Source organism: Protopterus annectens, chromosome 11.part0, assembly GCF_019279795.1.
Source record: "Protopterus annectens isolate FY-2018-M chromosome 11.part0, PAN1.0, whole genome shotgun sequence".
Classification (NCBI taxonomy): domain Eukaryota; kingdom Metazoa; phylum Chordata; order Ceratodontiformes; family Protopteridae; genus Protopterus; species Protopterus annectens.
The window spans coordinates 1,077,651,263-1,077,723,351 of record NC_056745.1 but is presented as its reverse complement, the minus strand read 5'-3'; the positions used below and the strand labels follow the sequence as shown (position 1 = coordinate 1,077,723,351).

The following is a 72,089-nucleotide window of genomic DNA, read 5'->3' as shown; positions in this document are numbered from 1 at the left end:
AAAATATAAAATGAGGTAAAATTGAGGCAACTTGCAAGTTAAACGATACCACTGGTATTATAATCATAACTGGTTCTAATGAAAATTACCTTGAGGTAACTAACTACTGTGATGTTATTAGAATTGAAAATAAAATGGCATTGATCACAAGTCCTGCATTTTTTCAGGCAATTATATATTGGCACAATATTTGGTTTTGGGTTAGACAATACTTCAAGAAGGGTTTGTAAATTCCTACCCCTTTTCTAAATAAAAGAGTGGTTTCCCCAGTTTCTCCAATAAATCAACACAGCAAAAAAACATTCTCCAGTTTTTTTTCTAAATATTATTCCCAGTATCAGCATTCATACTGCTGTATGGAATAACAATGGCTCTTGAAAAAAACTTTGTGTTTGCTGTGCCTCCCACAGTTAAAGTACCATTATTTTTCAAAATAGGTTGAAATTTTGTGTCAGTTTAAACTGACTTCATAGCCAATAATTTATTTTAAATCATTAAACATATATATTTTTAAGTTTAGCAGTTCAGCATCAAATATGTCATCATTAGACTCTAACCTAGATAATTTAACCATCTGGGATTTAACAAAATTCATTTTTGCCATGATGGGTAATGCTGGTGTGATGCAAATAACAATCTGAAAATTATTCTTCCCTGTAAATATTTAATTCATAGTTACTAGTTGCAATACCTTTTGAAGTTAAAACATCTAAAAAGTTAATACTACATTTACTCCCATTGCTGGTAAATTATATGAATGCCGTTGAACCATTAATCTAATTAAAAATTCTGTCAGAGTTTCAAAATTTCCATCCCACAACATAAAAATATCATCAAGAAATCATTAATACTTTGTGTACATGTTGTGTCTTTCGGCTTTTTCCCAGTTAGGGGTCGCCACAGCAAAACTCCGGTCCGCTAATGATTGGCAGTAGATTTTTATGTGCCGAGTTGCCAACTCTGACGCACAACCTTCAACGAGGCTACGCCCATTCACGCATGTCTCCACACAGCAGACACTCTAGCTGAGAATCGAACAGGACGTCTTACTGTGAAACGACAATGCTACCGCAGCACCACCACTGCAGCTTTGTGTACATAGTATACAGAAAATGGGCTAGTGTTAACAAAATGAGTTTTCCAGCAACACAATATGATGTCAGTGAATGCTGGGGCTGAGGCAGCCACCATTGCAATACTTCCAATTTGTCTATATTTGTTTTCAAAATAAATATAGCTGTTTTTCAAAACTGCAACCATGCATAATAGAATAAGATTAATATCATTCTGTGTTAAATTAAGATCAGTTAATAAAGCTTCTTGAAACCAGTCTAATCCAACAATATGTGTGATAACTATGCCCAAGCCTTTTACATCAATGATCACAAAGTAAGCTTGTTCCAAAAATCCCAAATACTAGCTGTGCTTGACAATAATCTTGCTGTATATAATTAACTGGAGATTATGAGAACAGGTACAAAACTGTGGTGTAACCAGTGCCTCTGTATGGCACAGAAACAGGAACAGTAAAAGGAGAGCAGGTGAAGAAACTAGAGATGATTATGATAAAACCCTGAAATTGGTGGCATGATACACGCTGTGGCACAGACAAAGGAATTAGGACATGAGAACAGAAGCCAAAGTGGCATCATTTGCAGATAAGATCAAGGAAAACAGATTACTGTAGTCTGGTAACATGTGCATGAAAGGTGAAGATTTGTGAGAATTAGAAAGAAGACTAGAGAAAACAAGGATGTCCAGGCAAGATATTGATGGATTATGCTGGGTATGACAGAGTGTTAAAGAAAGTGGGAGAGTGACACTAAAGTAAAATAAATGTCAGCAGTTGAATGTAGAAAAAAAATAAAGTGGGGATGATGATGATGATGAAGGTGATAATGATAATAATGAGGCATTCAGATTTTCTGTGAGTCAAGGCAGTGGAACCTTAATGACTGCACTTATGTAACAGTTACATAACTGAAAAATGGTGTTTTCCTTATAGGATATTTGGGATAAAATGCAGTATTTAAATATTTGCAAATATATGTTCAAATAATTATTTCCTTTTCAGGCTGAATAAAATCAAGGACATTGTTTACAACAAAAAGTGCATTTGTCAGTTTAAAGCAATGCTTATGTTATATAGTCATTTTTAAAATATTTTATCCAAAAGTGTTAAAAGTATGAGATGTAATTTCAATGCTTTGATACTGCTGTCAAGTTACCTACTGACTATTTTTTTAAAATGCTGATGTTGAGCTTCGAACCTGCTGTCCATAAAATGGTATGATTCTGTGGTGTTTTAAAAGTTGGCAAATTAGGACAAAATGTGGGCTAACTGTGAATAAGTCTTTTACATAAATGATCACAAAGCAAACATGTCAGCAAGAAAAGTATGTGGTCACATTCAAAGAATCACTTTAAAATTAAAAAATAATAAAAATAAAAATAAATAAAAATGCAGTCTTGTTGTTTGATTGTGTAATTGGGTTTTCTTAAAATGCATATATTACTGCAGTACCCCTGAAGAGATGTACTTTTCAGGAATATAAGCTATTGTTATTGGATGCATTTTTCCACATTAAATTAATCCCTAGGTAATCCAACTTTGGTGCCTAGAAAGAGATGAAATTACATATAAAGGAAAAAATACTGAGTACCTAGATGTTACCAGGACACACAGTGCAAGTTAATATTGATCCAGTGCTTTATAACTAGTTTCCTTTTTGTCAATTTGTTTCCTGTGCAGGTTTTAACTCTCTAATGGTGCTCAGACTATCATCTGTTTCTCGAGAGACCTGTGTCCCATATTGACTTATGGTCTAGCTTCATTCCTCTCTAGACTGGGAATACCTGCATTTATGGTCAGATCCTATCTGCCCCAAGGTGAAGCAACTACAGGATGGTCCTGGTGTGTAGAAAATGGCTTATTCCTGGGACGCATGCATTTTTTTCTAAACTCTGAACCAGTGTACACAAAGTATATTCTGTAGAAAGTAGTCCTTTCCCACACTCCCATTGTTCTGTTATTAACATATGCCAAATTGAGGTTGCTTGACCTTAGACCTGCTATATGCACAAGCCCATGTGACTGGTCAGCAGGAACTTCCACAACTGACCCTCACTGATTTGTCTTTTACTGGGAGGGCAGTAAGTGGACTGTATGCCTTTTTGATGATGGCACAGATCACTGCAATAGAGGCAGTATAGTAGTTGGAGTAGATTCACTGAACATGGACTTACAAAGTTAAATAAATGGTCACATAGATTTCAGCTTAACTTCACTTCAAAGAACTGCAATGTAGTGTATGTGGGAAATAAAAATCTGGAGGAAATGCTACACAGTGAGAGTGGAGATACCAACAACAACTAGAATTGAACTTTAACTTGGTTTAGTTATGTCAAATTATCTAATGTTGGGATACAAGTGTGAGAAAGCAATAAGGAAAGTTATGGAACAATACACAGAATGATGCAGTATGTTATTCTTCCATGCAGAACTAAATCCTGAGAACTCTGTACTCTTTTGAAGGCCACCATTTATTCAGAGGCTTTAACAAAAATGGAGACTGTCTACAGAAGACAAAGAAAATGGGGCATACTCTACATCAGATGAAGTATGAAATAGGGTCAAAATCACTTAATATAAATACCAAAATGAAAAGAAGGAACATGCGGACATGACAGAAACATTAACATCACATAAAATTAACAAGTCTGAGATTGCAGGATCGTTTTTTCAGAAAAGGAGCTAAAGAAAAATGAAAGCATTATCCTTGTGGATTGAAGATGGCAGAAGGATAAAATGAGGTTGAATTTAATATTTCAGAGTAAAGGACGCTTTACCAAGTTTCACCTTCCCCAGAAATTCTGGCATTATGAAATCCAATAATTCAAGTGACAGTGATAAATCAAATCTAGTGAGGTTCAAGAAGAAGCCAGATACTATATAAGAAGGAACTGCAGGTTTCACATTGTATTCTATAGACTACACGGCTAAGGTCCCTCTCTTCTGAGAAACTGTGTGTTTCTAATAGTGATGGGATACATTTTACTTACTTTGGGTTAAAAATCTGGCTCACTGATAAGATGCCCACTACTGTAGACTAGGCCTGAATGTTGGTCGCTGCATGTATGAAGCTTATATGTATATAATGTGTCTGCATGGGTTTTCTAAAAATGGGGGCTGGCTGCCTCTGCTAAATTGTATAAAGACATGATTGGTAAGAGTCCACAGAACAGCTCACTTATCCAGGTAATAAATGAGAAATAAATAAAAGGTAAGACCTTGGGTGAGAGAAAACTAACAAAACTCTAAAGTGTTTGAATCATACAACTGTCTCTTCTAGAATATGTGGATCAGGGTATATCATCATCTTTTGTGAGAACGCATTCACTATTTAAGCACCTGTATACCTAACTGCTTAAGCTAAACCTTCTGATGAAAACAAACTGTTGTATGCCCCATGGTTCTTCATATTGAGATCTTAATGCATGTGTGTACTAATTTTTCATTGCATATAGATTTGACTGAGCTACAAAAAATGCAAAACAATTTTCTTCGTAGTTACATTAAGCAATACTGAAAAAATTATAAGGCCTACTTTGAGGGTCTTTTTCTTTTAATATCACCTATTTCGCCTTTGTTCCTGAAAAGCTTTTTATTTAAGTAGCATGTCATTAAGCACTATACTGATTTCTTTTGAAGTAGATTTGTTAATGAGTCATTCACACCATTCTGGCTGGTTCTTATCATATCAAACTATTACAGAGGATGTCTCATTAAAAAAAATCACTGTTTAAACAGGAACGTGCTGTCTGCTTCAATATAACACTTACAGGTGTGTTCTTATTCCAGAACATTCACCTATCTATTGTCATTTCAGGTTACGAGCATGGGGAAAAAAATTTCATCACAGATAATATAATCTTGCAATTTTCTTCAGCTTTTCTTACAGGAGAGAAATAATTCTAATGATTTAATATAAGATGTCCTTCATATTTAATCATTTGTATTCATTACATATTGGCAAGAATTCATCTCGGCAGATACAATATCAAAGTTACAGGTTCTTCCCCTTAGCATTTCATTTGTTATTTTTCCACTACAAACACATCATAAGATGCCTTTTTACAACCATTTACAAAGGATCTGAAATTTGTCAGCATTTATGAGTGATTCAAGGCAGAGATTGGAATAGTTCTGTAAAAGCTATCCTTAGTGTTTGGCCCCTTAATGATTGTAATTACTTACTTAAAACTGCATTTACAGATTCAGAGTATCCAGGGCAATGTACATGACCAGCATTTAATCAAACTGCTTTCTTATAGTCATTCTACTGATTAAAAACTTGGAAACTTTGATTATAGTCATTCTACTGATTAAAAACTTGGAAACTTTGAAGTTCAAAGCTGAATATTACCTCACCATTCACTACAGCAGAAACATACCGTACTGATTGCTTTTTGTGTGGTTGGTTACATTGGTGTGACATTAAAAGCAATGTTTTAAAAATCTAAATGTGGCAGAAAAAATATGTTAATTTTTCATAGTTATTTATATTAAAATGTTCTAAGGTATGACAGATGTTTAACACACTGAAAATATTTGTTAAAGCACTTCGCTGAGTTCTCGGACATGAACGAGTTCTTGTCTCCTTTGAGTTGAAAGTAATGGATTACCTGACACTTCACCAAATAAAATGTAAAAAGTTAAATTATCTTCTCTAGAATGTCTGTTTTTCTTATTACAAAATACATTCCTTGTATGTAATCTTATTTGCAAGACTGCCGGTTACAAAGAAAGACAATTTAAATAGTATTTTGCTTTCTGCATGAAACTACTTTACTATACAGCAGACTGAATTTTTGTTAAAATTTATATTATTTCCTTCTGGTATTTATCACACCATCTGTGTTGGGAGAGGAAGCTATATCCCATACTTCTTAACCTTAAGTTATCAAAATAATTAGGCAGGTTACTGTCTTTAACTTAGGACCAGAAAGGAAGCTTTAAACCTAGCTTTAAGACAGCAGTGAATCTTATTATCATTTGGAGATGATCACCTTTATTCCTCAGCTAGAAAATAATGCTTGATACTGCAGTTTTGCATCTGAACAAAACCACTAAATAAGCTAACCCTTCAAGCATAACATTCAAATGTAATTTAAATTGCTGCATAAAAGATGGCCACTGACAAAAATCAAAAGATATATTGCAAAATGCAAATCAATGTCCTTGCAACAGTCAGAAAAGAAAATCATTTAAAATGTCTGTAAGTCAATGGAAAACTGCCACTATAGAATTCTCCTCACTTTAAAGTTTTATTAGGAAGGTGAAAATGTTGATTGTGAAAAGAAATCAGACAGCACAGAAGTTTATCAGACTTTTTTATGGTATAACACATTAGAAAATATCGATATACAGTTGGCATATTGCTGGAGTATTGGTATTAGTAAATGCTAAAAAGCTCAAGATATGAACAAAAAAAATCAATGTATGATTAAAAACATATTTTTCCATTTTTGGGGTATGGACATTATTTAAAAGCAATTCTGGCTGTTGTCTGTAAAGTAATAACTGATGTAATGAAGGTTAAATTAAATATATAAATGGAAGCTTTAGATGTTTAGGGGGTTAGAGGATACAGTCCTAAAGCCATACTTTGTCAAAAATAAAGAGGAAAATGTTATATGAGCTACTGATGTATTAATCAGGCCTATATGTCTGTGTACTGGATTTCCTATATCTCATCAACATTTAATTTGTTCAGCACTAATTCCCTACTCCCATTTCTTTGCAATAATTATATGTGAGTTGTAGCATCCAAGTTCATGCATGTATTATGCTTGCACTGTTACAGTGTTTCTCCTTTTCTCACAGATTGGCAACAGTATTGTTGGTAGGTATAAGTAAATGGGTAAAGTCCCCCCATGTTGGGTGCAGAGTGGCTTATCCTCTGGGGGAAAAAAAAAGCAGTATTTTATATTTTTTTCAGTGAGGTGTTGACTGATCATTTGTGATTGGGCAATTATCTGGGGATATTCCATTGAACAATTGTAGTGGAACTTTGTGTAGTGATATTTTTATGCAGAGGAAGTATACAGTGAATGGTGTTATAAAGGCAATTTCTGAATTATTACATATATCCCCATTATGTTCATGTTTGTTAATAAAACCACCTTAGAGAGATTGATAATGTGATGATTAGTGAAACAAGAATAGGTAGAGAAAATTTTAACGTGATGCTGGGGATACAAACGCCATAATTACTGTTAACTGGATACTGCACATAAGTAATGCCATTATGTCTAAAGTAGTAAGTGACATCATTGTTTTTCAGCACAGGTAGAGATAATCTCAAAAATTCATTGGAAAAATGACATGACAATATTGCGAAGACATTCATGAAAAATAAAAGGAAGGGTATCTCTTGTTCTGGATTTTGTAATACATGTAGATTTATAGACAGTAGCCCATGCTATATGGATTCCAACACAGGGAAAATTTGGGTGAATAAGGATAGGGATAGGTACACCTGTTTGAATAAAAATGTGATTTCTGAAACACACGCTGTGCATTTTGTGCAAGGAAAACCAATATGAAATTACATTTAATAATTTTATATTGTGTACTCTAAGCGAAATAAAAGAATATAATGCACTTTTTAAACATTAATGTGCCTGTAGTGACTTCAAAAAAATCTTTAAGCGATAGTATTGTCTTCTGAGAGTGATGGTGACAAAGAATTGATTTTAGATAGGAAAGAGTTGTTTTAGTAGCTTATATTAACAGCCAACATACTGCCTGGTCCCAGTGGACCGATTAGTATAAAAATTGAGTTGAAATTATGAAGGCTAAAATTATGTCAGTGTTTGGCATCTGTTTTGTCTGATCCATTTGTTGTTTTCTTGATTGCATTATGTAACACCTTACTCTCATGTGCTAACCTTAACCCTAAGCCTACTTCTGACCCTAAACCCAACCCTACACATTGCTTTACTGACAGCTCTTTCCCTAGAAGTACCACTAAAAAAAAAAAAACAAAAACAAAAACACACTTCACATACAGTAACATGCAAATAGAATGGAAAAGCTGTCCTCTTCCCTAGCCCTTCCTCTGACTCTAACCTTAACCTACAAACACTCACACACACTCTCATCTTAATACCAAAACTTTTGGTATCTCTGAAATGAATTAGCATACACTCCCACTTAATGTGACCTCATGTACGTCTCCAGTGGAAAAGCAACATCCATTATTGCACCTTTCATGACTCTACAATTTAACAATAGGGACTTTTGATAAATTCTGACACCACAAATACATATATGTGTGTGACATCCCTTCTCTGGGCCAGTGATCAAGGAGTGTCAATCCTCACCATGGACACTGGTGAGGGATGTTCACTTGGAACAAAAATGGATGCACACAGTATCTTCAGATGCAGCTCAGTGTACCAAGCACGATTTCCCTTAAGTGTATACAAGGAACACAATCCCGTTCTTGGACTGGGTTTCCTTCTCTCTCTCTTTCTCTCCAGGCCATGAATAAGTCTCCCCACTGACACAGCTATAGAGTTAAGTCCTTAGTTAGGTGTTCCAAGCCAAGTCCTCCACCACCTCTCTGTGAAATCAGTGCTCTCAGTGTCTCTGTTTAAAGTAGCTGACACACACACACACACACACACACACACACACACACACACACACACACACACACACACACACACCTGGGAAAGGCTGGCACAGCTTTACCAGCTATGCCCCCCTGTCCATACTTTAAGGTAGATTCACTGTTATCAGCCAGCTATTTTAAGGCTGTTATCAGGGTACCCAATTATACCGAGTGAATGTAATACTAATAACAATGATAGCGTTTGACCAATGCAGCAAGGCTTTCAGGGATGGCCACAGTGTCACCAAATAAATATAAGTACTCTCAAAGGTTAAAATATTCTCTAAAAGACCATCCAAAATGAAAAGTTTAAATATATTTAATAATAAATAATAAAATAACATGAAAATACTAAATATCTATTTACAATAAACTTCAGAGTTTCAACACAGGAAATAGTAAAACTAACATAGATGAAAAGGTTCAGACATATAGAGGAAAACAGCACTTAACTAATCTCAATATATTTTCCTGAGTGATCTAAAGAATTACTGTTCCCTAGTTCACCTACTACAGCAAGGAAAGATTATGTAGGTGAGTGGTCCTTCTTTGTCAGGTTTCAAAAACAGACTGCTCTGAGAATTCTGTCTCATCTAGTATTAAAACATCATTTCAGTACTGGATTATGAAATGACATCACATGTATCTCATTATGTGACTTCTGATTCCCACAGTACCCCTTTACTAAAAAACTGAACCAGACTCTAGCACATATGTGTCACCATACACACACATAGAACTTTGCTAAGATGTCATTAGTATCTGGAAGCTATAAAACCATTTCAAAACCTTCCATCCTTCCAAGGCAGCAATTAGTTCACCATTGAGGACAACACAGTAGGATTCCTAGTCCTGGTATTACCAGACATTTTGCTCTGGTGGCAATCAGAATTGTGAGATGCAATATTTATGGCCTAAACCAGGTAATTTAATTTCAGACTATTTTCAAAGTTATCTGGACTGAGATTAACCTCTTCTCTTTCAGTATCCTGTGTTACAATATATTCATGTCAACAGTTACAATACAGTCTGACATGCAATAAAAAAAAAAAAAAAAAAAAAACAGTTAAAGAAGACGGTACCAACTCCAAGATCGCGCTACACCAAGAATAAGAAAATCTCACATTCCAAGCTGTATTGACAGTGTAGCGTGATCTCGGAGTTGGTATATTTAAGTAGGGGAGTTTGGGGGTGCAGCCTCCCACATGGGGGGGTGCAGGGTGGCTTGCGCCCCTGCATTACTGTCTTTTTTAACTGTTTCTTTTTTCTTGCAATTTCAGATCGATCTTCTGAAATATCAATCATGTGGTCTCGACCAAATGGTCTTCAATATTTCAGCCGTTCGATCTTTTGAAGTGTAACTATATATATATATATATATATATATATATATATATATATATATATATATATATGTTTAGAGAGAGAGAGAGAGAGAGAGAGTTTACTATCAAATTTTAGATTGGCACTTTTGAGAAGCTTGGAAGGTCAAAAGGCCTATTTTTAAGTTTGTATAAAATGCAGAAAATGTTCATCTTCACATTAGTAAACTGTAGTGTGCATTTGCTAATGTGGAACTGGCGTTCTGATAACAGATCTCATTACAATGGGGATCGGGAAATGTACCCTTTTCTCACTGTAGTGTGATCTCAGAGATAGAATATATAATATGCAGGGAGAATGGGAGGTGCAAGGGGGCATGCCTCCCTGCAAAAACATTACCGGTAACACAGACTTTCAACAGTGGAACTTCCAGTGCTCAAATGTTGATTCCATGTTACCATTTCTGAAATTCTGGTAATTTGGTATTACAAATTTCGGCAAAGTGGTTCAATCAAAAGGTAGAAAATTATTTTCATTTTCCACATTTGATAGTAAACCATATGTGTGTGTGTGTGTGTGTGTGTGTGTGTGTGTATATATATATATATATATATATATATATATATATATATATATATATATATATATATATATATATACATACATATATACACACACACACACACACAAATATAAATTTCCAAAATTGTGATAATTTGGTATTACCAATTTTGACAAAATGGTTTTATCAAAAGGTGGAAAATATTTTTTCACATTTTGAGAGTAGGCCATATATATATATATATATATATATATATATATATATATATATATATATATATATATATATATATATATATAATAGATAGATATATAGAGATATGTAGATAGATAGATATATAGACAGAGAGAGAGATTTATGTAAATCTGTTATCCATATCCATGTATATCTATATCTATCGAGCTTTACATACATACACACACACACACACACACACACACACATATATATATATATATATATATGTGTGTATATATATATATATATATATATATATATATATATATATACACACACACACACACACACACACACACACACACACACACACACACACACACACACACACACACACACACATATATATATAGATATATATATATATATATATATATATAAAACACGTCTATGTATGTGTTACTTTTACCTTTCTTCTTAAGCTACATGAATCTAGGAAAAGTAAAATTTTAAAAAATCTCACAAGCATTTTGAGCATCCATGTGACACATTTCAGTAGCCTAATGCCAGTCTTGTGGTATGAAATACCAAATCTGACAGTTTGCCAGGTATTACCAGCCATGCTGTGCCTCACATAGCAGAGAAGAAACCTTTAAAAAAGGAAAACTGCAGCATCAGGAAAACATTAGTTTGGGACAAGAATGTGATATAAAAGAACTTGAGCAAGAGGGAGTGTATAAATATTTGGCAATGAAGGATCAGCAATAAAACATGAACAAATGCAACTAAAACTCAGTAAGGAGTACTTTAGAAGACTTGAATTAATACTGAAAACAGCATTGACATCTAGGAACAAGATCCAAGCTATAAATCAATTTGCTCTTCCTGTCCTAACTTATAGTTTTGGAGTGATTGACTGGCCCCAAAAAGTGTTGGATAGACTGGATATTAAAGCAAGAAGGATGCTTCATGCTTACCAAATGATTTATAAAAATCAGTGTATATCAAGATTATATATTCCCCGTTCCGAAGGCAGGATGGACCTCCTTGAAACTGATTACATGTATTGATCTGCAATCGTGGGACTCCACACATATCTACTGACCTGACAAGGTCCAAATGTAGTGAAAGTTTTGAAACATGAGGTGAACAAATCTAAGATGACATCTCTGCTTAATTTAGCAGAAGCATATCAATGTCAAGTAGGAATGGAAGTCAATCCAGAAGTAAATAAAAACCAGGCAGAAACTGGATGTGCTAAAAAACAAAAGAAAAAATATAAGGTGAAGGACCAGATGAGAAGGCAAGAAATGAGGAAAAAACATAAATATAGTTGCAAGTATAGAAAACTTCTGGAAGAGCCTCATGCTGATCAAGAACAAATGCAGGAATGGTTCAGGAGAGATGAATTCACATCAAGAAATGAAAGGTTAATATTGACAGCCCAAGACAGTGCTCTACATACACACTGGTTTACAAAGTCCATTGAACATGTGGGAGAAACAGACATATGTAGGTTTTGTAAAACCAAATTTGAAACAGTCACACACCTTGTTGCTGGTTACAACGCATTAATGGCAGAGGGTCTGTATACTAAAAGGCATAATAATGTGGTGAGACTGTTACACTGGAGATTGTGCAAACATTATGGTATTGAAGTGGCTGAAAAACACTGGAAACGAGCCACAAAGAATCATAGAAAATGATGAAGTTTATATCACATGGGATCATCCAATACCAACAGTTCAAAAGATAGATGCTAGAAAACCGTATATAGTGGTCCAAGAAAAGAAGACAAAAGTAGCACTGATCACTGAAATCGCCACACCTAGTGATTACAGTGTCTTGCGTACAGAGACACAAAGTCATAAAATACCTTGATCTGCAGGCAGAAAAATGAGAGCCGTGTGGAAGAAAGATACCCAGACAGTTCCAATAGTAGTAGGAGCAACTGGTCTTATAAAAAAATTTACAATCGTGTTTAGATATGTTACCAATTCCTGTAACACCGTATGAATTGCAGAAGGAGTCATTACTGGGCACATTGTGGGTTCTGCGAAGAGCACTTTTGGCTGACGTCAAAGAGTGAAACAATACTAATTCCATGAACTTTAATCGTACTTTGACTTAGGAATGGGGTCCATTCCCATCATGGTATTAGCAACCCAAAAGACTTGTAGAAATTAAAAACTAGATAATCTAGTTTAATCATGCAGCTTTTTAACTCATTAAATATTATAGTGAATTTTTGCTTCCCTCTGCAGCTGATGTTTCTGTCTCTGCTCTTTGTTTGCCTTCATATTTATATCCATTCATTTTTTCATTCCTTTTTCAAGAAATCATTGGTACTTTCTGTTCCATTTATGTCCAGCTAAAACACCATCAGAGTTTGTTGAAACATGCTTATAGCTCTCAAATGAGATGTGCCCTTTTCCAATAATTAGGACCACTGACTGCTGATAGTAGCCTAATATGTGATCTGAAGAAGGCAAGAATGGACTACAAAGAAAGAGGAAAAGACCATACAGCCCGTTCCCAGTAGTGTAGCAAGAATGGGGTGAGGGAGCAGCTGCTCTGGGTACAACGTATTCAGGGGATGCGATACAGAGATCCTGCATCCTTTAATGCAGACCTGAAATACTGATACAGAAAAGCACTTTGGATTGTGCTTCCCCTTTTTTTTTTTTTTTTTTTGCTTGCTGAGGGAGAAGTGTGTCTGTATGGGGTGCATGTATATGTATTTAAGTGTCAGAACTTGTCAAAAGTATGCATTATTGAGTGCAGGGGTCATGAGAGGAGCACTCATGAAGGTTACTTTTCCTTAGGAAAGCTGTAGTATTTTTTTTTCCTCTTCACTTGGATTTGTAGGAAGCCAACAAAGCACCAAACTAAAGACATTTTTTTTTGTTTTTATTTGCTCTTCACTTGAAGAGTTGAGAGGATGGAGATCTACTTCAGGGACCGACAGTCGATACTAGATGGCCAGGTATGGCTCTACCATTTCCATCAGGCTTCTGATTCATTCAATGTATTAGCCTCTATTGAGGGAAGAGGATTCCACATGCTAGTTATCTGAGCTTGGGTTCCACTAAAGGATCAAAAATACTGATTTTAAATTGCCAGCTTCAGCTGGTCTATAAGCTTGATTTTGATTAGTCATTTTCTACAGGGCCAGATCCTTACAGAGTTTAGCTAATTGGATGTTTGCTCAGTTTGGTATTCTTCAGTGCTGAGTAGCTGACAATGCTCTAACATATGATTCAGAGGAGACAACAAGGGAGTTTAGAGAAGGACGCGAAGATCTCAAAGCCCTTTTCCATTGTTAGTTTGACTGATGGAAAGTACTATAAGGACTTCAGTGGATTCCTAGGATGAAGTCTGCAATGTACCAGTTTCTGGTGAGAGTAGATGTTTCATCTGAACCTGACATTCAATAAAGAGTCAGAGTGCTAGATTTTGATTGAATAGCTTCTTCAGGGGAGTACACTTGATTTTGAATATCTGATTTTAGCAGGGTCAGATTCTTATGAAAATGAAAGAAATGGAGGTTTGCTTAGTTTCATGGTCTGCTTTGCTCCATACAGCACCAGTGAACAATTTAATCTTACTGTGTAGTCAGTGCAAGAGCCTAATTTACAGCCAGTAATAATAATTGTATACTTGTTCTGTATTACATACATCTCACTGCCTTTTCTTTGTCATGTTGCTTCAAGCGTAGTTGCACTATTATGATTGATTTTATTTTTAGCTTAAATTCAACATGTTTCCCCATGTCCCTTAGAAATATCACCCATGCACATGTATTCAGGACAACCCTCAAAAATTACCTATCCAGTGCTTGAAATGTAACTGCAATCACCCCACTTAAATCACCCCTTCCCTCTTTCCTCCTTCACTATACCCCCTCCCCCATTTTCACTTACCACTGCTTACTCTTCCATATATTCGCTACCTATTCTATTTTTCTGCTTATTACAAGTATAACTAATGACTGTTCCCTATACCCCTCCAAATTCCTGCCCCCTGTATTATGATACTAATTTTCTCCCTCTCTTATACCTTTCTCTCTTATCCCCCTTACACTGTTGCTTGTTAAACTTACTTCCATGAATCTATCAATAGACCCTGAATAATGTTTCTTCTGCTGTTTGCCATATTGTTCTTACTAACCACCTCAATATTGCCCCAATTGCAGAGTTCTTTAATATGTTCTATTATTGTTCACCTGTTTAAATTATCGTTTATACTTCTTACTGTAATTATTTTATTTTACATTACTTCCCAAAGCTGTACTGTGAATTTATTACTTGTAAAATTGAAACTTTGAATTTCTGTATTACTTGTATAATTTGTACTTTGGAGCTTTTCTTCCTGTGCCTCCACTAAAATTGGACTCAAGCTCAGACGGGCTAACCTGGTCAACAAATGTCAAATAAATAAATACATTTTGCTTCATTATCATAAGTCTCTTCGCTATTACATTTGTAGTCTGACCAGATTTGTGTTTTTTTAGTTACTGCTTTATTAATTGGTCCCACATTTATACTTTGCTGGTACCATTGTGTTGGCACTTCTGCTGTCATTTTGAACTCTTGCAGTTTTATATTCATAGGTTCATAGATTCATAGGTAAGTATTAGGCTAGCTGTCTGCCTTTTTAAGCCTAGCCAGTTTCCCTTTTTGTGCTCAAAATAACCAATCCCATTTGGTTATGGATTGGCCTTGTCCATCGAGTGGTTGATAATTATATATTACAACTAATGAGAATAACTATGATCATACTATAGATAATTTAAGGGGACCCATGCATGGGATAAAGCATTTAGGAGCTGCATCTGTCCATTTGAAGGTATAAAAGAATTACATTTTTGTGAGTGTGCGCTCATTTATTTACAGCTTCATTGTGCCTGGCTTGGACATTTGTGACTACAAGACTTGGATTGCTTCTAAAACCATCTGGACCTACAAAGCTGATATAAGTATTTTTTGCACTTGCTCTAACCATTTTAGTGAATGTTAACACATCTGTGCTGCATTTATTGATTTGGCTGAATTTATCACTGTTGCTCAGCCTCCACTTGTTAAAGAAACCCACTTTGTTTGTTAAAGTACTGTTCTCAGATTATTATAACAGTATTTTTATATTTTCTAACCTCCTCTGTTACTGCAACTGTTGTTCTGAGATTGCCAAAGTTCTCCTGAGTCTGCCAAAATATTTCTAAGTATTGTAAAGTTTTTGTGTGTTGTGAACATTTTTCAGGGTTAGTGAACTTATTTTTAATAATTCCTGATATTACAGGAATTCTGACTTCTGTTGTAAAACATTTGTTACTGCACTTGAGCTCAAAAACAGTTTGTTTTACATTAAGATGATTCTTTTGCACTCTGGTGGGAGTTGAGAGCTAAATTCAACCAACATAGCTTATTGCATTTTTATCTGATTGGCCTGAGGATTTAACTTTATAAAAGTCCTTCATCCTGCTTGTATAAAAGCCTCATGCCAATGCATTTCCCTCAGCTTGCATATAATCCAGTATAGGAAACACTAACCATAGTCTCCCACTGTTCATAGCTGCTCAAAGAGTTGTCAGTTTGTGCAGTGGGTGGTAGCACTGCAGGTCATCTAATAGTATACTACTAAACACTCTCACTTTGACTTTAAGTGACTCTCCCCCTACTCCTTCCAATCTAGAAATTCTGCTTTGTTGCCTTATATCATAGGCTAGATTCACACTTGCTGAATCTAGACTGTTTGGTATCACTGTGCTCTTGACTCAGCCATCTTACATTAAGAGGAGATCCCTGCTCCCTTGTGGCAGAAGTCTGCAGTTCAGGACCCATCTGAGTTGGGATTGCTGGAAAAGGGCTCAATTTGGGGCTTTCTGTTTGGCAGTTGTGTTAAACTGTTTAAATGTGCCTGTATATAAGCCTCACTTTTCTGCTGGTTTGATCTCAAGTTTACCGTAGCTGCTCAATGTTTGACAACTTTAGCCAGAGGTCTGGAGTGCGTCTACACTGAAATCCAAAGCATTGACTGAAAGAAAAAACTGAAAAATAAGTATATTTTAAGCTAGCACTGCACTTTGTTAACTGTATTTAATTGAATTGCTGATTCATTTTTGCTGTTTGTGACTGCTTTTTACTCTGTGCTTTGAAACTGTGTTTCATTGCCTTATATATAGCATAGGCTAGATTCCGACCTGTTAAATATAGACTGTTTGGTATCAATCTTCTCTTAAACTAGTCATCTTACATTAGGACGGGCTTCCTGTACCCTTGTGGCAGAAGTGTGTAGCTCAGGTCGCATCTGAGTTGGGGATGGTTGGAGAAATGCCCAGTTGGGGCTTTCCCACTCATAGTTGTGTTAAAAACTGTTGAAATTCACCTGTATTTAAGCCTTGCAATTGCCAGTTGCTGCACACCATGCAACGGGGTTTAGCAGTGCTCTGTATAGACACAAATTCCAGAGAACATTATTTTTCTCTAGATATCTTCAAGTAGAACCTCCCCAAGCTTCCCTGCTGAGCAAAGATCAACTCAGTTCTCTCTAAGCAGCGTTCTCACACTTATCCTTCACAACCTACTATACACCCACTGCCTTAGCTACTCCAAGTCAAACTAGCCCACTAGTTAAGCCAATGTCCTAAGTCCAGCTAGCCCACTTCCTTCTAAAATACCACATTCAGAAAAATCCTGCCACAATGGACAGGCAGTTTCACATCCATTTATCCAACCAACTTGATTGCTATGAGCATCTTGATGTAGCAATTGTTTCATGTATACTGACAACCATTTACTCCTAAAGTAAACTAGAATCCTATGTGAGAAATGCAAATAGTCTGTAGAATTTGAGTCAATTCTGTCATTTAAAAACAAACTAGACATCAAACAGGTTGTCAACACACATGCTTCACTTGTCATACAATCCTCACCTCTCACACAAAATAAGATAATGACATACAAACCCACATCAAACAGGTTGTCAGCACACACACTTCACCTCTAATACAAACCTTGCCTCTCACACAAAATAAGCTCATGACACATGAACCCACATGCGTGGAGTACTCACTAAAAGCCTACCAAAAGAACAGACACCTCCCAAATGCACATCACCCACACTCACCACTAAGCAAAATGAAACCACTACACATTGATGAGTCTCTTTCCATAAAATGTGTACTCAAATGGCTAGCATACAATAGATGAATACAAGCTATTTTCTTCTGTTGTGAAGCTTACTTTATTTATTTCAATTTTTGTTTAGGTCACATTTACAATATATGTGTATATATATATAAACCATCCATCCTTTAATCTTCAAGTAAAAACTAATAGAGGCTTATGTCAATATTTTTAATATTTGAATATATGCCGTGCAAGGCTTAACATTATCACTAGTTATATCTCTCATTTGTTGTTAATATCACACATATTTACATATGGGAATGTTGCCCTGGGTCCACGTACTTCTTGCAAATAAGGTCTACAGCAATTTAAGCGTGATCTAAATTACCTCACGCAAGTTAATGCGATCTTTAAACGAGCGTTATTTTTATACTTATTTTTATTTACGGAAACGCTTGTTTATTGTGAGTAGACAGATATGACTTGACAGCTCATACCGTGTCATCTTGGAATTAAATCCGAATGTTTTTTAATGCATGAAACATTTGAAATTTTGCGGGCTTTGTATTTGGATGACATATAGCACAATTTCTCAATGTTTATGTACCTTTGACATGGTTCAATATTTGCTGTCTAAGTAAAATGAACAATTTTTGCGACCTAGTCAACATGTGAAGGAAATGTTAATTTTTAGAATTACGTTTATGTCAATGTTTCACTTGCACTTTATAACAGGATAGAAGTTTTCACTATGTAGTTAAGACTTCTTTAAGGTCTCCATGACAATGTTTAATTGAAGAATGCATTTTACATCTATTGGGCAATTACCCTGTATCTTTTATAAAAACCTGTTTTCCTTACTCTGCTGTGTAGTCTGAAGAAGGCGGCATATTTTTTCCGCCGAAAGCGCTTATTTTATTGGGAGTATATTAAATTATTTTTCAACATTTAGCCTTCTCTTATTGTGTTCCAGTTTCGCCTTGTGGATTTACATAGTCTGTTTGGTTTGTTTGTCGAAACCACTACACATATCAACACACACACCTGTGTCTCAACAAATAAGCCCCTTTGGCAAAACACATCAAATGCCTTGGTCATAGGCGACTCCATAGTGAGGCACACAGATGTCTCCCTCACCAGAATGGACAAGGAGAAGTTCATGGTCAGCTGCCTATCAGATGCCAGGATCTGACAAATCACGCATGCACTCAAGTCACTCGATAAGTACCGTTATGACCGTGTCATAGTTTATGTTGGATTGAATGACTTGAGATGTACCTCTCTGGACTATATGAAGAGTATGAAGAGAGACATGATGGAACTCTCTGATTATGTCTCCCAGATGAGTATGTACCTAACCTTAAGCATTATCCTACCCTCACCCAGGATGATGCCGCAATATAAACAAAAAATTATCAACTTCAACAAATGGCTTAACTTCTGGTGTCAGTCCAGGGTGATCCAGTATCTGTCATTCTAGGAGAATATGGTAGACAGACCTCTCTGCTTTGCTATTGATGGTTTGCACCCATCCTCCCTACGATTTCAGATACTGGCAAAGGCCCTTGCCTCCCCCATTGTGCTTTTTTAAACAATGGTCAAAACAACACATTTTCCAATGTAACAAAATCTAATCAAGACAAATTCTGGGTCATGCTGCTTAATGCTAGAAGTTTAAACACAAAATAGTACTTCCTGGAAGCACTTCTCAGCTTGGAGGATGATGACGTCTGTGAAGTTACCAAGACATGGTTCAAGGCTGCAAGGCTATAGTGCCTTCCACATGTTCATACCTCAAATTGAATGTGAAGCAACCAAAGCTGGAGGTGTATCCATTTTCATTAAAACCAAATACACTTTGAGACTGGTCAAACAGCATGACTCTCTCAATCTACTCCATGTCCAATGAACTATTGGGAAAGTATCATAGCATATCACTGCTAGCTATAGATCCCCCACCATGAACCAGGAGAAGCACACCACGTACCTCGATTTACAGGAATCACTCGCCATACAGCCCAACATGTTAGTCATGGGAGATTTCAACTATCCTTTCATAGACTGGTGGACATAAATGAGCAAAAACATCCTCACCCAGAGGTCCCTGGACTTTGTTAACACACATTCTCTGGCACAGATAGTGTGCAACTCCACTAGGGGCTCTAATGTTCTGGACATAGTACTCACCAACATGGGGGAGTCATTGTACTTCTCCATACATGATACCCTCCTTGGTTAGGTCAGACCCCAAATCAGTCTCATTTGAAGTAACTACTGGAACTGACATCCTCACAGGAACAAAAATTATAAAAACACTTCACCAAAGCTAACTACAGCCTACTAAGTGATGGTATAAAAAGCTTCATACCACCCGCAAATCCCAGACATCAATAGTCACTATGGGAAGTGTATGTAAATGCCCTGTGCAAACACTTAAGCGACTGCATAAACTCTGCTGCACCTGACAAAACCAAATCTTCCCATAAAAACAAGCCACCTTGGTGGACTTCAAGTGCAAAGACATTATATAACAAGAGGAAGAAACTGTTGTCCAAAAGCAAGAGGGATATCACTCTACAGAGGAAGAGGTCCATCCTAAGCTTTAACAAGAAAATCAAAAATCTTGTAAAGTCTTTTAAAACAAATTATGAAACTAAAATCACATCTCTAGCTAAGAATAATCATAAGGCATTATTTAACTACATCCTAAGTCCAAAAGGGATCGCCCAGCTACATGCCAAACTGGTTGTAGATGGGATCACTCATACTACACCAGACAATATCACCAACCTGCTAGTTGTCAGATTCAGCTTAAACTTCAACCCCCTAGCCCCACCTACCATATTGCAAAGCATACCTGACGCCAGTCCTCTGCCTAGTGTCTCTAGAGAACAGGTCATCTCTGCACTCACCAAGCCAAACACATGGCCTCAGTGGGACCAGATAGTTTCCCAGGTTGCTTACTAAACAATCTAAAACAAGACCTAGTGGACCTACTTGGCTTACTCTTTAATCATAGCTTGAGAACTGGCTATGTTCCTTCAGAATGAAGAAAAGTAACATTAATCCCCCTTCACAAAGGGGGGGCCTTTAACTGACCCTTGGAACTACAGACCCATATGTCTAACCAGGCTCATCTGCAGGTCCATGGAAAGAATTATCATGGACCTTATTGACAAGGACATAGGTGACCTCCAAATGCTATACGATCCAGTTTGGCTTCAGTAAGGGTAGATTATCCTTATTAAACCTGGTAGACTTCTTTGAGAATGTCACCAAACCCATGGATGAAGGTAAGACAATACACACAGTCTATCTTGAGCCTGCCAAGACTTTTGACACAATTCCTCACCCTGGCATTGTTGAGAAACTCTCACAGCTAGTGATTAACCCTTACGTTACTAGATGGGTAGCCAGTTGGCTCACTGACAGAAAGCACCAGAGGGGACTGTACTGAGCCCCTTACTGTTTGGCATCTATTTCTCAGAAGTCCAGGCCATCCTAGATGACCTGTGTCTCACCAAGTTCTCTGATGATTGCAAACTGAAAGTAATCACCGAGTCCCCCAACAATGTCAACATATTACAAAAAGGCTAACATAAACAACTGATTGGTGCCAAAGCCATAATAAATGCAAAAAATGCATTATTATTCTCTTTCACAAAACAGAATTTCCTACAAATTTATAAATTTAATGACATGCCCCTGAGTTCCAACCCAGTGGTGTGAGACATGGGAACAGAGTTTGATAGCAATCTGAACTTTGACCACCAAGTTTCCACAGTGGTAAGGAAAGCCTTCTATGTAGTGCACCTTATAAGCAAGCCCATAGCATCCAAGTCAAGAGATGTTATAACTCCACTGTACTCGACCCTTATCAGACCATTAATAGAGTATAATGTACCCTTTTGCATGTACCTCACCAAACAACTGCAGCAGCTGGAGAGTCCTCAGAGGTTTCTCAATGACAAAATACAGGAACTCCAAACCATGACTTAGGTGGACAGGCTGAAAGCCCTGTCACTTTACTCTGTATCTTATACACTGCTGAGAGGTGACTTGTGCCTGGCCTATAGGGCAATCTCTGACCCTGCCTTAATGGAAATGCTGCATATCTGCAAGTCAAATGGTACAAGAGTCACTCAATCTAGGGATCTCAACCTAGTTTGTGGCATTACAGAACATGTTAGATAGACAGATATGGCTCCGAGAGACTGCTGCTTCTCTGGAATAGACTTCTTATTCATGTAAAAGAGAACTCCTCACTGATACTGTTCAAACCCAGCCTAGATAATGAGATGAGAGACTGCAAATGTACCTGTGCGGTGATATCCATATCCCTCATGGACAGGGGTAACAGGTGCTGATCACAGACTCACTCTGTGCACTACCCAAAAAGAACAAATCGGGATTCTTGGGATTAACATGGCTAGGCTTGTAAAGGCTCTAGGGCCACTAGCCTAGTACCCTTCTATGAACCTAACTAGTACAGGTGCAGTCCTGGGGTAAATTTTCTGTTTCCCGTTCACAGATCTAAGTTGTGCTTGAATATGGATAGGGATGAACTTTGTTTTATGTGAATGAGGAGTCTATTCCAGAGCATCAGTATCCTCCATGAGCTATACCTGTCCCTCCAAACTGTACTGCTGACATTGCGGTAGAGGTTTAGATCCCAAGACTGAGTATTTCAGATGCCATTTGACTTGCTGATATGCAATAAATCCATTAGTATTGGATTGGAGGATGCCTTGTGTGCCAGACACAAGTCACCTCCTATCAGTATATAAGAAACTGAGTATAGTGACAGGCTTTGAGTCAGTCCATATAGGACATAGAATATGTTGTTTAGACCTTGTATCCTGTTTGTAAGGTATCTCTGTGGGCATTCCAGTTGTTGCATGTGTGTGGACAGATACATGCCAAAGGGAGAATTATACTGCCCTAACGAGGGCTGAGAAAAGTGATCACTGTGTAACCACTAAATGTGAACACTACTTTAATATCTGCTGTTCCCTGTTTACTGAGTGTCTCAGTATTTAACTGCTGCCATCAACTGTTAGTAGCTTTGTATATTGTATCTATTAAGGGATTATTAAGGGATAAAGCCCTGAATTACAACCTAGGCAACTGGGGTTTAATTAATGCCTTGAGTGACTGAAAGAGTGGCAAGTAAGGTTGTGCATGCCCATCCTAGGGGAAAGGTGGTACTTGGGCACCTAATTTTTGAATACTTTACAGCCACTGCATAACTTGGTATGATGTTTTCATTTTTGCAGTCATACTACTTGTTTATTTATTTTATGTATATTTGTTTGTGAACCAGGTTGGCAATCTGGTCTACTGAGGCTTTTCAGTAATGAATCAGGCTTAGAGAACAAAAAACATATAGCGAAGTGTAAACTGCATTCATTGATGTAATGACACAATAGTATAAATTATTATAAAATAATAGAATTGCATTTACAGTATTTACATCACTTAGATATTGGAGCAATTCTAAAGTAATAAGCATTAGAATATACAGGTGAGGCTGTAAGGGAAAGTTAGGCTTTACCATGTGTCTCTAACTTTGGTGGGAAATCTCTCCCATGTGACTGGGCACTATTTTGTTAAAGGCTCTTATTAATAGTTATTATTCAGCTGCTGTTGTTATTACTATGTTGTATTTCTGATTCTTTCCTTTTGTATGTACTTTTAAATCCTAGCGTTATCTTTTTAATCTCACTCTTTAGTCTTGCTATTTGCTTCCCCTTTGTTTTCATTTAAGCCTTCCATGCTCTTTATTTCTGTTTCTTGCTAATCTAGATCTAGCATTACAGCAACAGCCAGCATGTCTGTAGCCCCCAGCTGTAACCAATCCAACCTATGTGACTAACATTGTACTACACTGGCACAGCTAGCCTTTTTAGACAGCACCTTACCCTTCCTAGCTGGCTGCCAACAATGGTACCAAAGATTATTACTCTGTTTTCTTGGTCGATATAAACTTCATGGCTATCCTGATTCAGTGTAATAAATTCCTCATATTTTAGTTATTTTATTGTTTTAACAAGTAACTGATTAAACTGATCCAAATGGACAATTTTCATGCTTAATCCAAGGGGGAAATTAAGAGACAGAAGATAAAGTTAATATTTTCAAGCAGAACCAAGCATAATGATAAATAGTGAAAGATGATCTACAAACAAGCTATTCACACTATCAGTAGTGTAGCTAGAGTGGAAGGACAAGAGTAACAGCCCAGGACATAAAGTGCTGGGGGCGCGATCAGCCAATCCAGATCTTTCTTTGATGCAATATTGGCTTTTAAAAGGAGGTATTGGATTTGCAGTCAAACCTGAGCACTATAGAGCTCTGTGTGTGGTCTAAACTGCAATAACTGCCATGTTATATTGTAGCAAGTAGTTTGCTACAGTTTAAAAGATTAAAAAAAAAATCTCTTTCTCTTTAACCCGAGCGCTGTAGCTCTCCATATAGGCAGGTTGTAAACTGTAGCAACTCTATGCTACAATTTAGACCCCACATGGAGCTCTATGGCACTCAGGTTTAAATACATCAGCCAAGGAGACAAGGCATAGAAAGGCTGGGCAGTGGGGGAGGGGTGTTATTCATCTGGCCATCTAGCTAGAAAGAGAGAGTCTGTTTTTTTTTCTTTTTGGAAGAGCTGTGTGTATGGGGGGAGGGTTGCATGGATCTGCAATAAGATGTTCATACAGTGATTGGCATAAAGTAGTAAAGAGGTTTTTTTTTTACTCTTCACTTGAATAGCTGAGAGGGTGGGCACTGGTTTATGGTACCGGCACAGGATGCTGTTTGAGACAGATACACTTATGCATGCTATAATGGAAAAAAAACTATTGGTATTTAAACTGTAAGATCATGTAAGATCATGTACGTAACTGGTTCAAAATTCAATATACATTTCCAGCATATCTAGTCTATACAGTTAGTGGTAGGGGAAGGTAAACTATAAGAAGAAGTTAAAGCAGAGTGAAAGGAAGCTGGGAAAAAGGGAAATATGGAGACTCTTCACAGGTAGAATAACAGAGTATAGCTTGAAGAAAATGAGAGCCTAGAGGGAAGGCAATGAGTTTAGGTTATGCTACATACTGTATAACAATTGCAAGAGGCTTGGAATGAATGAAGACACTGGGCATATTTTTAGTTAGAGGGATTCCCATATGCATGGAGAGGAGACAGTGCTGCAAAATTTGGGTCAATATCATAAAGTTTCTTCCTAGGAGTACATAAGGAGAGGGTGTCATGGGATTGTGATCTTACATTATAGATAGTTTATCTTTTAGTTAATCTGCTGGCAAGAAAAAAGAAGGTGTGTATGTTTAAGAATGTATAGGTGAGGGAGGCTAGGAGTAGAGTGTACCTTTGTTTAACTGAAAGTCATTTTGCCTTCTGAAGGACAATAATGTGATGTGATGCTACATCTCGGGTGCCTTGGAAATGACTCTACAGATATTGTTAGAATCGTTTGGATGGAGGCCAGCTTTTTCTTGAAGGCACTGGCTATGATTACAACACCATTTTGTAGTCTTGTCACCAGAATCCCTTTGCCTGTGGCTGGTCAGTTTGCAGGGACAGGAAATAAGAGATCTTTTTAGACAAGAAACAAAGTTAGTTGACTTTGGAGTTAGTGTTAGAGATATGATGTTGAAAATGTAGATTTTGGTCAAGGCTGATACCTGGATATTTGAAGTCTGTGGTTGTTTCTAAGGATAGGTGGTTAGTAAGCTGAGTGGCCCAATAACTAGGAGCAGTGGAGAATTTTTGTGGTGCCAAAGATAATAGATTTTGTCTTCTTGGTATTGAGTAGCCAGTTAGAGCAGAAGAAGAGAGAAGATTTTTGTCAGGTTCTGTTTTGATTACAGAAGGGGAAAGACTGGCTCAGTTGATGACAATCTCATCTGCATATAGAATGATACAGAGGTGTAGAAGGTCAAGGGATAGGAGTTTAATAAATAAGGAAAACTGTAGAGGGGATAAGATGGATCCTTGAGGTACTCCTTTAATTAAGGATGATATTTGATATTATCAACTTCATATCTGCAGACTCTCTTCCGAAAAGAACCCCTAACCTCCTAGAGCTTACCTTAACTATCTTCTCTGTCATATGCTCATTCCAATAAGTATTTATTTCCCTCATTAAATTAGACCATTTAGTCATAAACACCAGCCTTACTAGTCCAGGAAATCCATATGCATTCAGGCATTTCAGCAAAATATTCCTATTACTTTATCAACCTTTTTGAAAAAAAAAAAAAACATAAATGGTTCAATTTCCAGGAACCCCTGAACATTAGCACCCCCTGCCATAAGCAAAGAACTGTATGACCATTGAATCACTATACAGAGAAATCTGTTCTGTTTTTCGTAAGCAAAACAATATGTATTTCTAACATTCAGTCTGGATAAAAAAAAATAAGTTCCTTTTAGGGTTCAGTATGAATAATCACATCTTGTTTAGTTGACATGATTATTCATCTCCCGATCATCTAAAATCTTGGTAGGTCACTAGTGAAAACAGTGATACTTCCAAGACTTCAAATCACAAAAAAACATTTTTTGCAGGATCAAACTTTCTTGTACCTCTCATGATGTGAGGGTAAGTCCGTACTCTGTGAACTATATGTATATGAACTCTGCCATTGCACAAACTCGATGAAGAGGAAGCACTCACTTACTCAGTCTTACATGACAGGTGCTGTTGATCTTTGTTTTTCTTAGTGTTCATTATCTATTGGAAGAAAAACAGAAGGACTCCCCTCCTATCCTTATATAAATGTTGTCCCAGCTTAGCTTATAAAACAAAACTTAACTAAATAGTAGAGAATTCATGAATACTTTGAAAAATATCAAACCTTCCTCTGAGCACAAGATAGCCAGCAACACAACATAAAAATCTGCATTATCATTCTTTGTAAATGGTACTACACATTCTAACTCAGAGTCTTTTCCAAACATCTTTTGTAATAAATTAAAGTCTGACTTCACTCTACCTATTATACCTTCAGTCCCTTCATGCCAGCTCAGACCAACACCCTGTCAATATTGACTACCCTCTTCAGAACACAAACTAAAGCATCCATTGGGCCAGACAATATACCTGGCTGCTAACTGGTAAACAAAGTATTATTTAGCCAAATCTCTCACCTAAACATCATAGAGCAAAGCTTCACCATAAGATATGTACTTGAAAAGTGGAAAGACACCATAGCCAAACCACAGACACAGATAATTTGTTAACCAAGTAGCCTACTAGACACACGGTCCCTTCTTCTGCTGCAAAATGGAAGCAGTGTCTAGTTAAGTAATTTGCCTAAGGTCACGCAGTAGGCAAATGAAGGCTGAAAGAATCAAACCCTGTACTAAAGCTCACAGTCTTCACCCTCTGCACCAACTGTCAGACATAGTGCTATGCTTATCAGTCTTACTAGCCTTATCTGTAAAGCCATAGAATTAATTGATGCAGAACTAAATCACTAAAGATCTACATGATCTTCAGATTCCCTTCACAGTTTGGCTTTATCAGTGGTAAATCATGCCTTCTTAATCTTGTCAGTATCTCCAAAACAGTCAGCTGAGAGCACCATGAAGGATTTCCCTTGCACACTGGTTATCTGGACTTCGCCAATTAATTGTCTGTATTCCACACTCTGGCAACACAAATAAATAAAAATCAGCTAAACAACAACCCCCTTTGAAGTTCGCTGGAATGCTAACTGGTTATCAAACAGAACATACTCAATCAGAATAAATAGCACTCTCTCCAAAACTGAAAATGTATCAAGCAGCAGCCGTCAATGTTCTGTCTTAGGCCCTCTCCTCATTGTAATCTACTTCTCTGAAGTACAGCAAATGCTAAAGTCTTGGGCTAACTAAATTTGCTGCAAGTTATAGAAATCACCCTAATCTCCACCACAGATTTAAATTGCTGCTTTTATTTGGATAGTCTAAAAGTTCTGCCTTTGTTTTCTGTTGTCTGTCCATTCCTGCAAGGTGATCTGTGCCTTGTATTCTGAGGTATGCCAGAACCATCTTCCACGACCTCCTTTAATTTATTTTCCACAGATAAAGCTCTATGCCAACATTTCCAGAAGCACTGACTCATGAATAAATTAGTCACCCATCAACTTCCTCACCTATGGGACAAGTTTGCTTTTCACACTATACATTGTAAAACACTAGCAGCATTCAAATGTCAGTTATATGAATGGATGGAAATCCCATAAATTCATCCAAGGAATCACTTGCTACAAATGTCTAATTATGTCATATTAAATGCTTTCACATCTAAAGCATTCCTACTCCCTCTCTGCTTCTGTTTTCCTCCATTGTCTCCAACTTTTCACTTTCTCATAATCTAAACAAAATATATTCTGTCTATAGCTTTCAAATTATCTGCACCTCTGATCATCATCTTAAACTGTTAACCTCTCTTCAGGGATTCTTCTTTTATGATACTGTTGGCTAAACCTATAATGGTTATCATGCTGCTTGCTGGGTTAGACAAACCTATGGCACGATCATGTGTATCTCAGGCCTCTCACATTATTTTGTATTTCTGAAATGAGTATTGTCTGGTGCCACAATGCCCTTATTTTAAGTTTTTAGGTGATTTCAGTATTTTTTTGTTATTTTTTTTTAACTGGTTACTTTCTTACATAGATTGCTTGCAGACTTTAAACCACTGATTTTAGTTTAAATAATACAACTGATGGATAACAAGTATGCAATTAAATGTATTTTTTATACCGTCACTGATTCCCAGGAAGGGACATAGTTAACTTAAAGATGGAAGTATGCCTTCACTTGTTCCACTTTGGTGGTAATGCATGCTAACCTTAGTCCTTCTGCTACCCCTAACACTAACTATGTAACTTTCTTAAAAAAAGAAACAAACATAAAAAACCTTTCTGTAACACTATCTCTTTCTCTCTCTCTCTCTCTCTCACACACACACACACACAAACACACACACACACACACACACACACACACACACACACACACACACACACACACACACACACATACGCACAAGGCCTTACCTGACCTTTAGATGGTATTCGCTGTTCAGGATTTCATCACTACAGACTGGTTATCTGTGAAGAGCACTGATGTACATATATGCACACTAAAGAAAAGTAAAGGCATTTTGATAAACATAACCACATAAGGCAAAAGCATAAAGCACATAAAGATAAGCATTGATCATTTAAAAAATACCCCAGCCCAATGACTTAGAGGTTAAGGCACCTGACTGCTGACTGGTAGACCTCAGTTCAAAACCTATTAGGGCACAACTAGGCACCAACAGTATCTACTTCCATAATATGTCATAAGAACTCTAGGGAGCCTACCCATAAATTCTCCATGAGGGTATTTCAACCCTAGGGCATTTACTTACTTGCTTTATATATTAAGTACTATGTGAAAGATGTAGACTTTGTGTGTATTTGGATATTGCGGACAATAGCAGCTATGCGCAGTCTCACTTATGTGTGGGAAGTAGGTAACAGGGTTTAGGAGACAGGAAAAGGGAAGAAGAGGTGATGATGAGCGGTAGCCAGCATGAGTCACTAGTCCACAAAGCTACAGATGTTTCCACTGTCAGATGGTGTTGCAGTGGAAAACCTTAATGTTGAGGGGGCAAAGGCTTGTGGAGGTGGGGTAGTCAGTACCAGCAGTGGTAGTGATTTTTTGACCTGCTGAGATGCCTCAATTGTCTGAAGTTATCTGTCCATGACCTGCTGCAGCACATCCTCAACCAAGTCCTGAAGCCCTTGTTCAGTGAGGCTTGCCAGGCTGACACATTCAAGGGTGACTACAGGACTGGTACCACCACACCTGACTCGGTGAGAATATCCCGGGATGAGCGGATGGTGACCGCTCCCTTAACCTTGGAGGTACATGGCTGGGCTTCTCCTGTGGAATCGGGGTCTGTAAATAAAATGAACATAAATGTGAGAGAAAGAAAATAAAAAATGACAAAGAAATGCATAATTAAAATAAGAAATGAGAAAAAAGGGGACAAAAGTCATGCACACAATAAATTCACATATAGAGTTACATAGCATTCAATTTCTTACTTTAAAACAATTTTACTTTTATAAATTTTTATTGAAGTAAAATAAGACGTACAGGAAGGGCTTATGCATACATGGGAGCACTGATATGGGAAGTACTTATGTATACCTGGGGTGAAGTGCTTATGCATACTTTGGAAGAATGAGTGCATTGCTATCAAGTGCTGGTGGGGTTTACAGTTTTCAGTTTACTACACTAACAAGTGAAACCACTGTTAACAACTACTTACATTTATTAAAAATCAGTTACAGACAGCATACTGCATTCAGACATTGACATATCTTTTTATATTTGGTTGCAGCAGTAATGTAGTGAAAACCCTTACAGGCCTTCAGTTACCATCCTTTAGAAATACTTGTTTGTATATGTATATATATATATATATATATATATATATATATATATATATATATATGGGTCTAGGACATTTCACTGAATGCACTTTTCACTGAAACTCAAATGACTGAACACAAATCACTGAAACCACAATTCACTGAAAACTCAATTCACTGAAACATATTTCACTAAAAGTTATATATGGCCTTTTCCCCCCACTCTAGTGTGACCCTGGAGTTAGTATATATATATATATATATATATATATATATATATATATATATATATATATATATATATATATAGTAAGTGGAGGTGTGGGGGGCATATATATTATGTTCAAAAATGAGTAATATATTGGAATTGCAATTATCCATGTATATAGTTCAAAATATTTAAAATATGTGGGGGGCAGTGCCCCCCACCACCCCCATTACTATATACAGTATATACTATACAGTGCACACTAATTTGACTTTCAGTGAAATGTGCATTCAGTAAAATGTCCTAGACCCATACATATATATATATATATATATATATGTAATATATATATATATGTAATATATATATATATATATATATATATATATATATATATATATATATTAACATTATAAATGAAATCAGTTAAAGACTGCATACTTTATTTGTATACTGACAGATCTTTTACAGTTATGTACTGAAAGCACTGTAGACCTTCAGTCACTGTCCTTTGTAAATATTTGCCCATATACATTAATGAAATCATTTAAAGACAGAATACTGCATTTGCTACTTTATTTGCACTTACCAATGTCTGCAAGTAGTTTTTTATTCCCCTACTCTGTTGGCTACTGTTATGATTTATCTCATTATTAGCTAGATATAGAAAACATAATGCAATTATTGTTTACCTGTAATTCATCTTTATTCCTTAACATTACTGATATAATTACTACTACTATGCAAGGCATTTACTTCTCTGCTGTACTTGCTTAGTATGCATTTGTTTAAATATTTATTAAATATCTGAATTTTCATACAGTGCCAGTCTCTCCTTTAATGCAAGTTACAAATAACCTATTATACTTTTTTAGATGTACAGATTGTCTGTTGGGGTGGGGGGTTGTTGCCTGGAATTTTTGCATACCCTTTTAGTCTAGGTTCAATGTTTAAATACTATAGTTTGCAGGTAACAGTCTATGAATTGTATTCTGACAGAAGCTGTATACACGTATAAAATGTAACAATTGAAGCAGGTGTATGGCAGGAGGTTGTTTTCAGATTGTAAAGGAGTTGTATATCTGCCGTCATAGTGAAGGTTGGAATGAATGGATTTGGCCGCATTGGTTATCTGATAACCCATGCTGCTTTAAAGAGTGGAAAGGTGGAGATTATTGCCATTAATACCCCTTTCATTGAGCCAAAGTACATGGCCTATATGTTTAAGTATGATTCTACTCATGGATGTTAGAAGGGTACAGTTTCAGTAGAAGATGGTAAACTTGTGATCAATGGAAAGCCTATTACTGTCTTCCAGGAACGTGACCCCAGTAACATGAAATGGGGCAATGCTGGTGTGGACTGTGTTGTGGAGTCCACAGGGGTCTTTACTACAGCAGAGAAGGCTTCTGCTTACCTGAAGGGAGGTGCAAAAAGGGTTGTCATAACTGCTCCCTCAGCTGATGCCCCAATGTTTGTTGTTGGAGTGAATCATGAAAAATATGGCAGTCTGAAAATAGTCAGCAATCCCTCTTGCATTACCAACTGCCTGACTCCCCTAGCAAAAACTACCCATGACAACTGTGGTGTTGTGGAAGGACTGATGACAACTGTCCATTCCTATAGAGCCACTCAGAAAATTGTGGATGGCTCTTCTGGTAAAATTTGGCATGATGGTAGCTGCTTAGAATATCATTCCAGCTTCCACTGGTGCAGCCAAGGCTGTTGGCAATGTCATTCCAGAACTAAACAGGAAGCTGACTGGTATGACATCCAATGTCTCAGTTGTAAACTTGACATATCACTTGGTGAAGCCTGCCTCCTATGATCAAATTAAACAAGTGATAGGAAGCTGCTGAAGGAGTTTTGAAGGGAATTCTGGGATATACAGATGAACAGGTTGTCTTAACAGACTTTAATGGGGATAATTGTTCTTCAGTGTTTGATGCTAAAGCTGGAATTGTTCTCAATGAGCATTTCGTCAAGCTAGAATCATGGTACGACAACGAATTTGGTTACAGCTATCATGTTGTGGACTTGATGCTTACTTTCAATTCAACCTTGTGTGTGTGTGTATATATATATATATATATATATTTTTTTTTTTTTTTATAGTGATCTGCCTAATAACTGTAAGTATATAAAACAATGGCTTGAAAATGTGTTCAGAAGTAATGCAACAAGTCATTTCTCATTTTGTGCTGGCGATTCACTTGATACTTCAACTCCACCTCCTTTCCCAACCTCCACTCTAACTAGGGTGTGATGCCTGATTGAGAATTCAGTCATCTTGTATGTGCCATTAATATTGTGAAGAAATGACTGTCTTATACAATTATCATTCTAATAAATATTTTCTGGCTCGCACAAAATCCTTTCTTTACAAATTTGTTATGCAAGTACTTTTACTACTGACTAAGGTAATGCAGTACTGTAAATGAAATCATGTGACAATGCAAAAATGTTTGGTTTTGTTTGTATATAAATACATACATTCATATTTTTTTTTTCATTTAACATTTGTTTACCGGGAAAGTCTGAATGGGAGAGAGCACATTTGCAGCAGAGGCCTTGGGAGAAATGCTCCAGATGCATGTCTTTGGAATGTGGGAGGAAACTGGAGCACCTAGAGGAAACTCTTGCAAATGCAGGGAGGACATGCAGCTTCTGCACAGAAGGCACCACAGCTGAGAATTGAACCAGAGAACCTTGTCCTGTGAGGTGACAATGCTAACCACTGTACTACATGATAAAATAGTTGCAAGTGTACTCGTGCAAATGTATATCTGTAATTTACAGACATATATACAGACACATATATTTCTTTACTGATACATACATTACATTTGTATTTATACAGGCAATTATATTATCACATGTATTATTATTGGCAAATTTTGTTTTACCGAAAGTGCTTTGTCACCTACACATTTTTTTAAAGGAACACATTCAGTATATAGTGGATAAAAGTCATCAATTTTGTGTTACTTGCAACCTCTACTGCTGCTGTGTATTAACGTAGCTACAGTTTTTTTTGGGAGTAGAACACCTGAAATACATTTATGCATACCTCATGCAGTATAGCAGCAGTATTAATGCTTTTTTTTAAGTTTTATTTTTGGGAGGGGGGCTTTAGCAAAAATGAATGTTACTGTGTGAGTACCAACTCTTAGTAAATGATGAGCACTTAGAGGTGATAATGTCTGTCAGATTGTGTAAAATGGACTGGGATTATAGTTCATTGTTATGCAAACTCATATGCACATGATTCCATTTTGACTTTTCTAAACATAGTCAGCTTTGATCATAACTAAGGTTATGCATGCATTCATATGGCATGCTGGGGACTGCTGATTGTGCCACTTTTTGCAGCTCATTCATGTGAATCCAAGGCTACATTCATGAGTAGCTCAGACCATCTTATGAGCGTCAGTGGCCGTGCAAATTTGTGTATTACTATGATTCATAAAGATAAAGGTAAATGGGCACAATCTGCATACAAAATGAGTAACTGAACCCAAATTTATGTTTATTAACTTGTGATTACTCCTGTTAGGTGACCAAATGGCTTAGGAAACAACAGTATTTTTAAGGTAAGAAAAATAAAAGAAACATTGTAAATTAATATGAAACACTTCAAATGATGTAGAACTGGATAATTCACTTCAAGAAATATTTGCTTCACTGATACAATGGGTACATTTCACTGGCTTTAGTGAATACAGAGAATGTCAAGGAGAGCAGAAGGGTAAGTCATGTGTAGCAAGCAGATGATGATTTGGTAGAGACAATTTTAGCAGGCTCAGAAGAAAGCAAGGAAAGAAGAGGATATCTCACTGAGCGATGGAGGGATTGCATGAGAGAAGACCTTTGACATGACACCTTGGCACCATGCAAAATTTGAAAATAGAGGATGTTGCTACCGATGATTTGGATTAAATAACTATAAACATAAGAATTTGAGTCTTTCAAATAATTTAAACATCCTAATTTCAATAAGTTACCAACATTTGTTAAAGCTTTTCTAGAAACTGAGATTTTAGGTTCCTAGTTTGCACTGATAAACAATTTCAAATGTGTTTTAAACAAGTCTTGAAACAAGCTGGTAGGGAGACAGTACTGAAAGTCATGAAACAGGCCTGGTAATGAGACAGCACTGAAGGTCATGAAACAAAGCTGGCAGTGCGATGATACTGAAGGTCATGAACCAAGGCTGGTAGTGAGACAGCACTGAAGGCCAAGAAGCAAAGCTGGTAGTGAGACTGTACTGAAGGTCATGAAAGAAGGCTGGTAGTGAGGCAGTACAGAAGGTCATGAAATAAGGTTGGTAGCATGACGGTACTGAAGGTAATAAAACAAGGCTGGTAGTGAGATGGTACTGAAGGTAATGAAACAAGGTTGGTAGTGAGGCAGTACAGAAGGTCATGAAATAAGGCTGGAAGCATGATGGTACTGAAGGTAATGAAACAAGGCTGGTAATGAGATGGTACTGAAGGTAATGAAACAAGTCTGGTAGTGAGGCAGTACAGAAGGTCATGAAATAAGGTTGGTAGCATGACGGTACTGAAGGTAATAAAACAAGGCTGGTAGTGAGATGGTACTGAAGGTAATAAAACAAGGCTGGTAGTGTGATGGTACTGAAGGTCATGAACCAAGGCTGGCAGTGAGACAACACTGAAGGCCAAGAAGCAAAGCTGGTAGTGAGACTGTACTGAAGGTCTTGAAAGAAGACTGGTAGTGAGGCAGTACAGAAGGTCATGAAATAAGGCTGGTAGCATGATGGTACTGAAGGTAATGAAACAAGGCTGGTAGTGAGATGGTACTGAAGGTAATAAAACAAGGCTAGTAGTGAGGCAGTACAAAAGGTCATGAAACAAGGCTGGTAGTGAGGCAGTACAGAAGGTCATGAAACTAAGCTTGTAGTGAGACAATACTGAAGGTCATTAAACAGGGCTGGTAGTAAGACAATACTAAAGGTCATGAAACAAAGTTGGCAGTAAGGCAGTACTGGAGGTCATGAAACAAGGCTGGTAGTGAGACAATACTAAATGCCATGAAACAAGGCTAGTAGTAAGACAATACTGAGTGTTATGAAACAAGGCTAGTAGTAAGACAATACTGAATGTTATGAAACAAGGCTGTTAGTGATACTTTACAATGTGTGGGCATTTATGCATAAGTTCTTCTTACATACATGTCATATATCTGTTTACATTTGTCATGTACTTGATACATGGAAATGATTCCTCAGTGGATAAGTGTTTGTGTTAATGGTTGTAATCTCATCTTAAAAGGCCTATGGGACATAACTGCCCATGCAGTAGCTTTTGCCTGCTCAGACCAGGCCTGCCCACATGGACACTAGCTCTTTCATTCTGAGCAGCAGCACAGCAAGTGCTGCTGTTGTTAGTACATGCTGCTGGTGACAGTATATTCCATAGTGCTTTCTGAATTATGATACAGTCATTATTCAACATTTTATGAACATCTGCATATTGTCTGTTTGCTAGCATAGTCTTTAAACAATCATTTCTGGAGGTATGTGGTTTACCTTTGTTGGCTATGGATCACTCACTGCACTTTTTCTTGCAATATGTCTTGTTTCTGAATCTCATTTTCAAACACTACAAAATGATAGCATAAAATATGATATCAGAATAGCCAATTCAATAAAAATAAATCGAACAGAAAACATGTGGATGTACTTTTGCAATGGTGCTTGCATTGACCAGTTCCTCTATATTTCATGTGTATATTGGGTGTACAAACAAAGGGGGACAACTGTCACAAAAAGGTGTTTTATATTTTGCTCTGGGGCTGTGGATATCCATAGCATGAACACCATGGGGCATGCTGGGTGACCAATATTACACAATTTATCTATTTGCATCGACAGGACAAACCACTGGCACTGTGACACCTATAGAAGCTGGGCCAGAACAAGAGGCTGAGGGCACTCCCATAGTAAGTTCTGATGATGAATCCAACATGAAGACTGAGCCACAGTTTCAAGATCCATTGACTGACACTGTATACTTCCTTCCTAGGTGGGCATTCACTCACTGTCTGGGATTACATTGTAGACTTACCCTCCCCCCCAAAAAATGGGCAGTTTGGCATACTGACTACCTATAAAGGTGTTGTCTGATTTCACTGATGTCAAACTTAGTGCAAGTGGTAGCCTAGAAGAGGCAGATGAGAACAATGCCACTGAAATAAAAATATCTACTACATGGTTGGTCATCGGTGTGACACAGCCTTGTCCATTGCCCTAACCAGCACATGGAAAGTATGTAGCTCTTAACCTAAGCAAAGAGGTGTATAAGTCTGTAATCTAGACACAATATCCAGCTACTCGTGGAAATGGATATGGCTGGTACTGTGTATGGACTTCAGGAGACATTAGATGTTAGGCATGATGCTAGCACTGGCCTTATACAGTCCATACTGGGACACATAACTGTTGTGGCCATCACTGTCAGAATGCTATCCAGTGTTGTCACTGGTGCCGTGTACTGCAGTAATGCATTTGGCCTTGGGTTTGTGCATACCTGTGACAGAGACATAGAACAGCCATCACAAGGTACAAGTTGCCAGATGCCATATGTCTGTCATAGAGACTAGCCAGGTGCATATTCTGACTGCAGGAGGAAACCTTCAGCTGTGACTGTATTCTTACAGTTTACATTTTCAACAGTTGTGGTATAAAAATTTCAACAGCAGTAGCATAGCTGTACACTACACAGGGCCTGTCAGAGGGCTGCTTTGTGTGCAGACATCATACAGGTCCTGTGCTACCAGGCTTGTTGTATCTGTGTTCCTCTGGGGCAATTGATCCTGCACAGCCTTCACAGTACCAGGGCCATGCTGCATGCCATTATAATGCCTCATACGTGAACTCCAGTCACACTCAAACCACTTCTTGAGCCCATTGTGACACCACCACCCACACCACTATGGAGATATATAACACATATATTACCTCTCCTCATAATGCCCCTCTTGGCCTACATTAACTTGCCGTCCCATGGAAGTGTAGATTTCCATGAGTTTATGTGTCTCTAGCTACTTGTGCAAATGATGATAACTGATATTCATATAATCCCTCTTTCTCTGCAGTGTACATGGAGATGTCTAATATATAGCATGACTCACCCATGCAATGCCCAGTACAGCAGTTACATAACACTCCATGTATCACTTTGTTCTACATGACACGGTACTGACACTGCGTGCCTGTCAGGGCCTGTAATAGACGACTAGATGCTGCCACTTTGCATGTGATGCCACATGCACAATGCCAACTAAGGGATATGGAACTGCTGCTGTTGGTTGTTGTTTGATATCTGTATCACTGCTGGTGGATCCTGGAGTACAGAAAGGCTTCTGGGGATACCGGCTGGCCTACTGATGATGTTGAATCATATTGTGCAGCATACAGTATGCTATGAATAGATGGCAGATTACAGTAGGGACATACTACAGTGTCTCCCAGTATGTAGAGGAAGATGAACTGGGAATTGAGTATGTAGAACACATGCTCTACCACATTTCTGATTTAAGCAAATGTGATATCGGACTGCTGTTTGGCCATGCCTTATGGATTCCATACAGTTGCCATCAGCTAGGGCTCCATGAGTAACCTGCAAGACCTGTAACACATTAGGACATGGGGAAAACTGAGGTGTTAGTGTTGTGCACCTGTTAGGGATGTAGTATAGAGAGTTCTACCACCATGCCTGCACTTGAATACTATGAGTCCCTGTGTAATCCCTCTGTACAGGAAGTGATAACATGGATGACTTGTATGCCATATTTAGGAATCATGGGAACTGCCAGGTTGCTTTGTAAATGCATGGTAACCCCTTAGTTTTGCATGCTACCTAGAGCTGGACAGAATGGTAGTCTTTCCTGATGTAACATTTTCCATGGACACTGGATGTGGCCTTTATTTCCACATGGGTTCAATGTATGGCTCCAAACACGTGTGTGAGGAGGGCAATATAAGAGAAGTCAACCTCCTTAGTAGTTCTCGCCCCTGATATATTAGAAAATTAGATTTGTTCATCACATATGTAAGAAATGTATCAAGGAACATCTGGAGCACTCTACAGCTAAGTGCTACACATACTTACTATCAAAGGACTGGGCTGGAGACAGCCACTTGTTTGAAGAAGGAGGATTTAATACTGGATTTATTTTGTCTTTAGAAATTCAAATAGTTAAATAAGGGAATACTCTAAATACTGGGACTCCGGAAAATCCTGTGTTGGAATTTTGTTATCCAAGAATCTGGAATGCCCATGTGTTCCTCCAGTTTCAGGTTATGGGTTGTTCATATCAACCAGTACCTGTATAATATCTCTGCTAATGTGAACTGGTCGTGGACCTGTGGTCTGTTAGCTAATAAGAGGCAATCCTCTGAAAGTACCACATTCTACAACATGAGCAGCCATATTATGCACCTGGAAGCCCACTGCTTAGGCATAGCAAATACCACATAACATGCATCACACCTGTCAACATTCTGCTTTCATCACTCCAATTTTTTATGTGATTTTTGCCTTTATATTGAAATGCAAACACTTCTGCTATCTGATACCTTATGGCTATTTGCAAGTCATTATACAATTATTAAACTGTGCTTCTTCATTTGTATTTTATTATTTTGAAATCTGCGTTCTGTTTTTCTATGCCTTTTAGCGTGTTGTCTCATAGCCTTTTATTCTTCTATGAATTGTTATCTAGATGCCCATTTTTGCTTTTGGCATAAGAACCTGCTGCAAATTTTTTTATGTATGTATGTTTGTTTGTTTTTATGTTTATTTATATATATATTTTTTAATTTATTAAATGGGGAAATCCAAATGGGTTGATGTCCCTTTTCAGTGGTAGCCCAAGGGGAAATGATCCAAGAATATAACTACCCCTCTATAGGCTGGGAAATGTGCACTGCCTCAAACTCATAAGTACAATGATAAATGGATTTATTAACACAAGCACACTGGAACAGATAGTGTACACTCCAACCCCCCCCCCCCCCACACACACACATATACATCTCGTGATGGCCCTTTTAGGGTATTCCAGCTGCTGCAAGTGCCTGGTTAGGTACATGACAGTGGGATGCACTGTACTCAATGATGGCTCTGATTAGGGCTTAGTAGAGTGGTACTATTACTTCCTTGGATCTGAATGCTATGCTCTTGCTTATGAGCTGGGTGACATAAAATGATTTTCTTTCTATTCTGGTTACTTCTTCATCAAACACCAGATTACTGTCTACATATGTTCCCAGATCCCTAACTATTTGGTCAACTCTTAGGGGTGTTTTATTGATGAAGTAATTCCCAAAGGGCTCTAGAATGCATTTCTTTGCAATGAGTTTTAATCCATGGCTTTTGCACCAGTCATTTTCTTGTGTTATATCCTCTTATAGGATGTTGGCATCATGGAGGAATCTATGACAGCTCCCAATTTTCAGCCATCTGAGAACCTGGTGAGCCAGAAGCCTTTGACATTAGGCTTGACTTCCGAGAAGTAGAAGCAAAACAGGATCATGCCCTACAAGAAGACCTAGAGTGCTCTGCTGGTGACTGGTGTCTTGGTGGTGGTCTCACTGATACTGACTTCTTGGGTCCTATCTGTGTGCCAACTGGCATTCCAGTGAATTATGCCCATTAATGAGAGTTTGTCAACAATACCTGAGTGTCATATTGTACCGGATGGGTTGGCCAAGTCAAGGTAGGTGGTATGCATTGTTTCTCCTCATCCATAGCCATGGTGAGCCTCTCAAAGAAGTCTATCAGGTTAAGTAGGCAACACCTTCCCTTAACAAAGTCAAACTGGGATAGGCCCAGTGTCTATAGGTTGGCAATCTTGTTTGTTGATTATTTCCATGATAATTTATTCCATGACTTTGCATATTAGATTTGTCAGACTGATGGGTTTGTAGGTCCTGCAGTCAGTTGACATTCCACTCTTATGAAGAGGGATGACCATTGTGGCCCCCTACTTACCTCACATATCATCTATTTTGAGGCTGTAGTGGAAGAGTGCCTCAAATGTTCCTGCTAGGTCATGTTTTACATTATTTAGGAGGTAACCAGGGAAATTTTCAGGGGGGTCCATTGAAGCAGTGTTTTGGGGCTTATGAAGTGCCTCCAGGACCTGCTTCCTGTTGATAGCTGGGGAGGACATGCTAGAAGGAGTTTCACAGGGGGTAGTGGGGGTGGGACAGGGTAAAGTTAGCTAATTTATCTGCCAATAGCTTTGCTATGGCACCCTGGATAGTGAAGGTTGTGCCATCTATCACCAGTTCTGCACACTGCAGACTGTTACCTTTAAGGTTGCTGACATAGCTGAAGAAGGCCTTGTGACTGTCTTTAGTCTGGGATGCTATCCAGACCTCACAACTGGTCTTGTTGATCTTTATTAGACCTCTTAGTTTCTTGTTTATTTGAATCAGAAAGCTCTTGATCTGAAGTAGTCAACTTCATTTTATCTGCAACCTGTGGGTATACGGATCCGTATCAGATCCGAGCTGATAACTCCTTTTCTAGCATCTGCTCCAAGCTCTGAGCTCCTCCTCTTACCCATAATGCACTACCATCTCCTACCTTCTCTCAGATCTCGTTTGCAACACCAGTAGTGTGCATCGTGGTCTCCTTTGCTCTGAGCTCAGGGATACTAAGTGTTATTAATACTTAGTCTCTTTGTGTGTCTGAGTGATTATTTCCCTTCCTCCCCTTTTAGTGTATCGCTTGTTTGTCGGTTTTAAAAAAAAAAAAAGTTTTGTTAAACTCGGTAGAGTAGTTATCAGGCCTGCCCTTCCCCTACCTGTGTTTGTGTGCGGTGTTTTCTGGTAGGTAGTGTTTTCTTTTTTGGGTGCAGGACCATGGCTGATCAGCCAAAATCTGTGTTCAAGAAATGTACAGAGTGTGGCCATAAACTCTCCCTGGCTGATGGTCACACTCTCTGTGTAATTTGAGTAGCACATTTGTCTACTCAATGTGCTATCTGCACTGGGTTCAGTCCTAGGGCCCTCAGGGATCGGAAGGCCAAATTACTAGCCAAAGTCCTCCTCTCCGCATCCATGCTGAAATCTGCCATGGCCTCGGTAACTAGTGCTCAACCTCCCACCCAGACAGGGACTCAAACTCCCTCTTCTTCTGGTGCTGGGCCTAATAAAGACAAATCTACAGTCAGCGTGGCTGACAAGGAAAAGGATAGAGAAAGGTGCAAAGAGGATAAGGACAAGAGAAAGGACAGACATCACAAGAGATCCCCGGACAGGGAGCTTTTTCTTAGTCCCATTTCTAAGGCCATGAGGCCAGTTTCTCCATGGCTCCAGTCTCCTTGTTTCTCACCGGAGCCGTTGGAACATTCAGAACATTCGGACCCGAGGCCTTCCTCCCCGTCATTGCACAGACCAGCCAGATCCGAGTTGGTGGCCTCTTCATGATCGACTCAGAGTTTATCGGACTTGGACATGGACAAGATGATGTGGAGATTTATTTAGACCCAAATACAGATGGGAGTCTTGCCAGGCCCCTCTCCCTCTGGAGGGGGGACCTCAATGCCCTTTTTTTGCCCCATCTCTCCTTCCCCAATCCGTGCTTCAGCTTCGGGGCTCTTGGATCCGAGGATTTTCGGAGCTGGTAGCTTGGCGCCAATGGTTCCTCCAACCTCGACTCTGGCTGTTACCTTGAGTTCCTCAGATCCGACTAGTTCAGATCTGAGTGACTCTCGGAGCCGCAGATGGGGAGTCGGACCCGAGGGAATGGATTCTTCGGCTCTGCCCTTTTCAGATTTGACCCGTTTCCTCGGACCTCAGGCTACCCTTGCTTCAGCTCCGGTCCTCGCTTCGGATCCGGGGAGGGCATCTTCCTTGCTGGGTGCCAAGGAGATCCACTCTCCCTCAGCCTTCGAAGTGGTGGAGAGGGTTCTCTCCCAGGGATTGAGACCACAGCCCATCCCCTCGGATTCCACCCAGACCCCCCTGGATTTGGCGACAACTCCCTTCATCCTGTCTCAGCGACAGCCCATGCCAGAGGATCCCTGGGTTAATTTCCCTGAGGAATCCTCTGCGGGTCATGAAGAGGGTCACTGTAAGCACAAGTGCAAAAGGAGGCACTTGAACTCCCCCGAGTCCCTCACTATGGACACTGACTTAGATGAAGGAGAAGGTTCCCCCAGGTCACCTCCCAAAGACGTCTCCTTTGGAGAAATCATAGAGATCCTCCACCAGAGGGGAGGTTGGTCAGCCCCAAAACCTTCTGGAGATGAGTCAGTGTTCCTGGAGGCCTTTGGCACAGGTCCATCTACTTCGGACCCCTTGGTGGACCTTATCACCACATGGGCATGGAAGGAGCCTGACACCATAGAGCCAATCCCCAAACGCCCTGACAAAATTTTATCTCCCCCTTCCGACAGACAATCTTGGTCAAAAGGAGCCCCAGTTGATGTTATGTTGGTTGCAGCAGCCACCAAGAAGGAACTAGCACAGGAGAGCCCCTCAGTCCACCCTCCAGACAAGGAGTCCAGGTCGGTGGATAGGTTTCGGAACCGCATCTATTCTTCAGTGACCTTTTCAATCCGTGCACTGAACTATTTGGCACATGTGATCCGGCTTCAGCGAGACCTTGCTTTGGAATTCGTTGAGTCGCCCCCAGAGTCTTTATTGCCACAGACAAACAGTTACTCTCTGCAAAAATGTCTACTCTGAAGTCAGTCGCAAAAATGTCTATACGACTCCTTTCCCATACCACAGAAGGAGCAGCTAGGGTGGCTGGGACAGGCATAGCCATGAGGCATCATGGCTGACTCAGGTTGTGTCAGTTCACAGACCCTTTCAAGGTGTCATTTATCAACGCTCCCTATGACGGTTCTTCCCTTTTTGGGAAGACAGTATGTGACACACTTGTCCAGAGTGAAAAGGACAGGAAGACTTTGTCTGCCATCAGGATCTGCTTCTCTAACCCTCAGCAGTCCTCTAGGAATCAAAGAGGGCAGAAAAAGATGTGGTTCCAAAAATCTCAAGCTTTTCCAGGATTCTCAGGACAACTATTACTCCAGAGGCAGTGGGGAAGAGGATCAACGCTGACCCAGAGGTAGAGGGTCCCAGGAATTTTGGGTCTAGGGTGCCCTTTTCTGATTGACCCGGTCAGCAACCCTGAGGGGTTGCCCGGCTATCTTACTCTGGAGGCAGTCGGGGGAAGATTGTCCTTACACCCAGCGGCATGGGAGTCCATTACGACAGATCACTGGGTGTTACAGATCATATCCAAAGGTTACACTATCCCATTTGTTGCCCCTCCAAATATTCCAAAAGACCTCCTGGATGTTCCACCCGCTCACAGGAAGGCCACAGCTCTAGGGGTTTTAAAGCTGCTTCACAAATGAGCCATCGAACAGGCCCCCCCCAATCAGTCTGGATCAGGGGTCTACTGAAGGTTCTTTTTAGTGCCAAAAAAGACGGGGGGACCTCAGGCCCATTCTAGACTTGTCAACGTTGAACCTGTCTGTAGCCAATCAGAAATTTTGGATGGTCACCCTACAGTCCATTCTACCTTATCTCCAAGAGTCTGACTGGATGTGCTCATTAGACCTCCGGGATGCTTACTACCACATCAAAATACAAAGAAGCTCCAGGAGGTTTCTGCTCTTCCAGCTGGGAGCCAGTCATTTTCAGTTCAGAGCCCTACCCTTTGGTCTCAACACAGCCCCCAGGGTGTTCACCAAGGTAATGGCAGTTGTAGCGGCTCACCTGAGGCTTCAGGGTATTCAGGTGTTTCCTTACCTGGACGACTGGCTCTTTGCTGCGCCCAACAAGCATCACCTGTGTCTGGCCTGAGATTACTTCATTCGGTTGGCAGATCTACTGGGATTTACAGTCAATGTTCAGAAATCCCAATTGCAACCAGTACAAGTTCTAGACTTCATTGGGGCACGGCTAGACACTTTGCAGAAGAAGGTATTCTTAACTCCAGACAGGATCTTACACCTCAGGTGCCACATAGCTCAGATAGCGAACTTCAAGTCTCCAAAGGCCAGGCTCTGGGCTCCATGGCTGCCTCTATATCGATTCTCCCTTATGCGCGCCTTCATATGTGGGTTCTTCAATGGACTCTGGCCGTTCAATGGTCCTGGCTAGACCTGCCCATGGAATTTCCGATCAGGATCAGTCACGTCTGCAGGATGTCCCTTCTTTGGTGGTTAAGTTCACCGGAGATATCAGAAGGATGCCCCTTCATGTCATCTCCAGTCCAAGCCACAGTGACTACGGACACCTCCCAACTCATGTGGGGGGGGACACTGTTTGGGAAGGACTGTCCAGAGCACGTGGTCCCAGTCAGAGACCAAGTTGCACATAAATGTTCTAGAGATGAGAGCAGTGCTTTTAGCATTGGAAGCCTTTCACACTGTCCTTCCTCTCGGATTGATTGCAATTCAGTCAGACAACATGTCGGTTGTCTGGTATATCAACAAGCAGGGGGGAACCAGATCCTACCCTCTATGTCGCGAGGCCATGAGAGTGTGGGAATGGGTGATCTCCACCGGTCGGTTTCTGATAGCAATGCACATCCCGGGTTGCTCCAACATTTTAGCGGACAGATTGAGTCAGGCTATTCTGATGCCATACGAGTGGTCTCTGAAACAGTCAGTAGCAGAGGAGATCTTCTGTGCATGGGGTCAGCCTTGCTGTGATCTATTCCCATCTCCATCCAATGCAAAGTGCAGCAAGTTCTTTGCTCTGATTCTCTCACCAGGGAAGTCCCCAGAGATGCTGTAGTCCATGCTTGGCCCCTGGGCTTCTGTATGCTTATCCACCATTGCCACTCATTCTGAAGTTTCTTCAGAAAGCTTGCCGACTGTGGTGCAAAGTTATCCTCATTGTCCCATTCTGGCCTCGTCAGGTTTGGTTCCCATTCCTTTGGTCTCATCTCTTAGCTCCCCGTGGGTTCTGGATCCCTGCCCGTATCTAATCTCCCATCCGTCGGGGGCCCATCCACCTGACCTGGGCAGCCTCAAGCTGACAGCTTGGTTGCTCCAGTTCTGTTGATTGCCAGGACTCCCGGTCTTTCATCCCCAGTAAAATCCATTCTGGTGGCTTCTCTTAAAGATTCCACTAGGAAACTTTATCGCAGTAAATGTAAGCATTTTTCCATTTGGGCCTCACAGAGAAAACTAGATCCCTTTACAGCCCCTGCTCCAGTGGTGTTGGATTTCTTGTCTGGCATTTTTCAGCAAGGAGCTAGCTCCTCCACAGTGAAAGTACAATTGGCAGCCATTTCTAATTTTCATGTTGGTGAAGACAACATTGCCTTAGCCTCTTCTAGGCTGTGTAAGGCTTTTCTTAAAGGTACTTTTCTGTTGCGTCCTCCTGTCAAGGATTCAGTGCCTCCTTGGGCCCTTACCTTTGTCCTACAGGCATTGGTGGCTCCTCCATTTGAACCTGCAGCTTCGGTGGATTTGAAATTTTTATCCTGGAAGACAGCTTTCCTAGTCGCCATTACATCTACTAGGAGGGTTTCTGAGCTTCAAGCTCTGTCTGCCGTGCCTCCTTATTTGGTCTTCCATAAGGATAGGGTCTCTCTCTGTACTAATCCTTCCTTCTTACCCAAAGTGGCATCTGAAGCAGACATAAACCAGTCCATTAATCTGCCTGTTTTCTTCCCTAACTTCCAAAATAAAGATGAATACAAACTTCATTTGTTAGATGTTCATAGACAGCTTCATTTTTATCTTCATAGAACAAAATCATTCCGCAAGACTGACCAGTTGTTTGTTTCCTTTTCCAAAGCATTTCTGGGAAAAGCTATTTCTAAAGTTTCTTTGGCCAGATGGATCACTCTTTGCATTTCACATGCCTACAAAGCAAAAGGTTTATCTCCTCCTGGTATTGTTAAAGCTCACTCTACCAGGTCCATGGCGACTTCTGCTGCCTTCTGGTCTAGGGTTCCTTTGGACGACATTTGTGCAGCAGCAACCTGGGCCAATTCACATACCTTCATTTCCCATTACAAATTAAATCTGATTTCTAGGGGTAGAGCATCCTTTGGCTCTGCGGTGCTCAGGAATATCCTTCTATAAAGGCCTCACAGGATTGGACTCTGTCCCATAGGTTGCAGATAAAATGAAGTTAACTACTTCAGATAAAGAAGTTATGTACTCACCATAACGTTTCATCTGAGTAGTTATACTTCATTTTTCTGCAACATTTCCTCCCTCCGTCCCCCGGACCTTGCCCTGTCTATTCAGGTTTGGTTGATTGGGCTGAGTTACTTATGTATTTAGTTGCAGCAAACTCGATCTGTGGGAAGGTAGGAGATGGTAGTGTATTATGGGTAAAGGGAGAAGCTCAGAGCTTGGAGCAGATGCTAGTAAAAAAGTTGCTGGCTCGGATCCAATACGGATCCATATATCCACAGGTTGCAGGAAAATGAAGTATAACTACTCAGATGAAACGTTATGGTGAGTACATAACTTCTTTTTTCTATGAGAGCTGCTCTTTCTACTTTCGGCTATGACTTTTTTCTTTTATTATATACAGTAGCCTGTTAAGGTAAGGATTGCACCAGTGTGGTTTGTTTTTGTTGTTATATCTGGGCTTACTTCTGGTAGGTACAGCAGCCTCAATACAGCCATTAACATGTTTGTACATGGTTTCTGTAAATAATTCTGCATAAGTAGCAGTGTTCCTGGGGTTTGGGGGAACCATGAATTATGAAAGCACAAAAAGGTGCGGTACATAAATAAACTAGTACTATGAAACACAAAAGCATGTACCAAGAGAAGAATAGCAGGAAAACTATTTTATTGTAAAGATTAAGCACTTTCATCCCTCTCACATGGGGACTTCATAAGAATACATGGTGAAAACTAAAACAGATTTAAATAGCTAATAAATCCATGCTATTGCCATTGGTAACTATAGTACCAGTAAAAATCCAAAAAATAATCACATGACATTTGTTTCTCATATCATATCCAAAACAAATACCAGTTCCCTAAAGACCAAGAATCAATATGAAATGCTAAAACATTCCCATTTATATGACGTTTGTAACAGTTAAAATAGATTAATGTACATTTAGAAAACATTATAAAGTATTATAAAGAATTATAAAATAGTGGAATTGTAAGATTATAAAAATTATAGAAATTATAAAAATAGGAGAATCCTATTTTTATAATCTTACAATTCCACTATTTTATAATTATTTATAATACTTTATAATGTTTTATAAATATACATTTATCTATTTTAACTGTTACAAACTTGTCATATAAATTGGAATGTTTGAGCCATGAATTATGACAAACTGTCACTTAATAGGAAGTAGTGTGCTTTAGAGTGGTTCCTAACTGTTTTGAGTTTAGTAGGGTCTTCCAGATTGAATTTTATTTTGAGGGAGACAGCTTCTTCAATGAGGATGTGACACAGTGTGTGTGTGTGTGTGGGGGTGGGGGGGTGCAATGCTCTCCCATGTTTGTGAGTACTAGGTCCAATATTTTGATCTTCTGGTCGGAGAGTGTACTATCTATTTCAGGGTGTTTGTGCTGTTAAAGTCCAGGAAACATGCCTAGAAGTTAGAGGCAATGTACATTTCCCAGTCTATAGAGGGGTAGTTAAAGTATCCCATGAACAGAATATTTGTTCGGATGGTGAGGGCATCTAGTAGGTCTAGGTAAGAGTTATATGTTTCATGGGTCATAAAGGGCGACTTGTAGCTGGTCAGAACATGGTAAGGAACCTTGTCAATGGAGACTTGGACATGGATGAATTCCAGGGCATCATCCTCTTTAACCAATCAAGAGATGTAGTCGCTACTAACATAGATTGAGACACCTTCACCTTTAGCCCTCATCTGTGCTGCTGTTGGTTTAAATGTGTGGAAGGCACTGTAGCCTTCCACCATCAGAGTAATTTCTGTGGCTTTAAACCAAGCTTTAGTAACAGTACAGATGTCTGCATTCTCCAGAGACTTTAGTCCTTGTAAGGTGTGGAATTTCTTGTTTAGACTCCTTAAGGTTGCTTTGAGTTTTTTTACTAGTTTGGTAGTTTTGTCATTTTGGCACTGCCTAAAAATGGCTCTAAGAGAATGGATAAAATTTTAGCCAATAACCAGAAGCCCAGGGTGGCCAGGTGCAGACTATCCTTGGCAAAGCAAAGTAGTCTGTTAACCATATCTTCCCATGCTGATAGATATTGAATTCCCCTGGAGTGACACCAGGAACTAAGCCATCTATTAAAATTGATCATTTTCTGTTCATACTGTGGTATCATCTTTGGTGAAGGTAGAATGCTGCTCAATGCAAGGCATGCACCTGTCTGTGACAAATATTCTGAGAGATCCATAATATCTCTTTTCATATAGTTCCGTGAGGTATGCCTCAGGTCTTATTTACCTACATGGACTGTGATAGAATCATATTGATACCTGTGATGCAGTGACTTGAGTGCATGAGTGATATTGCAGATCTTGGCTCCAGATAGGCAACTAACAGCTGTCTTCTCCTTGTCCAGAATGGAAAGAGGAGCATCTCTGTGTTGTACAATAGAATCCCCTATGACAAGAGTACTAGGTAAAGTGTCTGCTTACCCTATGGTCTATGTTCTTGGGGGATCATTTGATGTAGGTTTATGTGTGGTGCTTGATGCTGCTTTTGGTGTATGCTTTAGTGTTTGCTGAAGGTAGGTGTTGCAGTTTGATGGCTTAGAAGGTCTTTGAGGTTTGGTGAGGTTTCTTTTATATGCCTCAGCATAAGAAGCTCTATGTCTGTGCTGAGGGGTATGTGTGAAGGAAGTAATCGGTATGTGTTCTTGGCAACCTTGTTTGTAAGCAAGATTTTTGCCTCCAAGGAAATTATGTATTTACATCTCTTGCATACTGTGTTAGTTTATTTAAGGATTAAAAGGTTGTCCGAGTACATGAATAAATTGCTGCTTTGTTTCAGAATGCCCATATCTACCAAGGTGGCCACAGAGACATTAGGAAATTGCAAATCCGTGCTGTCAGGAACTGTATTAGGGTTGGGATAAACATGGTTTAGGGTCTTGGCTTCACAGGGTTCATCTCTGTAGTGTCTATGGTGAAAGCTAAATGTTAGATAGTGCTGTGATCGTATGTTGTTTGACACTCTAGCTGTCCTAAGCTAGCTTCATAGGTTTGCTACTATACAGGGTACTGGTAACTGCCACTGAGCAGTAGACTGTGCCATGAAAACATGCCTAATTCACAGCACACAGAAAAAAAAGCTGAAAACTATCTCCCATGCCCTCTGGCTGATAAATGACTACAACTTGAACTCCCTGGATTTCCTCCCAATTCAGGGAGACCAGGTAAACACCTTCTGCCACAAGATGGAAGATACTGGAACATCTTAATGTAAAAGCACAACAAAAGTAGCTCTCAAGTGCAGATTAACACTCAACTAAGTCTTTAAAAAGCCATCTGTCTGATGAAACATTTTCATTTCAAGCCTTCCAGTGTGTTTCCCAACTTGAACTGACTGGGCTACTTTACTACTGCCACTAGAACAGCAGTCCCAGTCTTCTTTATGTAAAAACACACATTGGTTAGTCAAAAGTGAAAAGGTACCACTAGCTACAACAAGTATTTGTCATTTTAAGCCCCCTTGTCTCTTTCCTAACTCAGACATACCAGGTTACCTTTCTACTCACAATAGAATTAAAGTCCCAGCCTTTTTAATGTAAAAACACATTAGTTATCCAAAAGTGAAAAGGTGCCAGAAACAAATCAAATGACTAGCTTCAACAGGTCATTCATACTTTAAGCTTTGCTTGTGCGCTTTCCATCTCAGATAGACCAGGCTACCTTTCTACTCTCTCTAGAATTACAGTCCCAGTCTTCAACACAACTAAGTTAGCCACAAGTTTAAAGTGCCAGATTCAAGTCTAACAACTAGCTACAAGTAATTGCAAGGCAGATGAGCCAGCAATGAGGAACACACACTTTAGGGGATTTCAAAGTACATTAACAGTCTCAGGGGATGTAGTCCAAATGCTTTGTTATCAAGTTTCCAACAGTCCTAAGACTAAGATGGAAGACTGCTTGTGTGATGTAAAATACTACAGAGGAGGGGTCTGGGTTAATTGCCACAGGATCTAGTTACAACTAGCTACAATAAATTCAGAAAAATACCTAGGCCGAGCACAGAAACCAAAAATCAATGCATACTATAAAATGCATTAAATTAATGGCTTTAACTTCAGATAAAGAGGAATAATGCACAAAACTGCTTTAAATGGTAAGTGTGATTATAGATTTAGTTGAAATATACTTTCCTGGATGCAAAATGTAGTCCAAATGCTTTGACATCAATCAAAAGCTTCCAGCTGTCCGAAGACTACTGATTAGACTATTGTGTTTATCCACTTGTAAGAATGGTGTTCGCAGAGCCATATGCATATTAAGCTAATTTTAAGCAAAGTTTATGCTGCCAAATAATGTTTTTTTGACAGGCTAAAAGGACATAAACTAGTATCCCTTAGCAGAATGGGTCTGGCAGTAAAAGAAGAGTCAGTTTGTATTAGCACATACATTAAAATTGAAAAAAAAAGTATTGTTTAGTTTTCAGTAAATTAACATGGTCAGTTTTCTGAAGACTAACTCTAATCTGTGACAGAGACAAAGAGGAAAATGTTGCAGAATAACTGCTGCATGTGTAAGCATTTGACTTATGATTGTGAGTATACATCAACCCATTGCTTCAGCAGTGTGATGCAGTGATTACTTCTTAATGTCAAGACGGCAAGCCTTGATTTGGATATTCTATAAAAACTATTCATTGCCTTTCTTAGGTTCTTTGATACATCTTATCAAGAACCAATTAACTGACACACTGAAGGAAAAATATACCAAATTATAGTAAATGGCTAACAACCTACACCACTGCAGACAGTTGCCCAGAGATGTATTTTTGTCACAAAACAGGTGGAAATAGCAGCCTTAATCACTTTAGCCCACATGACTAATTTCCCAATATTTCACTGATGCTTTATTCAAGTTTTTATCATTGTGTTGTTTTTGTAAATGCATTGCACTCAAGTGCAGGTGGCTGTGGTGGTTCAGCGGTTAGCATTGCTGCTTTACAGCAAGAGGTTCTCCGGTTTGATCCTTGGCTGGGGTGCCTTCTGTGTGGTCTGCATGTGGTCATGTGGGTTTTCTACGGGTACTCTGGTTTCCTCCCAAAGATATGCTGTAGGTGGATTGGACACTCTAAATTGGCCCTAGGCATGAGTGTGTGCCTTCTGTATAAGGTTGGGTGCTGGGCTGGCAACTCGACACTGTAAAACTCCACTGTCAATCATGAGCAGGCATAGTGGTTTACGCATGCCTAAGGCACAAATCAAACAAGGAGAAGGGACATTTACTAATATTTATTGCAAAAAAGGTTAATTGTGACAGTTAAGGTGGCAGTATGACATCTGAAGAAATACAGTTGCACTACTGTCATTATCAGCTTCACTTTCTACTGGAGAACACCAGTGCATTCGATTCAATTGATGTCATATTGCTAGTGAGGCATTACCTTAAGCATCATAAAAATGATGTGACTAAACCAGTTTCTTCTTTTAATTTATTTTCATTTGGTCTTGTCACCTTGATATTATCAGACTTGTATTCTCTGTAGATCCATTTCTTCCCATTCCTCTAGCACTGAAAAACATTGAAAATGAAAGAAATAGACTGTATTATTTTGTTCTATCGGGCTTAGGAGATCTGATTTTTTGTATGCTTTTAAGCTCATCTCCATGGCAGCTGAGAGGTACACTGCTGCAGTATGGCCTACATTGTTAGGCATAATGGTTGCTTTCACACACACTGATGCCAGCTATAGTACAATGCACTGTTTGGCAGGTTGAAACACCCATTACTCCCTTATTCCCTCCTGTTGAGGCACCTTGCTTCCACCAGGTGTCAGCAACATGGCAACAAGGCACCTCTCTTCCCCCAAGGTGGCTGAGCCAGCCTCATCCATTGACTCACATTCCCTTCAGCAAGATCCAGTGACATAGGCTTGTTACTAGAGCCTGAGTTTCTGGGGCAATATTCAGGGCTCAGTCTCGCTGAACCACAGATCTGGCACCAAAACTATTTTGTAATATTGAAAGGAATTACTTATTTTCACATTTGTCAACCGATTAGATACACTAGCATGAGATCAATTTCAGGCATAACCCAGGCCATTAAGTCAAAGGACTTAAGCAGAAAAAACAGTTTAAATGCAAACATACAAAACTGTATATAAATAAATCAAGCAGAGTAATGACTGGTTTACAGATAAATTTGAGTGCAGAAAGGGAAACTGGATAGGCTTAAAATGGCCCATGAGGGCAGTTAATCTAGTACTTACCTATGAACCTATGAATAGTAAAATTAATAATAACATAGTTAAGTAACATAATGTATTATCCAAAATTATATATATATATATATATATATATATATATATATATATATATATATATATATACATACATACTTTTGTCTTTTCCTGGTTAGGGGCCACCACAGCAGAACTCTGGTCCACTAATGACTGGCAGTGGATTTTTGCAGTGCCAAGTTGCCAGCCTGATGCCCAACCTTCAAAGAAGGCACACCCATTCACATACGCACCTACCGCCATGTCTTTAGACATCATTCTACTGTGGGGAGGACCTGCAGACTCTACACAGAAGGCGCTCCACCGCTGCACCACCATGGTGGATATATACATATATATATATATATATATATATATATATATATATATATATATATATACATCTTTTGAGTAAATATTTATGAAATGCATGAGATGATACTTTAAAATAAAGATGAGTTGAAAGTTAATATTTAGTGGTAATATTGTGGACAAAGTAGCAGTAATATAGTATTGTGGTATTATATTGTAGAGGACAGTAGTAATAGCATAGAAACACAGGTCACTGTTAGTATAAAGATGTAAAGAGGGTTACTAGTAGAAAAGAATGTATAAATAATGATAAAATGCAGATACTATTATAAAAATGTAATACCCAGATATAAACCAATTGAGTCCTTAATGGTGAAGTTTGATTCCGATACAGAATAATTGATATGATCTACTTGGAGTACTTTTAAGCATATTTGTTGTCATACTAAGTATGAGTGGTACACAGACAGTCCATTTGGCTGTTAGTTATTCCTTTAGTCTGTACTGAATTGCTTTTTGATTGGTGTATTTAAATATTTCAGCAGGGATTTTGTTCCAGAATTTGGCTATTGAGGTTGAATATAGAGAATCACCAAAATAGTTGGTTACTTTCACAATGAGTAGCTGATTTTGATTGAGGGATGGGGTACTCTTGGAGGGGTGGATAGATCCACTAGATTTGCAATAGTTGGACATTTTCAAGGACTGTGTAAACTTTTATAAGTTATTTGCGGTTTGTAATGTGCCAATTAAATGGCAGTTATATCAGATCCAAGATGGGCAGCCTTTGAGTATAATTCCTGTCATATTGATTATTACTGGCACTTCGATACTATTATTTGGTTTTGTGATATTTGAGATATTCCTTTCATTTGTGCTGCAATCAGCTTATGTGTGTAGTTTAGCCTGGATTTTGCATCTGAGCTTGGGTGCTGAATTTATATATATAATCACCAAAATGATTAGTTACAAGTAGCTGGTTTGGAATGAGGGATCAGAGCATTCTTGGAGAAGTGGATAGTTTCACCAGATTTGTAATAGCCAGACACTTCTGAGGACTGTATAACATATTTTCAGTTATTTTTAATTGGTGAAGGGCCAATAGGTTTTGAAGCCAGTCTAGTGTGTTTAAAGCCAGGGCTGTCTTTAGGCCAGATTAACTTGTCTGTCCTATTAGGGCCTTGTCCCCACATGTAGCCTCGCATTTGGCTTAAGCAACTCCCAAGACTTGCTTGAGAAACACTAAGTGCAAGACATTTTTCTGTTTGTAGTCTTGCTTCTGCAGTAGCTACAGGTCATGTTACAGAGTGCACTACATTTTCTGTAATACAATGCACTAGTGGCTGGTCTAGTTTTATTAACACTGCAATATTACACCACTTGCATGGCTAATACTGCAGTATCACATCACTTGTGTGACTAATGCTACCGTATCGCATCACTTGTGTGCTTCACACTCTTAGTTGTTCATGATGTCATAACAGTCAGGTCTATTGCTAAGTGCTCAAGAGGAATTTCTACATAAAATTATATTATATTAAACATCTGGTTTTATGTTTTGCTCAAGTTACTGTCAGAGAAGTTAATACCAGGTCTAATTTGAAGACTAAAAGTAGCACTGTTTTTTTTTTCACTTGTCTTGCTGATATGGAGTGCATGATTGGCTAATAATAAATATAATTACGACAATAAATCTGGAATAGTTAGCCTTGGCCAGTATGAAAAAAATATGAGGAAATACTGTAATGTGAGGTAACTTCTGACCACAAAGACTTGTGACAGAATGCTAGCAGTAAAATGGTATGGCAGAGAAACACTTGCTGCAGTTGCAGTAAGGAATAAAATCCAACAATGAATATGTGTTGAGTGGAAGCAGCAGAGGTGGATAGAAAATGATTCCACATTGTTAAATGAGAAAACAGTAACAGAAACAGTACCCTGCCTTAGACAACAGGCTGTACCTTAATCTACAGATGCATACCAACACATTAAACAGATTCATAGACATTCATTCAGTCGACCTAATCTATCTATACCTTGTGTAAGGAGGTATAAGATTTGCATTGTAATGCTGGCATGGCAGACTGTGCAGTGTTTGGAAGGTATACCAGATATGTTGGCAGTGCTATCTGGGGGGACAGCAGCACATTATGGATGTATAGACAGCTCTGAACATTTCTCTTCATCTGTGTGATACTATTTACACCTTGGAACTGGGATTCACATAACATAAAACTAGAAATAATGCCTGCATGTGTGTATTGTATACAGATTACATTGCATTGCTCTCTGCAAGCTGCTGTTATTTATATTGTAGGTATGTCATATGTAATCTGTGTAGTTGCTTGTAGTGTTGAGTACAGCATTCCTGTGACTACACATGCATCTCCCTCCCAGGCAGATGTGAGTCACAGGTGTTTCTCAAAGTGTCCCTTACTGTTTGCTGCAGGGATGGCTGCTTACCCAGTACAGTCTTAGCACAACAGATGACTCCTGTGAGGAGTGTGTATGTCACAACAGATGATTCCTGTGAGGAGTGCATATGTATCAGCATGTGGCAGGTACACATGCTATATCTATTCTCATATCTGTGCCTACAACTTTAATTGGCATGTTGCCATATCTGCCTCTTCAAACATAGTATGGTACAGCAAAGGATTCCTGTTATCTGTAGCTGTCATACCAGTTCCAATAGTATGCAGTCTATAGCTCTGTATCACATACTTACAATTGTTTGCATGCCTTGAGAATCAGGTGAACATCAGATAATGGACATTTTTATCCTCACTGAAAAAGTCACTCTTCTACCAGCACTCAGGATCCACAGACAGAATCTGCTGCAGAGAGGAGGTGCTAACTAACCTTTACAGAAGCAGGTGTGACAGAGGTGTAAGTGATGGGTGGAACACTACTGCACAGTACCACAGCATTATAAGTGGTTTACTGACATACTACACCATGCTAAGGCAAAGATACATTCCACTGCAACAGAGAGGTGAGCCGTGACGTGGGGTTCCACCAATGAGAAGCAGGCTAGCAGACAGCAGTTTTTGGAGCCCTTGAAGGGGAACAGCTGTATTGGAATCATCCTTGGGTGAGTGGACACTGAATTTTAGTTGGATCCACTCCAAAACATTTCAAACATTTCAATGTATAATGTATCAAGTTACTACTGAGTTCGGCAGATTTCTCTACAGCAACACTGCAGGTGCCACAAGGACATTGTTGTAGCTTAAGCATTCATTATGCAGGAGTGCCTTTTGTTGTGTATTAAAAGGGTAGAGCACTGCTGTAGTTACAAGTTTAGAGGCTGGGGTAGCACAACTGGCTGATATTGGCACCCATACAGTAGCTAATGATGATGGCAAGAGATAAATACCTGAGTAAAAGACAAATGATGGATTGACACTGTCTCCATCCTAGTTGGACACTGAACTACCAGTACATTGTGAAGGTGTGGCCTCACCTACATTTGAAGCCAAGGCTATACAGTCTGGCTACTTACTATGAGCAGTAGGGAAGGATATCCTTTGGCTGAGAGTACCATCACTTCTCCCCCTGTGGTTGTATCAGCAGATGAGTGTGCTGCACATTATGTGGGTATGCCTAGAACTATGCACCCCCTCAGAGTTTCCAGATATGTCACGGGTCACATTTGACTACTGATATGCAGGCAAAACTTGAAGTCAATCAGCAAATGTGCCAGACCATATTCTCTGCACAGTCTGCTTCCATCCAGTCCATTCCATCATGGCACCAACTACTGTGCTGTATGGATTTCCTGTGGATGTCACCCCGCTCTGGCAATAGCACCACAAGAACTTTGAGCCCTTGGGACAAAGTACTTATATGCCTCATTAGGTCTGTGCCACTGTCACTATCACTACCCAGTATGGCAGTGCTGTCGAATGCTCAATGATGGCACATACCTGGGGTGGCTGTGTAGTGAAAGTGTATCACAGGACACTCTTTCCTTACCTGTATCGAGTATGCATCACCTCAAGACCTCCATCTCCTCCTCTTGTGACATTCTACCTCCTCAGCATGTATATCGATAGCCATGTGCTATTATGTTTCTAGCCAGCACTGCACATGATGAGAACTGTGACAAACTCCACCCTTCTTCCTGTGTGATATATGTAAGAATGTCTGATGCACAGTGTGACCAGACCATGCACTGACTAGCATAACCCAATAGAAACATTGCATATATCATGTTAGTTCTGTGTGGCACTGCACTGTCACTATGTGCTTGTCAGGGCGATAATTCACAACTAGCTGTCAGTGCCTCACCTGCTCTGTCAAGTACTGTGCCCCTTACTATCTGGAAGGAATACTGCAGGGATGCTGGCTGTTGCTGTTTCATCTCAGTCTCACTGACCTTCCCTGCTGGCCATGTGTATGTGTGTTCTACCCATAGCAGTATCCTGGGACTGTGTCTGCTGTTTCTTCACTGGCATATTATAGAGCATGCAGTATGCTAAAAACATCCTGTAGTTGTGTCAGAATCATACTAGAGTGCCCTCCCAAACATATCAAGGCAGAATAAGTGGAGTCTGAGTAGACTAATCACATGCTGTATGATGCTCCACATGCATGCATGTACAGTGTTATACTGGATTCCAGCCATGGTCAGTGGGTGCTATACAGACATCATAAACCACAGCTATAGTGGACATTTTGCATCATTTGCAATGATTTTTCAACATATGGTGGTTTCATACATTTGACATAATATATACTTAGGAATATACTATAAAGATTGTCCCATTCAGTTCCTGTACTTGCCAACTTGATGGGCCTGTGGAACTTCAGTATGCAGGCAGTAGGGATATAGATCAAATATGTGCCATATATTTGAATCATCAGAACTGCTTGTCTGCTACTCAGGCACATAGATAATACTACCCCATCCATTATGCACTACCTGCCATTTAATAAAATGATATAATTCCTGTTGCCATGTGGACCAGATGTGACCTTTATTGCTAAATGTATGCAATTTATGGAACCCAACACCTCAGGGGGGTGGGCAGTGTTATGGAAGCATATATAGTATTATGTGTTTCCTGCAGTGTTCTACAAAACTATACATGCTTTAACTCATTTAGAAGCATTATGTTTACACATATTTTGAGTGTTCTGGAGATGAAGGCTGGAGAAACACCCAAGGCATCTCTGTTATTCTCTAATGGCTCCCAATAGGTAGAGTAAAAAGAGCTATAAATACCCCAGGCTCCATAGGTATGGGGAGATCCCACATTTTTCCAAATTCTGTGTAAGGGTGGCACATGTCAAACAAGAATTGTAGGATTAAAGTGATCATTAATCTCCAGATTAGAGAAGCTGTGGCATGTTACCAGATAGAGGTACTGCTTCCTTTGGTGCCATAAACCAAACTTAGAAATTATGGCTCCAAACTGCACTGTTAATAGCCATTTTATGCCATTACATGACCAGTGCTACTACCCCAGCATTCATTGTATCTGCAACGTGGATATTCTTTGCATGCTTTACAGTTTTATACTCAGAATCATAGTGCTGTGTAATTTCCCCCTTATACAACTATGAACTATGACCATATTAACCTTGCATGCATTTGTATATTATTAGGACCTCATTTCCTTATCCATTCCCATTTGTATGTCATCAATAGGTCATTTCAACATGTATTTTGCAGTGCAAATTTGGGACTCTTAGCACTGTTGGACATTGTGGAACTATGAATACTACAGATCTGTGTCATGCATAATTCAGCTTTTCCATGAATCCTGATGATGTTCCCTGAGCAGTCATCTCTTCCATGCACTGCTTTTGTGCAGAATTAGAATATAATTGTAGTTCTAATAATTGTAGACCTTACAAGCCGAGGTATGAAAGTAGTCATCTGTCACTAGTAAGGCACCCATTCATAAAATTATAGATAGATTGATAAATAGATATAAATCTCTCTCTCTCTCTCTCTATATATATATATATATATATATATATATATATATATATATATATAATCTATGATAGAGTCAGTGACCTTCCAAAGTATTTTGTTTTCTTAAGGTTGTAAAGGGCTTATATTTAGTATCCACTCCCTTATTACAACTGTCTACATGATGTCAAAGATGATGTGACAAACAGCAGATAGAGTTAATGCAAGTTTTCAAGAAAAGACAGAATGATGCCCAAAGAAGTACTCAAATAACTTTGAGTACAAATTGTTGAGGATCCTGCGTAGATCTGTATTCTTTAAATTTGTCACTCTTGAGGCTAGAATAAAGGGGGAAAAAAGCACTATGTAAGAAAAATGTAATAGTTTCTTGGTGCTCTTCTGAAATGACTTTACTGGAATTATACAGCACATGCATCACAATTTACCCTGCAATAAGTACAGGATGGAAAAAAAAAACACTTTGGCACTCTACAGATCATAGTCAATTAACTCTGGCATTTCATCACAAACTCAACTCTCAAATAGCACTATTGCCTCTATGTTTCCAAAGTTAAGTAGCTACATATAAACAGAGGGATGGCCTCTTCCTCAGAACTCAGCTTTTTAAACTTCATCTTAAAAAAAATCTAACCACTAGCATCCATACTAAAAAACAAACATCCTCCTATAACCAGAGGAACTACTCTCAGACAACTCCCACATTCTTAACCCCCAGATCTGAACTACATTGTACCAAACAATCCTTCTCTACTCTAATCCCTACTCTTTAGCACTCTCTTCTCTGTCACTTAAAAGGACTCTCCACACACTCAAATTTCTGACTACAATTAGAAAGTTATTTCCTCGATGATGTCCAATGCTCATGAGTCTAAAGAGGTCATATCAGCTAACCTATGCACACTTCTCCTTTCTCGCCCACTGCTTTCATTTATTCTGACATTTGGCACATACAGTTAAAGCTGCAAGATGGCACAAAGTTTAATTCCCTCAGATCTCATTTGCCTACAGTGAGAACTTGAGCAAGTGACTTAACTAGACATTACTCCATGGTCACCCATGAAAAGGAACTATTGTCTAGTGAGCCTACTTGGTTAACAAGTGGGTATTTTAATTATTATTATTATTATTATTATTATTATTATTATTATTATTATTTCATGTGTATGGAGCACTATAATTTATATAGTTTAAAGTATTACAACTGTAATGTAAATACTGCTTAAACTGATATGTAGCATGCAGAGAAATTTTTCATTATAATTATATATTTATTCTTTCCTCCTTCTTGGCAATATATTAACTGCCCATGCTGCTGTGTGTAAGCAAGAATAATGCTTACAGTATTCTTTGTTTTATTTTATTTACTTCACCCAGGCTGTGTCTAAACTAGTTATGATCAACTCACTATCCTAGTAAACAAATGTAAACAAATAAACATAAATTCGTTTCATAGGTTCATAGGTTCACAGGTAGGTACTAGGCTAACTGCCCAAGGGCATTTATAAGCCTAGCCAGAGTGTGTCAGCTTTCGCCACTCCATTGATTAACTAACTGAGTCTCTGTCAAGAAGAGCCAATGAAATGATCCCAGGGGTGTATTTTCTGTTACCTATCCACTCGTCAAGGTTTCTCTTGAAGAGTGTTATTGAGGGGCTCTGCCTAATGCAGTTAGGAATTTTGTTCCAAAGCATGGGGAGTCTCTGTGACAGGAAACTATCCCTCCAGCATGTTCTATTTATTGTTGTGGTGAGGTTTAGCTCACTAGAGCGAGTGGCTCGCAGTGACTTGGATTTCTTTAGGTGGAGTATGTCCATCGGTTCTGAGTTGGACATGGCTTTGTAAGTCAGGTAGAGATCACCTCTAAGTAAACGATATGCCACTGAGTACAGCCGGAGTATTTCCAGTCAGGCTGCATAGGACATCTGTTTGAGGAAGTAATCCTCTTGGTGAGGTACTTTTGTGGTCTTTCCAGCTGTTGAAAGTATCTTGTGAGGTACATCCCCAAATGGGGCATTGTACTCTATGATGGGTGTGATGAATGATGAGTAGAGGGGCACTATAACCTCTTTATTTCTAGATGCAAACCCTTTAGTAATTAGATGAGCTATATAGAAGGATTTCCTAACTACTTTGGCAATATGATTGTCAAAGGAGAGATTACTATCTACCTGGGTCCCCAGATCTCTTATTACCTTTTCTGTATTAAGGGGGCTGCCACCTATGTGGTAATTCATGGGTGTTTTGTTTTTCCCAAATGGGATGACTATGCATTTTTGGCATTTAGCTTGAAACCATGACTTTGACACCAGATGTCCGTCTCAGTAAGGCCCTTTTGGAGAATGTCTGTGTCAGCCAGAGAGTCAGTTATAGCTCCCAATTTGCAGTCATCGGCGAACTTGGTTAGCCATAGTCCTCCTGTGTCTGCCTGTACTTCTGAGAAGTATATGCTGAACAGTAGGGGTCCCAGGATCTAGCCTTGTGGGACACCACTTGACTGGTTTAGAGTCGGACCTGGAGCCCGCTATTCTTACTGTGTGAGTTCTGTCTGTAAGCCAGTTGGCAACCCATCTCATGACGTAGGGGTTTATGTTCAGGCTGGTGAGTTTTTCTATAATTCCCGAGTGGGGAATGGTGTCAAAAGCCTTGGAAAGGTCAAGGTAGGCTGTGTGAACCACCTTCCCCTCATCTATGGCCTTGGTGACCTGTCTCAAAGTAGTCAACCAGGTTTAGTAGGCATTATCTGCCCTTAACAAAGCTGAACTGGGTTGGGTCAAGTGTTTGAAGGTTTCCAATATCTTTGTTAATGAGTTCCATGATGATGTGCTCCACAGCCTTGCAGACCAGGCTAGTCAGGCTTATGGGGCAATAGTTACCAGGGTCAGTTGTGGCCCCTCCTTTGTGGAGCAGAAGAACCATTGCTGTGCGCCATTCTATGGGCATGTAGCCTGTGGAGAGGCTGAGGTTGAACAGTGTGTTTAGGTGGGGGGGGGGGGGGTTAGTTCATTCTGTAGTTTGTGCAAAACGCAGCCTGGGACACCATCTGGCCCCATTGATGCTGTGCTTTTGGCTTTTGAAAGGGCTGTTTTGACCTGTGCGTCTGTGATTTCTGGGACACCACACTTTTCCGGTATTGTTGTGGGCCCATTTGGGGGTGAGAGTGGGGTGACGTTTGCACTGAATCTATCTGCCAGGATGTTGGCAATATCAGTAGTTTCAGTATATTTTGTACTATTTTGCACTAGCTCAGAGCATATCTGTGAGTTGCCACTTAGATTTTTGACATAGCTAAAGAAGGCTTTGTGGCTATCTTTCGAATCCTTGGCTATTTTTCTTTCAAAGTTAGCCTTGGATGATTTTATGAGGGACCTTAGTTTCTTACTGATACTGATCAGGGATGTCTTTCCTTCTTGGGATTTGTTTTTTTTCTGAACTAGTTTCATCCTTCTATTGTATAGCCTGTTTATGGCAGGGGTCCACCAGACTGGTTTCCTTCTCTTAGGGGAGTGAGTCTTGGTTTTGCTAGGGATGGCACGATCCATGCATCCTTGTAGGTGCTCATAGAGTGCATTTGTAAAGGTTCCTGCATCTTGGACACTGTTATCCTTTAGCGTGGGGGCTGTGAAACTTATCTTGGACACTGTTATCCTTTAGCGTGAGGGCTGTGAAACTTACCATCTCTGTCTTAAGTAAGGTGAAGTTTGCTATAGAAAAGCTTTTCACTGTGGTTTCCTTGGTTGGGGGTGGTGGTGCGGTGTGGACATCCAGAGTGATTAGTTTATGGTCTAATCTAACCAGTGATGGGTTGACCTTCGGTGCGGAACACCTGTTGCCCATGTTGGTGATGACCAGGTTCAATATGTTTTTACCTCTGGTAGGGGAGTTTACCAGTTGATCCAGGGCATTTGAGTTGATAAATTCCAGGAAGTGCTGGACCTGGGAGTTTGTACTTGAGTAGTTTTTCCAGTTAATGGTAGGGTAATTGAAATTGCCCAATATCAAGGTGTTCGATAGGAACTTTATGTTTTTCAGTGTCTCCAGAAAGGCAGAGTGGTGGTCCTGGGTCATGGAGGGTGATCTGTAGGAGGCCACAATTTGCATTGCAGATTTTCCCAATATTAGTTGCACATGGATGATCTCAGAGGTATCATGCTGCACCACTAACCTGGAGGTGCAAGTATCCTTGATGAATATGGACAAACCTCCTTCTTTTGTGTTTTGGTCCATGTTCTGTGGCCAAAATGTGTGGTATGAGTTGTAGCCCGGTAGTACTGGGGTGCTCTGTGGAGCCTTGAACCAGGTTTCAGTTACTGCACAGATGTTGATGTTCTCCATAATGAAAAGTACTTCGAGCACGTGCATTTTGAGATTTAAACTCCTGGCACTGAGTAGCATAACCCTCATTTTTTTATTTGTGCTGTTTACGGAGGTGGGTTTGACTTTTGAACCTTGCCTAAAAAAAGCACTGTGGGGGCAGCAAGAGCCTTGGCTACTATTCAAAAGCCTAGGGGTGACAGGTGCAAGCCATCTCTTGCAAAGCAATGAAGCTTGTCAAGCATGTCATCCCAGGCTGACAGACACTGGATCCCCTTTGAATGACACCAGAAGTTTAGCCAATTGTTGAAATTGATCATTTTTTCTTTATACTGCGGTATCATTCTTGGTGAAGACAGGATGTTACTCAGGGTCAGGGTCATACCTGTCTGGGCTACATGATCAGAAAGCTCTTCCATGTCTCTTTTCATGTAGTCCAGGGAGGTACGTCTCAGGCCATTCACACAAGCATGAACAATGACAGAGTCATATTTGTACTTGTTCTGGAATGACCTGAGTGCTTGTGTTATGTGGCGGATTCTGGCTCCCGACAGGCAGCTAACAGTGACCTTCTCCTTGTCCAGCCTAGTGAGTGGGACGTCAGTGTGCCTGACTATAGAGTCAGCTATTACTACTGTGTTAGGTATGTTATTTCACCTTAAGGGCTGTGATTATGCAGCACACTGATTTTGTGTTTTATGTGTTGTCTGGTTTGTGACAGGAGGTGCAGGTTTTTTGGGTGTCTGCTTTGGAGGTCTCTGATGCTTTTGCAGGTTTTTATTTAGAGTCTCCGAGTATGATTTTGTGTATTTATGTGTATTTTTTGCCAGTGCTGGTTTAGTATGTCTATGTGAGGCTGGAGGTGTGGTGCAAGTGTTAACCTCCTCATGACTGCCTGTTCCTGCCTTGGGTGGAGAGAGCTTAGCCTCCAATTTAGCTATACAATTGCATCTCTCGCATATGTTAATGTTTTGTGGTAGGATGAGAGGGTTGTCTGTGTACATGAGGCAGTTGTAATATTGCCTCAGGATACACAGGTTCACCAGCTGGACTGGAGAGTATACCTGAAATTTCCCTTTGGTCATGCCTGAATAGTAGGGTGAGCTGCTTAGTCGCTTGGTTGGTGAGGGGTAAATAATGAGCCTTGCCCTGATGGGCAATCAAGTGTCCGGGTATATTAGTGCTTGCTATTAGGTCTGAGCAAGTGCTGGACTGTAGGATGCTTTTTAAGTGCTTAGGTTGAGAGTTAGACTACTTTCAAGGGAAAAACTGAGGAAAGGAAAAAAAACTCTTTCCTAAAGTGTGGGATAAAGGAGTGCCACATTCAATGGCATAACTACTGTGGGGCAAAAGGTGTGGTTGCCCCAGGTTCAAGATATTAGGGAACAAAATCAGCACTTCAAAACAGTTGCTGATAGGGAGTAAGTGCAGTCACGACCTTCATTTAAGCAGTCATAGTGATATTGCAGCTACCTTAATTAATGCGTTTAGTCATTAATAATTGCAGCAAGTTGCTAGAAGAAGCATCTTGTTACAGTTCTGCAGTCTTGAGGATTTATTTTTTCTCATTATCTAGGTGTTTTAAAGGTAGTTCAGGAGGAATTTAAAGATCCCAAGGAACATGATGAAGACATTAAGTTAAGGTGAAGCATGGCACAGTCTAAATGTAAAAGTCACAGGTTTTACGTTAATCATAACTGTTGAGAAGCATGGAGCTGGTGACTTTCCACGATATAGTAAAACCAAGAATTGGACACTACAAGAAAAAAAAAACTAAACAAAAAGGAATGCTAGTAACAAACAGGTCCAGAAGAGAGGCGTCAGACTGGTAAAAGGTAACAAACAGGTTTATTTCTCCATACTAGTCTGACGTCTCTCTTCTGGACCCAGTTGTTACGAGGATTTCTTTTTGTTTTGTTTACATTACATGATATCCCACCCATTTTTTCCTTTTCAGTATATACCACCTTGTGAGTTGCTTGAAAAAAGTCATAGGATATCTGGGTCTTAATTTGTCAACACAATGAAACAGAAATAAACAGTTACAATGCAATGTCAGTATCATTAATGGAGAGAGATAGCTGCAGCTTGTAATGTGGCATTTCACTTAGTGATATATAATGTTAGTAGTTCCTGAAATGCCTAACGTGCAAAAGTGGTTGGGTTTGGGCCCTCTTTTCTTCCTATTAGCCTACACTTGAATAATTCCAGTTATTCATATTGCCTAGGCCACTCATTTCAAGAGTAGATGGCCATTTGGGTACAACAGCTTATTTAACTGTTGAGTAACAAAGATAAGTTGAAATAGGTTCATAGGTTCATACTAGGCTATCTGCCCTAGGGCATTTATAAGCCTAGCCAGAGTGTGTGTGGCTTTCACCACCCCTTAGGATGAGAATACTATACCCATTAGTTTGCTGTGCCTCTGTCCAGCAGTGATACAGAGATGATTCCCGGGGTAAACCTACGATCTCCCATCCACTCATCAAGATTTCTCTTGAACAGAGTCAGTGAGGGGCTCTGCCTCACATGGACTGGGATTCTGTTCCATAGTGTAGGGAGTCTCTGGGTGATGAATCTGTCCCTCCAGCACGTCCTATTTATATCCATGTTGAGGTTTAAGTCTCTTGCTCTCGTGGCTCTGGTGGATTTGGATTTTTTGAGGTGGAGCATGTCCATTAATTCCGGGTTGGACATGGCCTTGTATGTCAGGCACAGATCACCTCTGAGCAGACTGTATGCGACTGAATAGAGCTGGAGTTTTTTCAGTCGGGCATCGTATGACATATGTTTGAGCCCCTTTATCCTTTTGGTGAGGAACTTTTGGGGTCTTTCCAACTGCTGCAGGTGTCGGGTAAGGTACATTCCGAATGGGGCATTGTACTCAATCATTGGTCTGATAAGTGAAGAGTACAGGGGTACAATGACCTCTCCTGATCTGGATGTGAATCCCTTCATGATCAGGTGGGCAATGTAGAAGGTCTTCCTAACCACTTTGGCAATGTGAGTGTCAAAAGAGAGGTTACTGTCAACTTGGGTCCCCAGGTCCCTGATAACTTCTTCCGTGTTTAATGGATTACCACCTATGTGGTAATTAGGGGTTACCTTGTTTTTCCCAAAGGGTATGACTATACATTTTTTGGCATTTAGCTTAAGGCTCTGGCACCAGTTATCCATTTCTATGAGACCTTTCTGGAGGATGACTGTGTCTGATGGAGTGTCAATTATGGTGCCCAGTTTGCAGTCATCTGCAAATTTTGTCAGCCACAATCCCCCTATGTTTGCCTGCACTTCAGAAAAATAAATGCCGAACAAGATGGGGCCCAGGACTGAGCCCTGTGGGACACCGCTCGTGACCGGCTTAGAGTCTGACATGGCACCAGCAACTCTAACCCTGTGTGTTCTGTCCTTGAGCCAGTTTGCAACCCATCTTGTGACATATGGGTTTACATCTAAGCTGGTGAGCTTTTCTATGATGCCCGAGTGGGGTATTGTGTCGAATGCTTTTGCTAGGTCAAGGTAGGCTGTGTGAACTGCCTTACCCTCATCAATGGCCTTAGTGACTGTTTCAAAAAATATATCTAATATATACATATCAAATATAATATCTAATAAAATAGATGGTATTTTGAGGAAAATGTTGGGTTTTCCAAATTCTACTCTTGCTTAACGTGGTTACTCAGAATGTTGAACAGAGTTATTGTCCAAAATCCAAAACCTGGCCATCATACAAAAAAAATCTTGAAATTTTAAGGGAGGTTTACTGTTGATCTTTCTTTGCAGCAAAACTCTGGAACTTTATTCCAGTTACTACCAGACCAATCTAAAGAAAATAAGAACTTCCCTGAAATAAAAGGTAAAAAAGAAATATCTCTGCACCTGTTCCTTATATTTCCTGTATCTGACTACTCCTTCCCTTAATAATCCTAAAAACTCAGCAACTATTCTTCTATTAATTTTCTCTGTCTGTCAACAGGAACAAAACATTACAATAAATTAGCTATATAACATTCTAAATTCCACACCTATACACCTTATAAACCTCCTCATAGGATTAATATTTGATTCATACATGCACTGAATATTTAACCCTACAATATATGACATAACCTCCTATAGCTGCATTGTGATAATGATAAAATGGGGATTTATCTGCATTCTGTTAAGGATACCTGAAAACTGGATAAATTTATTACTAACTTAAAATACATCTCTACATCTGAATACAAATGCATCTTTCAACTACAGTGTAATGCTGTTGATATGTATATATCTGTATATATTCCTTATTGATTTGGTGTAAGTATCTTATGGTCTAATAGTGTTTTCCTTTTGTCACATGCATCACACTTCTACTCTTGAATGTAAGTATGTTTTTGTCTTTCTGTATTTATTCTTTCTACATGTTGTGTATATTATATGTGACCACTCTAAAATGCTCAGTTCTCACACATCAATGATTCTGTGCACCATTGATTTGATTTGTTGTCTGTCATAACACTTTTCTGAATACCTTGCACTAGTGTTCTGCTTATATGAGATATGTAACTTGTAGACTATGTCACACATGCTGATGTCTTACTGAACAGGGCTATCAGTACAGTGGTAATTGTAAGAAGGAAATTCTAAGCAGAAGACTGCTGTACTCAGCCAGCCATAGCTTTAAATTCACTGTAGTATAAATCATTTCATCGATTAGCTTTCTGGGATCAAATATAACAATATTAATGCTGTGCTTTTTCATTTCCTAATTAAGTATTCTCCGTTTATAATGTTAATTCACAAACCTAGATGCTACAGAAGAGGTCTGATACATTGAAGTGCAATCTGATAAAACTGGACAACATGGGTTCAAAGGTTCATAGTTAGGTACTAGGCTATCGACCCAAGGGCATAAGTAAGCCTAGCCAACAAGGTTCCCTGGCTTACACCACCCAAGAAAGTTATTTTCCTGTGCCCCTGTCAAGCAGAGCCACAGAAGTGATCCCCGGGGTGTATTCCCTATTTCCTATCCACTTATCAAGATTTTTCTTGAAGAGTGCTAATGAGGAACTTTGCTTGACATAGATGGGTAGCTTGTTCCAGAGTTTGGGAAGTCTCTGGGACAGGAATCTATCCCTCCAGCATGTCCTGTTTATTGTGGTGACAAGGCTTAGGTCCCTAGAGCATGTTACTTGGAGGGATTGGGATTTCTTTAGGTGTAGCATGTCCAACAGCTCTGGGTTTGACATAGCTTTATATGTTAGGCAGAGATCATCTCGGAGTAGGCGATATGCTATGGAGTAAAGCTGGAGTTTTTTGAGACGGTCGGTGTAGGGCATCTGTTTGAGGCCAGTAATCCTCTTTGTGAGGTATTTCTGTGGCCTTTCAGCTGCTGCAGATGTCTTGTAAGGTACATTCCAAAAGGGGCGTTGTACTCTATAATGGGTCTAATGAGTGTTGAGTAGGGGGGAACAATGACCTCTTTTTTCCTAGATAAGAACCCTTTTGTGATGAGGTGTAGCATGTAGAATGATTTCCTGACTACTGTGGCAATGTGATTATCAAAGGAGAGACTACTGTCCACCTGGGTCCCCAGGTCTCTTATCACACATTCGGCGTTAAGTAGACTTGACGCCTGTGTGGTAGTTCATAGGTACAGAGTTTTTGCCAAAGGGGATGGCAATGCACTTTTTGGCATTGAGCTTGAGGCCATGGCTCTGACGCCAGGCGTCTGTCTAGTGAGGCCCTTCTGTAGGATGTCCACATCATTTGGGGACTCAGCTATGGCTCCTAGTTTGCAGTCATCTGTGAACTTTGTTAGCCAAAGGCCTTCTGTGTTAGCCTGTACTTCAGAGAAGTAGATACCAAACAGGAGAGCTCCCAGGACTGAACCCTGTGGTACTCCACTTGTCACTGGTTTGAAGTCAGATTTGGAGTCTGCAACTTTTACAGTGTGGGTTCTGTCAGTGAGCCAATTGGCAACCCATCTTGTGACATAGGGATTTATACCTATTTTATTTAGTTTAGCTATAATTCCAGAATGGGGGATGGTGTCGAAAGCCTTGGTAAGGTCAAGATGGGTTGTGTGAACCACCTTACCCTCATCTACAGCTTTGGTGACTGCCTCAAAGAAGTCGATCAGGTTCAGGAGGCATGATCTGGCTTTCACAAACCCGAACTGGGTGGGATCCAGAGTTTGGAGGTTATCAATGTCTTAGTTTATGAGTTCCATGATGATAAGTTCCATGGCTTTACAGACCAGGCTCGTCAGGCTAATAGGGCGATAGTTCCCGGGATGCAGTGGTGGCTCCCCCTTTGTTGAGTGGGATAACTGTTGCTGTGCATAATTCAGTGGGCACAAAGCCTGATGTGAGACTATGACTGAAGATGGTGCTTAGGTGGGGAGCCAGTTCGTTCTGAAGTTCATGTAAAACTCAGCCTGGGATGTTGTCCAGTCCCATGGATGCTGTGTTTTTGGCTTTAGAGAGTGCAGCTTTTACCTGCGTAGTTGTGATTACAGAGACTCTGCATTCGCCCTGTATAAATATGGGCCCTTTAGGGGTGAGATAGGGGTAAAGTTAGCACTGATCCTATCTGCCAGGACATTGGCAATATCAGTTGGTTTTGTAATTTGCATGCCATTGTGCTGTAACTCAGAGCAGATCTGGGTGTTGCCATTGAGATTCCTGACATAGCTATAGAATGCTTTGTGGTTGTCCTTAGAATCAGTGGTTATTTTTGTTTTTGTAGCTAGCTTTGAAGGATCTTATAAGGGATCTCAGCTTCTTACTGAGGCTGACCAGGGAACTCCTCCACTCATAGGATTTTACTCTCTTTTGCAACAGTTTCTTCCTTCTGTTGTAGAGTTTGTTTATGGCAGCGGACCACCAGATTGGCTTCCTTTTTTTGGAGGATAGCGTCTTGGTTCTGTTTGGGATAGCACGAGCCATGCACTCATGTAAGTGCTTATAGAGTGCATCTGTGTAGGATTCAGCAGTCGAAATTGTATTGTCAATATGCATGGGTGTCATGAAGTTCGCCACTTCTGTCTTAAGAAGCATGAAGTTGGCTTTGGAGAAATTTTTTACCATGATTTCCTTAATGGGGTGGGATTTGGATATCTAGGATGATTAGCTTATGGTCGGATCTGACTAATGAGGAGTTGACTTCAGGTGTGGAACACCAGTCACTCTTGTTGGTAATGACTAGGTCTAGGACATTGTTGCCCCTGGTGGGGGTGTGGATAGGTTGATCCAGGGCATTGTAATTTATGAATTTCAGAAAGCGTTGAGTGAAGGAGTTGGTATATGAGTAGTTTTCCCAGTTAATGGTGGGGTAGTTGAAATCACCGATTATTAAGGTGCTTGGTTGAATCCTAATATTCCCAGTATATCAAGAAACGAAGAGTGGGATTCCTGGGACATGGTGGGGGATCTGTAGAAAGCTACAATTTGGACTGCAGTTTGGCCCAGAGTTAGTTGCACTTGGATAACCTTGGATGCATTATGTTGAACAACTAGCCTGGAAGTGTGGATATCCTTAATGAATATGGACACACCTCCGCATTTGGTGTTCCGGTCCAGGTTAGGTGGACAAAAAGTGTTGTATGAGTTATAGCCTGGTAATGCAGCAGTGCTCTCTGTAGTCTTGAACCAAATCTCAGTCACTGCACAGATATCAATGTTCTCCATTTTAAGGAGCGCCTCGAGGGAGTGCATTTTGAGATTTAGACTTCTAGCATTGAGTAGCATTACCCTTAGTTTTTGCTTGCCTGTTCCTGTTACAGTGGTGAATTTGTCATTTGAACCTTGCTTTAAAAAAGGTACTATAGGGGCAGCAAGAACCTTAGCCAGTATCCAGAATCCCAGGGTTGAGAGGTGCAGGCCATCTCTGGCAAAGCATCGTGGTCCATCGACCATGTCGTCCCAGGCAGACAGATACTGGATCCCCTTAGAATGACACCAACAGCTTAGCCAATTGTTGAAGTCAATCATTTTGTCCTTGTACTGTGGTATTATTTTGGGCAACGGCAGGATGCTACTCAGGGCTAGGGTCATACCTGCCTAGGCTACAATATCAGAGAGCTCTTCCATGTTTCTTTTCATGTTATCCAGGAAGGTACATCTCAGGTCATTCACAACAACATGGGCAATGACAGAGTCATATTTGTACTTGTGGAGTGACCTGAGTGCGTGGGTTATGTGGCGGATCCTGGCACCTGACAGGCAGATGACAGTAACCTTCTCCTTGTTTAGCCTGGTGAGTGGGACATCAGTGTGCCTGACTATAGAGTCACCTATGACTAGTGTGTTTGGTACGTTGTTTTGTCTTATGGGCTGTGGTTGAGTGGCACACTGAGTCTGTGAGCTATGTGTAATTTAGTTTGTGTTGGGAGGTGGAGGTTGCTTGCGTTTCTGCTTTGGAGGTCTCTGTTGCTTGAGCAGATTATTATTGAGAGCCTCGGCAAATATTTTGTGTTTCTATGTGTGGATTTTGTGTTGAGTGTGGTGTGGTGCAAGTGTTTACCTTCTCCTCTTGACTGTCAAGTTCAGTCTTGGTTGATGAGAGTTTTACCTCCAGTTTAGCTAGATAATTGCATCTCTCACAGGTTGTGTTGTTGGGTGGTAGGAG

General features: G+C 39.6%; 1 pseudogene; it reads left to right on the top strand.

The window, feature by feature from the left end:
• Positions 1–31,605: 31,605 nt before the first annotated feature.
• Positions 31,606–65,123, top strand: LOC122815025 (annotated as a pseudogene).
• Positions 65,124–72,089: the final 6,966 nt, after the last annotated feature.